General features: G+C 47.4%; 1 protein-coding gene and 1 pseudogene across 1 annotated transcript; both read left to right on the top strand.

Moving 5' to 3' along the window:
- Positions 1 to 8,352: 8,352 nt before the first annotated feature.
- Positions 8,353 to 36,431, top strand: RNASET2 (ribonuclease T2). Its single transcript, XM_038001199.2, has 9 exons — positions 8,353 to 8,843; positions 12,087 to 12,147; positions 16,983 to 17,038; positions 18,852 to 18,909; positions 23,141 to 23,211; positions 27,270 to 27,383; positions 32,461 to 32,506; positions 35,220 to 35,294; positions 36,144 to 36,431. Exons 1-9 carry the CDS (start codon positions 8,758 to 8,760, stop codon positions 36,345 to 36,347), a joined length of 771 nt encoding a protein of 256 aa, XP_037857127.1. The 5' UTR covers positions 8,353 to 8,757; the 3' UTR covers positions 36,348 to 36,431.
- On the top strand, positions 19,585 to 20,533 carry LOC119625240 (protein GVQW1-like; annotated as a pseudogene).
- Positions 36,432 to 69,007: the final 32,576 nt, after the last annotated feature.

Genomic DNA, 69,007 nt, shown 5'->3' on the forward strand with positions numbered 1-69,007 from the left:
TGGTGGCTCATTCCTGTAATCCCAGCACTTTGGGAGGCCAAGATGGGCAGATTATGAGGTCAAGAGATTGATATCATCCTGGCCAACATGGTGAAACCCCAACTCTACTAAAAATACAAAAATTAGCTAGGCATGGTGGTGCGCACCTGTAATCCCAGCTATTCAGAAGGCTAAGGCAGGAGAATCGCTTGAACCTGGGAGGTAGAGGCTGCAGTGAGCTGAGATCGTGCCACTGCACTGCAGCCTGTGAGACTCCATCTCAAAAAAAAAAAAAAAAGAAAAGAAATTATAGATAACACAAACAAAGAGTAAAGCATTTGATGCTCATGGATTGGAAGAATCACTATTGTTAAAATTGCCATAGTGCCCAAAGTAATCTATAGACTTAATGCTATTCTTATCAAACTTCCAACATCATTTTTTCACAGAATTAGAAAAAAACTATCCTAAAATTCATACGGAACCAAAAGGAGCCTGCATAGCTAAAGCAATCCTAAGCAAAAAGAACAAAGCTAGAGCTATCATACTATCCAACTTCAAACAATACTATAAGTCTACAGTAGGCCAGGCTTGGTGGCTCATGCCTGTAATCCCAGCACTTTGGGAGGCTGACTGGGGCGGATCACAAGGTCAAGAGATCGAGACCATCTGGCCAACATGGTAAAACTCCATCTCTACTAAAAATATAAAAAATTAGCCAGGTGTGGTGGCATGCGACTGTAGTCCCAGTTACTCAGGAGGCTGAGGGAGGAGGCGGAGGTTGCGGTGAACCAAGATTGCATCACTGCACTCCAGCCTGGGCAACACAGTAAGATTCTATCTCAAAAGAAAAAAAAAGAAAGACTACAGTAAACAAAACAGCATGGTACTGGTACAAAAATAGACACATAGACCAATGGAACAGAGTAAAGAACCCAGAAATAAAGCCGAATACCACATACTTACAGTTATCTGATCTTCTACAAAGTTGACAAAAATAAGCAATAGGAAAAGGACTCCCTATTCAAAAAATAGTGCTGGGATAGCTGGCTAACCATATGCAGAAGAACGAAACTAGACTCCTATCTTTCACCAAAAGTTAACTCAAGATGGTTTAAAGATTTAAAAGACCTCATACTATAAGAATCCTGTAAGAAAACCTAGGACTCACCATTCTGGAAATTGACCTTTGGAAAGAATTTATGACCAAGTCCTCAAAAGCAATTGCAGCAAAAATGAAAGTTGACAAATGAGATCTAATTAAAGAGCTTCTGCATAGCAAAAGAAACGATCAACAGAGTGAACAATCTACAGAATGGGAGAAAATATTTGCAAACTATGCCTCTGACAAAGGTCTAATATCCAGAATCTACCATAAAATTAAATAATTTAACAAGCAAAAAACAAATAATCTCATTAAAAAGTGGGCAAAAGACATGAATAGATACTTCTCAAAAGAAGAGATACAAACAGCCAACAAACATATGAAAAAATGCTCAATATCTGTGATTGTTAGGGTAACGCAAATCAAAACCACAACACCAACCAGAATGGCTCTGATTAAAAGTCAAAAACCCTAGCTATGGCAACATGGTGAGGCCTCCATCTCTACAAAAAAAAAAAATTTTTTTTTTTTTTGAGACGGAGTTTTGTTCTTGTTGCCCAGGCTGGAGTGCAATGGCGCGATCTCGGCTCACCAAAACCTCCACCTCCTGGGTTCAGGCGATTCTCCTGACTCAGCCTCCCAAGTAGCTGGGATTACAGGCACACACCACCATGCCCAGCTAATTTTGTATTTTTAGTAGAGATGGGGTTTCTCCATGTTGGTCAGGCTGGTCTCGAACTCCCAACCTCAGGTGATCTGTCTGCCTCGGCCTCCCAAAGTGCTGGGATTACAGGCCTGAGACACCTCGCCCTGCCTACAAAAATTTTTTAAAAATTAGCCAGGTGCTGTGGTGTGTACCTGTGGTTCCAACTACTTGGAAGACCCAGGTAGGATAATTACTTGAGTACAGGAGGTCAAGGCTACAGTGAGCAATGTTCACGACATTATGCTCCAGCCTGGGTGACAGAGTGAAACCCTGTCTCAAAAAAAAAAAAAAAAAAAAAAAAGTCAAAAAACAACAGATGTTGGCAAGACTGTGGAGAAAAAGGAACATTTCTACATTGTTGGTGGGAATGTAAATTAGTTCAGTTACCGTGGAAAGCAGTTTGAAGACTTCTCAATTAATTTTAAAAAGAACTACCATGCTCAGGTGCGGTGACTCAGGCCAGTAATCCCAGAACTTTGGAAGGTTGAGGCTGGTGGATCACCTGAGCTCAGGAGTTCGAGACCAGCCTGACCAACATGGTGAAACCCCATGTCTACTAAAAAATACAAAAATTGGCCGGGCAAGGTGGCAGGTGCCTGTAATCCCAGCTACTTGGGAGGCTGAGGCATGAGAATTGCTTGAACCTGGGAGTAGGAGGTTGCAGTGAGCCAAGATCATGCCATTGCACTCTAGACTGAGCGATAGAGCAAGACTTCATCTTAAAAAAACAAACAAACAACAACAACCAAAAAAACTACCATTCCACCCAGAAAAAATCCTGTTACTGGCTATCTATCCAAAAGAAAACAAATCATTCTACCAAAAAGATACATGTACTCTCATGTTCATCACAGCACTATTCACAATAGCAAAGACATGGGATCAACTTAGGTGTCCATCCACGGTAGACTGGATACAGAAAGTGTGGTATGTACATACCATAGAATACTACACAGCCATCATGAAAGAATAAAATCATGTCCTTTGCGGCAACATGGATGCAGCTGGATTATTCTAAGCAAATTAATGCAAGAACAGAAAACCAAATACCATACCAAAAAGTGGGAGCTAGGCTGGGCGTGGTGGCTCATGCCTGTAATCCCAGCACTTTGGGAGGCCAAGGCAGGTGGATCACCTGAGGTCAGGAGTTTGAGACCAGCCTGACCAATATGGTGAAACCCCATCTCTACTAAAAATACAAAAATTAGCTAGGTGTGGTGGCCCACGCCTTAGGCAGGAGGATAAGACAGGAGAATTGCTTGAATCCGGGAGGTGGAGGTTGCAGTGAGCTGAGTTTGGGCCACCGCACTCCAGCCTGGATGACAGAGCAAGACTCCATGTCAAAAAAATAAATAAGTAAGCGGGAGCTAAACCCTGGGCACCTTGTTGACAAGGTGGCAACAGCAGACACTGGAGACTATCATAGAAGGGAGGCAGGGAGCAGAGCAAGAGTTGAAAAACTAACTATAGGGTACTACGCTCACTACCCAGGTGACAGGATGAACACACCCCAAACCTCAGCATCATGCAGTATACCCGTGTAACAAACCTGCACAGGTACCCCCAAATTTAAAATAAAAGCTGAAATGTTTTTAAAAATACTTATTAAATATCTATTAAATTAACTGTTTTGTTTTGTTTTTGAGAGGGAGTCTTGCTCTGTCACCCAGGCTGGAGTACAGTGACAACGTCTCGGCTTACTGCCAACCTCCACCTTCTGGGTTTAAGCGATTCTCCTGCCTCAGCCTCTCGAGTAGCTGGGATTACAGGCACCTGGCACCACGCCTGGCCAATTTTTTTTTTTTTATTTTTAGTAGAGACTGGGTTTAATCCTGTTGGCAAGGCTGGTGTTGACCTTCTGACCTCAGGTGATCTGCCTGCCTCGGCCTCCCAAAGTGCTGGGATTGCAGGCGTGAGCCCCAGAGCCCAGCCAAAATTAAATGTTAATGTAATTTTAAACCATTATTTGTAATGCAGAAGGGGCTGATCTAAAGCAAAACCTCTCAGTTATGTAGTAAAATCTCAGAAGTCTAAAATGCCTTGCTTACCTTTTTAAGATAAATAATTATAAAACAGCTCAAGTTAAGGAAGGAGACCACTGCTACTCCTGCTGCCCTGCTCCCCCCACCTTGCCTAGTTCACAAGACAAAAGAGAGAAAGCAAAAAGTTAGAAAGAAACAAAAGTAAGATAAATAGCCAGACAACCTAGGCACCACCACCCAGCCCTAGGAGTTAAACAAAGTAATAATAATAACACCAACCCCTGACCTAAACTACTTGTGTTATCTGTAAATCCCAGACACTGTATGAAAAAAGCATTGTAAAACTTTTTGTTCTGTTAGCTGATGCATGTAATCCCCAGTCACGTGTTTCCCACGCTTGCTCGATTTATCACAACCCTTTCATGTAGACCCCTTAAAGTTGTAAGCCTTTAAAAAGGTCAAGAATTTCTTTTTCGGAGAGCTCGGCTCTTTAGATGCGAGTCTGCTGATGCTTCCGGCCGAATAAAAAACCTCTTCCTTCTTTAATCCGGTGTCTGAGGAGTTTTGTCTGCGGCTCGTCCTGCTACAAAACAAGCAGCCTAATATCCACATGTGTATGAATATGTGTGTGTGTGTGTGTGTGTAAGCTCATGGGTCTTTTTCTTTTCCTTTTTCAGAGTAAATATGCTTTGAAAATTTGACATCCATGATTAAATGTAATATGTTGCTTTACTTCACATTTCATAGCAGCATGCTATTTGATCTGATTTATTATTATTGTCCAGTTCCAAAAAGTTTTTTTCCCTGTGATTCCAATTAGTTAAGTCACACTTGAAGAATAAATTATATTGTGAGAAACACGTGATTGGTCTTTTCTGTTTCTCTCCTGTCCTCCTTTTGTCATGGCCACAGATCAGAATAAAAGAGTTCCACAAAATGTGTACCACAGTGGCCAGGCTGGCATGGCAAGGCCAGATGTGCTGGGACACCCTGACCAACATGGTCAGACTCCGTCTCTACTAAAAATACAAAAATTAGCCGGGCGTGGTGGCACACACTTGTATGCCCAGCTACTCTGGAGGCTGGCGCAGGAGAACTATTTGAGCCTGTGAGACAGAGGTTGCAGTGAGCTGTGATTGTGCCACTGACTGCGCTTCAGCCTGGCTGACAGAGTGAGACTCTGTCTCAAAAAAAAAAAAAAAAAAAAAGAAGAAGAGAAAGGGCAGGAAACACTCAGCAGTTGGGCTCACTTTCTCAGTAAATAAGTAATTCAGAATGCAAAGGAGTTTTTCAGGTGAGATTCTTTCAAGTGCGACAAAGCTCTTTCGAGCTTGAGAATCCTAAACTGTGTAGCTGTGCCATTGCTCTGCCACTGGAATGGCCAGCACCAGATATGGGCTGTTCCTCCAGCCTGGGTTCCAGAGTGAAAAAGACCGGGGACCACAGTGGCGTCTGACCCACAGCCAGCATGGAATGTGAGCAAATGAATGATAAACAACCAACTTCCGTTGAAGTGAGATACTGAGATTTGGAGGCGGTGTAATATTGTAGCATAACCCAGCAAAAGCTGGCATGGAAACAGGAAACCTGGAGCTAAAGCCAAGAAGAGTTTTGTGGTGAAAGTATCTTGGTCTCTTCAGAATTAACAAGGATTTAAGGATGTCTGTTCAAAGACACGGCTGTTGCCATCCTGTCCCCCTCCCCTCTCCTGAGGACATGTTTCTACACAAGCCAGTAGCATCTTTTAAATCTCATAGTTTTACCCATTTACAGTACGTTGCAGGAGCCTATGTAATTCCCACTCTGGCCCCTGCCCACCTGCTTGATGCTGGAGCCCTCTTTGTTTCTGTAAAGCTGGGCGGCTTCCAGAGCCAAATCCAGCCCTTACAGCCACTGCCTCTCCCCTGTGTAGGGTTCCGTTTAGGATCCTGGTAGGTGGACAAGTAGTCAAGACAGATGACAGATGCTCCAGGTTCACACCCAAGTTTTGGGGGGTTGAGAGCTTTTCCATTTGGATGTCCTTCTTCAAGAACAAGAAGGTAAAATTGTGGATACGGAATGAGATCTGGGGTCTTGGTGGGGCCCAGGCCAGCGAGGGGCTGAAGTTCCTCATTAGCTTATGATGCAGGGGTGGGGGAGTAGGAGCGGGCAGTACAGGAGGAGGTGACAGGAACTCTCAGGGGTAGGGAGAGCTGTGTCGAAAATAAACAAGGAAGTGCAACAGGAAATGACTGGGTGGCTCCTTCAGACTGGGTAGGACGCTGCTGAATTTATCTGAGCCCTGTGATCCGATTAAAAATCCCCTCTCTGAGAGTTCTGGAAAATGGCTTCCTGCCAGAGACCCCCTTCTTCCCCACATGACATAGATAAGAGTGATAAGAGTGATGGATGCGGCCCGGCGCTGTCTCCAAAAAAAAAAAAAAAAAACACAGAGTGACAGATGCTCCCTCACTCCACCCCCACACCCATTACTTAGGACAAAGGCAGACACAGATCCTCCAATTCCCATTCTTCACCTCGTCCAATGATGAGCTGATCAATAGGAATAACACACTTGCTAAGCAAACTTGGTGAGGCTCCTCTCTTCCCCCGAGGCTGAGCCTCATCTTAGCCTGAGTCAGTCCCTCCTGAGAGAACAGGTTGGTCACGGGGTCAACCTTCTCTGACCTAATGTCCTATGAAGGCAGGTTCTCATCCCACTTCTCCATTCCCAGTTCGTTCTTTCTCTCTGTTTTCTTTCTTTCTTCTCTTTCTTTCTGTTTTTTTTCTTTCATTCTTTTTTTTGTTTTTGTTTTTGTTTTTGACAAGAGCCTCACTCTGTCGCCCAGGCTGGAGTGCAGCCCAGGCTGGCACGATCTCGGCTCACTGCAACCTCTGCCTCCCGGGTTCAAGTGATTCCCCTGCCTCAGCCTCGGGAGTAGCTGGGATTACAGTCACATGCCACCCCGCCCAGCTAATTTTTGTATTTTTAGTAGAGACTAAAGGCCCCCAGGCCCCTGCAATAACGCTCCTCATAAGCCGCTCCTCCCTGAATCCAGATTTGCTTTATATTTGGCAGTGGTCACAACAGCCCCGCTTGACAAGGGGATGTTTAAACAGACCGGACTGTGATTTAAGGGAAAATGAGGATTCTGGGAAGTACTTTTGTTTTAAGAAAATTATTTTTTAGTTTAAAAGAAAAGAGAAAAAGAACTGTGGCTTGTGTCTATATCCTTGAGAGGAAGGAATGAAAAGAGCCAGAAAGAAGTCCTTAAGGAAAAGGAGAACGAGAATAACACCATGACCTGTTGGAGGTCCTGGAGGAGCTAAGGAGGTGTCGGCCGTCCCCATCTGTTCCACAGGTGGCAGTTTATTGAGGACCAACTGTCCCCTATCCACTGTGCTCAGTGGCGGGGACTCAAGGTGGGCAAAATAGACACGTGTCTCGCCTTGCAGCCTAGAGGGAAAGACAGATATTAACTGAATCATTATTTAAATATTTTGTTTCAAATAATGGTGATGTATGCAGGCAAGGTCCAGGCCTGTGGGAGAGCGGGCTACAGGCCCCCCTGCTATTGAGACAGTTACCAGTGGCAGAGGACTCCGAGGAAGCTGCAGTTTACTTGACATGTAAATAGGAATGGCCTTAACTAGCCGTGGGTGTGCGGGCGGGGAAGGGAGAGAGGAGAAACATCTGCAGAGCCGCTTCCGGGTGCACAGCCCGTGGGCGGGGCGGGGGTGCGGGGGAACCCGCGCCTTTGAAGGGCTGGGAAGACCAGGGTGTAGGGGGAGGAGTCCGGGTCTCTGGGACTGGGCCTGGCTGCGCCAAGGTGGGGCTGCCATGAAGTCCCCTTCATCCCTGGGGGGTGACCCGTCCCTCTAGGAGGGGATCCCTCACAAGATGACTTCCCAGGTCGCGCCCCGAGGCGGCTCTTTGCGGACCCCACAGAGATGCCTTCCGGGCTCCTGGGGCCCGCGGGGAGGGGCAGGTGACGCCCAGGGCTGGGTGAGGGCTAGGCCCTTCTAGGAATGTTGGTGCTCCCAGCACCTAGCACCGGGAGACCGGAGAGATTTCCAGGGGAGTGGCCCGAGTAGGTCCCCTCCTAATTCTGGAGCCGTCCCTCGGGCTGCTCAGTGGTGCGCCGAGGAGGCCGGAGGCTGCGGGAAGCCTGGGCGGCCAAGCACCGTCTGCAGTCAGGAGGTCCCGGGCAGTTTGCAGGGCGCAGTTTTTGAGAGCGGATGCGGCTTGCGGGCCGCAGATGATGGCTGTCCCTGGAGCGCCGGGTGGCCCTGGGGCCCGCACGCCCACTTGCTGGCGGGGGTGGCGCAGACACGGGCTGTCCCCCCGAGGGCAGTCCTCACCGGTGGTCCAGGCTAGCTCCGACCCGGGACTGGGGGAGTAGCGCAGAGCTGCGTGGGAAGGCACGGGGTGCCTGCGTGGCGAAGGAACACAGCTGCCTGACACGCCCGCAAGGCCCGCGGATCTCCTCTGACCTCTGCCTCTCCGGGCCAACCGCGGGGCGGGGCGGGGCGTGAACGCCGGGCGGGGAAGGGGCGTTCTGGGGGGCGTGTCCGCCGGCGGGGGCGTGCCGTACTGGGGGCGTGGCTCTCTGCTCCGGTGCAGGCCAACAGGGCGTCCTCGGCTGGGCTGGGCGGGACGCAACTGACCGTGGTCGTGGGCGGACGGTGGCCGCAGCGCTGAGGAGCTGGGGTCGCGGTGGGCCCGGGACGTGCGCGCTTGGTGCACGAACCTGAAGGGGAGCTCCAAGGGGCCTGGGTCGCCAGGGCTGCTGCTGCAATTCTCAGAGCTCGGCGAGGGGCCCGCGAGTCACTGGCTCAGGCCGTCCCAGGGCCCCGGGCGCACCCGGTGGCCGCTGCTCAGCGGAGGGAGCGCGGCGGCGTGGGGTCTCGGAGACAGCTTTGCTCCCGGAAGCCTTCCTCGGGCCGCAGGTGGAAAGTGGGGGCCGGAGCGGCAGCAGGCCGCGTCCTCTCCGCAGGTCGGCACCATGCGACCTGCAGCCCTACGCGGGGCCCTGCTGGGCTGCCTCTACCTGGCGTTGCTTTGCCTGGGCGGTGCGGACAAGCGCCTGCGGTGAGTTACCTTGCGAGGTAAAGTGGGGAGCGTGGGAGCCGGGCCCTAGAGCTTTCCACGGGGTGCAGGCTGCTACTCTCGGGGTCGGCGCTCGCTGAGTCCCGGGCAGCGACTGGGGAGGGCAGGGAGAGCCGAGCACTCTCCGGGGTGACCCCTGGGAAGGAGTGGGTTGTGGGGAGCCCTGAGCACGCTCCGGGGTAACTCCTGGGAAGAGGTAGGTTGCGGGGAGGAGCCCTGAGCACTCCCCGGGGTCACCCCTGGGAAGGAGTAGGGGGTAGGGTGAGGTTCTGGGTACACTCCGGCCTGGAGCAGGACTGGAAACTGGTCCCACAGACAGCTCCCAGCCTAGAACGCGACAGAGCAGGTGTCAGGCTTGGTGGAGCACAGTTCCTGCACTCGAAGTTCTCCCAGAGGTCGAAGTCGTGGAGGGGACGCTTAATTTTAGCTTCCACTGCAGCGGGTGGTGAAACGACTGTTCTTCCTCTTTTTGAGTGTCCTGTTCTGAATCCCTTACCCTGGCTCGCCCTCCCTCTTTGTGTCTGTGTGTGTGTGCGCGCGCGCGCGTGGGTGGGGGCGGGGGGGCAGCCGCCCAGATTAATTAGGGGTAAACAGGCGTTGCTGCAAAGAATTCCAACTTTAATTCTGCGGAAGACACCAATATTTGAATACCATAGTTTTTTCCTTCTATTTGGGTAACGATCGGGTTAATAAAATGATTTCTTACTTACATAGAAGTTGTTGAAAAGGTGGGTTTTACTTGTTATTTATTTATTATTATTATTATTATTTTTGAGACAGAGTCTTGATCTGTCACTCAGGCTGGAGTACAGTGGCGTGATCTCAGCTCACTGCAACCTCCGCCTCCCGGATTCAAGCGATTCTCCTGCCTCAGCCTCCAAATAGGTGGGATTACAGGCGCACACCACCGCCTGGCTGTTTTGTATTTTGTATTTAAGAACTTCTGACCTCAGGTGATCCGCCCGCCTTGGCCTCCCAAAGTGCTGGGATTACAGGCGTGAGTCCCCGCACCTGGCCAGGGTTTTACTTTTTAAACACCTTAGTTTTTTTTTTTTAATCATATACATTAAAAGGTAGCATTATATTTCAATGTTCCAGAAAATGTATTTTCTGAAAAAGAGCTACATTTATGTCCTTATTTATTGGCCATGAGGTTCAGAGCCTCTCATTGGGGAAGTCTGTGGCGTGCTGACCGGTGCTGGCTGAGTGGGAACTGCTAGTTCACAGCCAGGTGTGGGACGTTTCAGCTCTTTGCTTTGCAGTTTCCTCTTTTGTAAAGTAGAAATAGTAACAGTCTGCCTCACAGAGTTGGCTTCAGGAGAAATCAGTTATGGTACAGAATGTACTTGGAATGATGTCTGACTGTAAGTAAACATTAGTATAAAACAGACTGTCATATGTGGATCCCCCATCCCGCCCCATAATTCATGCAGCTGATATAATCGGACAACCTTGAGCAGGCAAGATTTGCCAGAATGTGGTGGATTCAGACCACCAGGGCTTCACAGATCAGCGGGTATTTTCCCAAGTTCTAACTGGGTTTGAGACCTTGGTGATTTTTCTTTCTTCTTAGACTTTCTTTAGCTTCTCCATTACTTTCTCCCTGAATAGGGGAGGGGGGCATGTGTGGAGGAGGGGGTCTCCTGCACTCACACCACTCTTTGCCTGGTTGTAGATGGAGAGTTTGTTAGGAATGTCTGAGTCTTGGTAGTTTTGTTGTAAGCATATTGATAGTCTCATCTTCCTGGGCATTGCTAAGCTTTCCAGCCTCAGTTTCCATCTATGTAAAATAAGGTTTTTGCACCCAAGGGTAAAAAAGTCTTTAATGCTTTTCCCAGCTTTAATTCTCATCCTGCAGCTCATCCTTTTTTTTTTTTTTTTTTTTTTTTTTTGAGACAAGGTCTGGCTCTGTCCCCCAGGTTGGAGTGCAGTGATGTAATCTGGGTTCACTGCAACTTCCACCTCCTGGGCTCAAGCTATCCTCTTGCCTTAGCGCCTTCCAAGTAGCTGGGACTACAGGTTCATGCCAACACACCTGGCTGATTTTTGTAGAGACAGGGTTTTACCGTATTGCCCAGGCTGGTCTTGAACTCCTGAGCTCAAGCAATCCACGCGCCTCCGCCTCCCAAAGTGCTGGGATTATAGGTGTGAGCCACCGTGCTTGAACCCTTTTTTCCTTTTGTACTGAGAGCTTGCATAATTATTTCCAACGTACAACTAAGTTTTCATACCATCTTAATTGTAAATTCTATACAAATTCAACAGGACTCAATTATTCACAAAAGCTAATGTGTAACAACTTGATCTTTTTACTTGGAATCTTCTCTTCTAAAATTTGATTTATCCTGAAGTGTCTGCTTAACTTATATTCCTGTGTTGCTGCTGGCTTTTTCCATGTGCGTTTTTTGCAGGCTGCACTTTTTACTTCAGTCTCATGGTTAAGTCTTGCAGAATTGGCTAGAGGCCTCCTGCCATGAATAAGCTGAAGCTCCACAGTGGCTTCTGTGAGGTCTTAGAGTCAGATAAGTTTCACAGTGTTCAGGTTTGTGATCTAGTGTGGCCCCGTGTTCTGGGTAACACCTGTGATGCAGTGCTGCGTGCATACCATGTCCTGGATGACATTCACGATGCAGTGCACATACGGTGTTCCAGTTAACAGTCCTGGTGGCATCTGAAGTAGCACCCTAAAATCAAAGGACACATCCTGCAGAGAAGCAAGTGAAGTCTAAAAACTGAGTCGGGGTAGTGACGATAAATAGCGTTAGGCTAGTTCAGGTTATGTTTTGTTGCCGAGTGAATTACAAAAAACTGCCAGGTTTCAAGCTTTTATGGGTTTCACGAATGCAGGGGAGGGATCGTGGGTCTGCATTTCTCTTGAGCATCCTTAGGAGAAAGGTGCTTCGTGGCTCAGTGGCTTCCCTTCAGTGAGGACCTCCCTGGCTGCCGTCCTAGCTTGCCCTGCCTCTGCTTCCCTTCCTCTCCCCTCCTCCCCTTCTCCTATTCATGTTCACTGCCACTCAGCACTGGACACCACCACGTGTGCCTTCTTAGTGTAGGGGTTTACCGCCTTCCTCACAGGAGTGTGCGCAGCAGCAGGGCAGGCAGTGTTCCTCGTCCCACAGGCACTCAATGCTGAATGAATGAACGAAGAGATGGATGGGTGGATGAATTTTTTCTGTAACTTTAAAAAAGTTCTTGAAAAATAAGTTTCTTGTGTTTTGACAGTGACAACCATGAGTGGAAAAAACTAATTATGGTTCAGCACTGGCCTGAGACAGTATGCGAGGTGAGTGTTTCTGCCTTGACGGGCCCTGGGGCCTGGGGAGCCCTGTGAAGAGGGGTTTGCATGCACGTGCCCGTCCAGGGCACCCACGCTGCTGATGCAGGAGGTGGGCACTGCTCTGGTGGGTGGGCGGTGTCTCCTGCAGGGACTGCCCCCAAGAGGGCTGTGTGTGAGCTTCCCAGGACTGCTGTAACAAAGTGCCACAAGCTGGGTAGCTAAGAGCCTCAGGAATTTATTCCCACAGTTCTGAAAGGGGAAGTCTCAACCTAGGGGTCAGAAGGGTTGGTTCCTCCTGGAGGGCTCTGAGAGAGTGTGTTCTGTTTCTCTGCTAGCTTCTAGTAAGGACCCGTGGTCCTCTGCATTCCTGGGTGACCCATCACCCCAATCTCTGCCTCTCCTTCACAGTGTGCTCTCCACTTTGTGTCTCTCTGTCTCTTCTGATGAGGACACCAGTAATTGGATTTAGAACCCACCCTAATCTGGTATCACCTCATCTTAACTTGATGACATCTGCAAAGACCCTGTGTCCACGTAGGGTCATGTTCACAGATGGGAGGAGGCGTTAGGACAGGGATATATCTTTTGGGAGGACACAGTTCAACCCACAGCAAGCCTCAGTTTGACTCCTCCCTCTGTGGGTGGCAAGCCACCAAGGTGCCAAGGCAAGAGACCGAGGGCACAAACTGTTCCAGTATAATAAAGAAAATATACAAAATAAGAATAGCTATACTAGAAATAGATTATAGATATGATATATGAATATTATTAATCATTAGTTTGTAGCATTACTCTTTATTCCAATATTATAATAATCCTTGCTCTACAATTATAACCTAGGAAAAACCAGGCCATATAGAGATAGGAGCTGAAGGGGCATGGTGAGAAGTGACCAGAAGACAAGTGTGAGTCCTCTGTCGTGCCCGTACATGACCACTAGATGGCTCCTTAGTCTAGCGGTAACGCCAGTGCCTGGGAAGGAAACCATTACTTAGCAGACCTTGGTCTAGCGGTAGAGTCAGTGCCTAGGGAAGGCACTCATTACTTAGCAGACTGGGAAAGGGAGTCTCCCTTTCCCCGGGGGAGTTAGAGAAGACTCTGCTCCACCACCTCTTGTGGAAGGCCTGATATCTGTCAGGCCCGCCCACAGCCATCCGGAGGCCTAACCATCTCCCCATGATGCTGTGCTTCAGCGGTCATGCTCCTGTTTCACTTTCATGTTCCACCCTGTACACCTGGCTCTGCCTTCTAAATTGCAGTAGCAGAATTAGTGAAAGTACTAAAAGTCTTTGAAATGCATAGACAAAATAATGGCATAAGGTGGGTCCTCTCTCTCTCTCTCTCCACGCCTCGGCTGCCAAACAGGGAAGGGTCCCCTGTCCAGTGGACACGTGACTCACGTGACCTTATCAATCATTGGAGATGACTCACACTCCTTACCCTGCCCCTTTTGCCTTGTATCCAATAAATAACAGCTCAGCCAGGCATTCGGGACCTGTTGGTCTCCGCGTCTTGGTGGTAGTGGTTCCCCGGGCCCAGCTGTCTTTTCTTCTATCTCTTTGTCTTGTGTCTTTATTTCTACAATCTCTCGTCTCCGCACACGGAGAAAAACCCACAGACCCTGTAGGGCTGGTCCCTACATCCCTCCATGTATTGGACATTATTGAACATCTTATTAACATGTCCTGTGAGTGAAGAGGACCCAAGACCATCCCTGCCTCCTTTTGCTGTGCTTGGCACCCATGGCACCCATGGCCCTCCAGGCTGGCCCCTCTTCATCTGGCTCTGTTTTGCTCCATCCCCCACATCCCTTCAGTGTCCCGTCAGTGTCCAGGACCTTCTCCTTGGAGCACCCAGAGCCAGGACGCTGCCTGGATCTGCCCCTCAGGGCCTGCCCTGCTCAGTGTAGCAAGCTGGCCCTGGTATGCCTCGCACACTTCTACAGTGTTTCATCGTATTGCTGAGCTAGCTCCACATTCTGTCAGGAGCACGCAGGCTTTATGTTTTGCCTCTAGCACTGAGTGTTGATGATTTTCTCTTCTACTTCCTCACTGAGTTTTCTGCTGACAAATGAAAATGAAATTTTGCTTATCTGCCTCAAATTATGCTCTTGCTCATTTCTATACATGAGATTGCTCCGTTTTCAGTTTTGCGGACTTAACGTTGCGCTCCTGGTGCTGTTTCCTTGCCTTGGGGTAGGGGCAGTGGACAGGAGGAGCTGGAAGCTGCTTGGCACCAACTTTCAGTTGTTGGGAGTGTGGCTGGCGTTCGGAGATATAGTGAGGGATTGCTGGAGTCCTTGGTTCCTACGGAAGGAAGGACCACCAAGGACCGTGGAGGAGGAGCTCGAACTTAAGCACTGTCTTCGACCCACACTGAAGGATCTGCCTCCAGGGCCTGAGACCCGGCTGCTCTGCATTCAGGGAGGCACTTACATGACAAAATGTGGGTGTGTCCCTGCACACTAATGTAAATATGCATGGAGGCACATCTTTGCCTTGAGGCTTTAGAAAAAGATTTTTTAAAAATCTGTAGCAAAATGTCCTTGTTAGGGAGTGTATTTCCTACCAGGCAGCCATGGTGAAGGGTTCTGTTTCAGCCCAGGTGTCCTCCTAGGCAGTGAGGGCCGTCCCTGGTGCCCTGTCTGATGAGATGCTTGTGTCAAAGGTGCTGGGTCTGCCTGGGGTTCCCAGTGTCCTGGGCTCTCCCACAGCTCCACGCAGGTAGGCCTGGGAACCGAGTGCTGTGCAGAGCCCTCAGAGCCCTGTGTGGTGCAGGCTTTGCTCTCCGCAGTGCCCCCAGGAAAGGAGCCCAGCTTCTGGCTTTGAACCGGGTTCCCTGAGGGATGGAGTTGGGCGGCAGAGGTGAAGTTACAGGTTTTGGCCTCTGACCCTCTTCCTCTAGCACTGAGCAGTAAGGGCTTTCTGTTCTACTTCCTCAACTGATTTTTCTGTTGACAAATGAAAATGCAATTTCACTTGTCTGGCTCAAATTATGCCCTTGATCATTTCTTTCTTTTTCTTTTTTTTTTTTTTTTTGTTGAGAAGGAGTCTCGGTCTATCGCCCAGGCTGGAGTGCAGTGGTGCGATCTCGGCTCACTGCAACCACCGCCTCCTGGGTTCAAGCCATTCTCCTGCCTCAGCCTCCTAAATAGCTGGAACTATAGGAGCCCACCACCATGCCCAACTAATTTTTGTATTTTTAGTAGAGACGGGGTTTCATCATGTCAGCGAGGCTGGTCTTGAACTCCTGACCTCAAGTGATCCACCTACCTTGGCCTTTTAAAGTGCTAGGAGTATAGGCCTGCGCCATTGCGCCCAGCCCAGTCTTGCTCATTTCTAATACTAGAGATTGCTCTGTTTCCAGGCATTTTGCCACTCAGGCGTTCAGTAGCTGACACCTCTCAGCTGAACCAGACTCCCCCTCCTTTCCAGATCAACCGTGAGCTGAAGCTGCCTCCCACAAAAGGCAAATTCGGGGAAAGCGCTGGGCGGGATGGACCCTGGTGCCCGGGCGGGTCCTCTGGGCTCAGACCTGTGTTTTCCTTTGCTGCCCCCACTGTGTTGGGCCAGGCATGCCCTGTGCTTCATCTGCTTCCGTACCCCACATATATTTCTGGATGACTGTTTTGGAAAAACTCCATTTTAGCTAAACAATTTGAAGGTACTTAAAAAATGCTAAGCTGAGATTTTTTTTCTCTATTGTTTTATCTTTATGATGGTGATTAAGGATATACTCCTATTCTTACCTTTTTATTTTTCTGGCTCCAAATTTTTTGATACTTATTATTTCACTAATTATTTAGACTTGGTACCTGAACAAGTATTAGTTTAGCAGGATACTCTCAGCCTTTTGTCCTTAAACATGTATTTTCGGGTGTGTGTTAAGTAAATTATCTCTGGGCAAATGAGAGTGTTCCCATCAGATTGGCCTAACAAAAACAGCTTTTTTTTTTTTTTTTTTTTTTTTTTTTTGAGATAGAGTCTCTCTCTGTCGCCAGGCTGGAGTGCAGTGGCATGATCTCGGCTCACTGCAAGCTCCGCCTTCCGGGTTCAAGCGATTCTCCTGCCTCAGCCTCCCAAGTAGCTGGGATTACAGGTGCGTGCCACCACGCCCAGCTAATTTTTGTATTTTTAGTAGAGACAGGGTTTCACAGGTTGGCCAGGATGGTCTCGATCTCCTGACCTCATGATCTGCCCACCTCCAGCTCCCAAAGTGCTGAGTTTACAGGCATGAGCCACCGTGCCCAGCCTTTTTTTTTTTTTTTTTGAGATACAGTTTTGTTCTTGTCACCTAGGCTGGAGTGCAATGGTGTGATCTCGGTTCACTGAGTTCAAGTAATTCTCCTGCCTCAGCCTCCAGAGTAACAGGGACGACAAGCGCCTGCCACCACACCCGGCCAATTTTGTATTTTCGGTAGAGACAAGGTTTCACCACGTTGGCCAGGCTGGTCTAGAACTCCTGACCTCAGTTGAACCACCCGCCTTGGCCTTCCAAACAAAGTGTTGGGATTACAGGCATGAACCACTGTGCTCAGCTCATAAAAGCACCTGTTTCTGTTAAGTCAAATATTTGAGGAATGGCTTAACAAAAATGGCTGTTTCTATTAAGTCAGTTGTTTGAGGATTGGCTTAGAACATCCAGCCCTAGTGTAGCTTCCTCATGGATGTGTTGTTGTAAGCAATTTATTATGAACTAACACTGGTTTTAGCTTGTGTTATTAGCACAGTACCTGTATCTCATTGGCATATGTGGCAACTAGTTGCTAAATGTATTTTAATAGGGTTCTAAGTGTATTTTAATAAAGAGCCAATCATTTTCTTGTTATATTTTCTCCCTAGAAAATTCAGAATGACTGTAGAGACCCTCCGGATTACTGGACAATACATGGACTATGGCAAGTGTCTTACACAATTAAATCTTAGGCAGAAGAGGCTCTCTGGGAACCCTAGCTTGAATGTATTTATTCTTGTTTATTTTTAGGAGTTTATCCAATAGACCAGATTCTTATTTAAAAATATCTTTAGTCTTTCTAGTAGAACACTGATTCTCTTGTTCTTTAATTCTGTCTTCATATAACAAGAAGACTTTTTTTTTTTTTGAGATGGAGTCTTACTCTGTTGCCCAGGCTGGAGTGCAGTGGCACGATTTCGGCTCACTGCAATCTCCGCCTCCCAGGCTCAAGTGATTCTCCTGCTCCAGCCTCCCAAGTAGCTGGAATTACAGGTGTGCCCCACCACACCCAGCTAATGTTTGTATTTTTTAGTAGAGACAGGATTTCACCATGTTTGTCAGGCTGGTCTCGATCTCCTGACCTCAGGTGATCCGCCTGCCTTGGCCTCCCAAAGTGCTGGGATTATAGGTGTGAGCCACTGCGCCCGGCCAGTAACACTTTTTAAAATAGTATTTACAGATTCTCGGTACGTGTTAGGGTCACTACATTTTAATTTTCTCATTTTGTTCTTCTCTTGGGATTTATTATAAATAACTGCATGAAAATACATAAATGTGTGTATCTCTCTTGTACACATTTCGGAGACACTCAAATTTATTTTTCTGGTTTTGTCTGCCTTTAGTTAATTCTTTTCTATTTAACATGGACATACTTGTAACGTTGAACTGGGCGCATGAATCACCCCATCTGAAGGACCAGTTTTGTCCTGCTGCCTCGATGCCGGGATTAAAAAGGGCCCTTTTAGCTTAATTGGTGCCTCCTGGTTCCTTAGGAAGACGGATTAGTGAAAAACAAGTTAAACTGGGATGTAGCTACTCGGCTTTGGGTTTCACTTTCTTCTCAGGCTTGTCAGATGACCTTGACTTCCTGTCTCTGGGGCTCCTGGCTTTCCTAGACTTTGCATGGTGTCCTCTCCCCTGCTGTTGCCAAATGCTCTGATTGTGCCTCTGCTCATCATGGCCGTTTCATTTCTGAGGCTGGAATGAAGCTTTGCAATGCCGTCCAGTCCAATGCATGGAATCAGGCGGGTTTCAGATGCTGGTCCAGCTGTTGACCCTGAAGACACTCTCCTCCCTGACCTCTTTGGGGCTCTGAGGGGTCGGGGTCTTAGGAAGTTGGTGACCTTGTGGAGTAAGTAGCAGTCAAGAGTCAGAGTTGATATGTCCAGAATTAGATGTGTGAGGATGCAGTTAAAGTTCTAGACAGTGTAAGTGCATTTGCTACTAAAAATGAAATGAAAATCCTGCTAGCTGATCTTCTGTCATACGCTAGGTACTTTCTGACATGTTACATTTGTCGTCTCCTGGAGTCCTCCTCACCATTGAAAGGAACAGACTCTCGCTGTTCTCATGCTGGATCTGTGGCATGGAGATTGGCCAGGGGTCAGCTTACTTAGGTCCCGGTGCTAGGGGACAGCAGAGGTTGCTGTCAACCCAGTCAGGGCTGACCCCAGAGCCCCCGCTCCTAGGTGCCACTAGGCCATCCATTGCACTTCCTTTGCTAAGCAGCGGCCTGTTTGCGTTACTCCTGGATGCTTTTGACACAATTTCTATTCTCTTCTAAAGAAATTCGAACTCTGACTACTCTTACCTGCGTCTTCTTTCTTAAGCGTCCTGCATGGGATAAGGAATTCCCAATTAGAATTTCTCTTTTTATGCTTTGCAGACTTTAATGAAAGTGTTTTCTAAGGTCATGTAGAAGCCACCCCAACCAAGACTCATATTTCTTATTTTCTTTTTTAAATTTGAATTTCCAGGCCTGATAAAAGTGAAGGATGTAATAGATCGTGGCCCTTCAATTTAGAAGAGATTAAGGTATTGATTTTTAATTCTATTTCTACTGCAGAGTGTTGACCTAGATTAACTCTTTTCTTCACATGTGTATCTTCAAAGTCATCTTTAAAATTATGGGGTCATGAATGTATTCACCAGGATTGAGCCCTTGGTGCTGTTTTAGTAAGTATTGCTATCTCAACCCCACAAATTACACCAACTGACCTTTCCCCTCTCCTTCCCTCCCCTCCCCTGCCTTGTGCCCAAGCCACTGCATGAGGGGCCTGAGCGAGGGGCTCCAACCAGAGCAAGCCCTGACACTCCCCCGTGCCAACCTTGTGCAGATCCTGGTGCTCGCCCGCCAGCCCTACCTCGTCCCAGGTCCCAGGACTCCTGGGTCAGATGGCTCACGTGGGAATCCAGTTGGTGTGCTATATTGCCAGGCATCTCCAGACAGCTGAGGCTCAGAGAGCACAGGCCTGGGGCTGTCCTAACTGGTGGACGGGTTTCTGAGCAGGTGGACATGCTGGGCCTTTCCAGTACAAGAGCTTGATTAAAGAAAGCTCACAGGGTGGGAATTTATTAGAGATACTAGCAGAGACGTTCCTTTGAGATACCCATACCTCATATGGCATATAGAGTCTTCACTCGTATGCACGCCCTCGTCTTTCCTTAGGGGTGCCAGCAGTTCCTGTGTGTAACCAGTATATGTCAGGGTAACTGGTCCTGGACCCAGGGAGGCGGTGGTAACTGGGGCCTTCTTTAAAATATGTGGTAGAATGGAAGGATTTGTGGACGTTGTGGGTCCTTCCCAGGAATGGTACATTCCTCAAGGTCATTAGTTGCAAATCCATCACAAGTTCTTTTTTTTTTTTTTTTTGAGATGGAGTCTCGCTCTGTCGCCCAGGTTGGAGTGCAGTGGCCGGATCTGAGCTCACTGCAAGCTCCACCTCCCGGGTTCACGCCATTCTCCTGCCTCAGCCTCCTGAGTAGCTGGGACTACAGGCGCCCGCCACCGCGCCTGGCTAGTTTTTTGTATTTTTTTAGTAGAGACAGGGTTTCACCGTGTTAGCCAGGATGGTCTCGATCTCCTGACCTCGTGATCCGCCTGTCTCGGCCTCCCAAAGTGCTGGGATTACAGGCTTGAGCCACCGCGCCCGGCCTCTTTTTTTTTTTTTTTTTTTGAGGCAGAGTTTCGCTCTTGTTGCCCAGGCTGGAGTGCAATGGCGCAATCTTGGCTTACCACAACCTCCGCCTCCCAGATTCAAGTGATTCTCCTGCCTCAGCCTCCCGAGTAGCTAAGATTACAGGCATGTGCCACCACACCCAGCTAATTTTGTATTTTTAGTAGAGACAGGATTTCCCCATGTTGGTCAGGCTGGTCTCGAACTCCCAACCTCAGGTGATCTACCCACCTTGGCCTCCCAAAGTGCTGGGATTACAGGTGTGAGCCACCGCACCCAGCCCACAAGTTCTAATCCGTATGGAATTGTTTTCTTTTTCCTTCCCATGAAGACCTTCAGTGGGATAAGCCAAGAGGCTGGGGACTGCCATGAGACTTAGAAGGGACACCCCAGAGCCTGGTGCTGTCTCTAGCTCCTCACGCAGACTCTCCTCCTCTCCTCCAGGACTCACTGCAGGGAATGGGCTCTGGGGAGGCATGATGAAGAGGCCACTTCAGGATATGTTGAGTCTGAAGTGCCCTTGAGACCTCCAGGTGGTGACATAGAGGATCTTCAGGGTCAGAGGAAAGGTGGCTTTAGGCATAATTAGCATGAGGATAGTGAATCGAAATGACAGGTGTAGGGATGTACATGGGTCTGTGGACATGGGTGGGTGAGGGGCCAGGGCTGACAGGTGTGGACATGGATGGGTGAGGGGGCAGGGCTGACAGGTGTGGGTGTGGGTGGGTGAGGGGGTAGGGCTGACAGGTGTGGGTGTGGGTGGGTGAGAGGGTAGGACTGATAGGTGTGGGTGTGGGTGGGTGAGGGGGCAGGGCTGACAGGTGTGGGTGTGGGTGGGTGAGGAGGTAGGACTGACAGGTGTGGACGTGGGTGGGTGAGGAGGTAGGACTGACAGGTGTGGACATGGGTGGGTGAGGAGGTAGGGCTGACAGGTGTGGGTGTGGGTGGGTGAGGGGGTAGGACTGACAGGTGTGGACATGGGTGGGTGAGGGGGCAGGGCTGACAGGTGTGGGTGTGGGTGGGTGAGTGGGCAGGGCTGACAGGTGTGGGTGTGGGTGGGTGAGGGGGTAGGACTGACAGGTGTGGACATGGGTGGGTGAGGAGGTAGGACTGACAGGTGTGGGTGTGGGTGGGTGAGAGAGCAGGGCTGACGGGTGTGGGTGTGGGTGGGTGAGGGGGCAGGGCTGATGGGTGTGGACCTGGGTAGGTGAGAGAGCAGGGCTGATAGGTGTGGGTGTGGGTGGGTGAAGGGGCAGGGCTGATAAGTGTGGACATGGGTAGGTGAGGGGGCAGGGCTGACAGATGTGGGTGGGCTAAGGGGACAGCACTGACAGGTGTGGGCCTGGTGGGCAGAGGGGCAGTGCTGGTGGAACCCCGTGATAACAGCCAGGTGAAAAGGGGCATGTGTGCCTGCAGCCAGGAAAGGCGGAAACCCAGGAGAGGAGAGATTTGTGCAGAGGCACCGTGGGACTGCATATCCCCGGGGCATCCAGGACAGGAAGGCTGAAACGCCTTTTGGGTGGGGGGTGGCGGGTCATGGGCTTGTGGTGGCCTGAGCCGCCGCTCCTCAGAGTAGTCCTGGCTTCCTCATTGTGTAGTGGTAGGTCCAACTTTGCATTGTCCCAAACGGAAGTAGCCCAGTTTGCACAGTCAATCATATCGTGGCCTAGATCATCCCGAGGGCTGATGGGGCTGAAGCCAGCATGGTGGGGCTGGAGCCGCACCCATGTGGGGTGGGGGCCGCATTACAAATGGGCTGAGGAAAGAACCCTCATATAGAGTGCTGGAAAACAGGAGAAAGGGAAGAAAAATGAAGTTATCCGAAGTTTGTTAAGCATCTTTTTACTGACTATTTTGGGTTTTTTTGGTGTAGAGGGTGTGTAGAAATTGAAAAGTAAACTCCAGTTCTGTTGAATTTAGTGTGACCGGTGCAGTGTGGAGCCCAGGCTGCCCAGCTCACACAAGCTCTTCTCTGGGAAAAGAAGAGCTTGTCCTTTGTTTGTTTGTTTTAATTGATGGTTTATTGTTTGTTTTTTAAGACGGAGTCTCACTCTGTCGCCAGGCTGGAGTGCCCTGGCTCGGTCTTGGCTCACGGCAACCTCTGCCTCCCTGGTTCAGGTGATTCTCCTGCCTCAGCCTCCCGAGTAGCTGGGATTACAGGCATGTGCCACCATACCCAGCTAATTTTTGTGTTTTTGGTAGAGACGGGATTTCACCAGGTTGGCCAGGAGGGTCTTGATCTCCTGACTTTTTGATCCACCTGCATCAGCCTCCCAAAGTGCTGGGATTACAGGCGTGAGCCACCGCGTCCGGCTGATGTTGTTTTTAGAACAGTTTTAGGTTTACAGAAAAATTGGATGGAGATTACAGACAGTTCACTCCCTTCCCCCTCAAATCTGCCAATCATTAACATCTTCTATAGTGTGTTACATTTGTTATAATTAATGAACTGATACTGATACTTCATTATGAAATAAAGTTTAGCATTAACATTAGGGTTTACTCCTGTGTTGTGCAGTTGTGTGGCTTTGGACAAATGCAGGAGAACAAGTTCCACCCAGTGCGGTGCAGAGCAGCCCCTGGCCTCAGACCCCCTGAGCCATACCTCCCCTTCTTTCCTCCCCTTGAACCCCCAGCAACTGCAAATCTCATTTCTGTCTCTTAAGACTCCCTTTTCCAAATTGTCACATCATCGGAATCATACAGTATGGAGCCTCTGCAGATTGGCCTCTTTCACTAGCAATATATGTTTACAGTTCCTCCAATGGCTTTTCAGGGCTTGATAGTTCATTGGTTTTTGTTGCTGCAAATATTCCATTGTTTGGATGTACACTGTATCCCTTCACCTATAAGAGCTTGCATTTTTGTGTGCAGTTTTATGATGACTCAAATTGCACTTGTAGATATATCTTAACAAACACTTTGTACAAAATAAGTATAGGGTTATTTTACTCACCCAAGTATTGTTAATTAGCAGAGCTCAATTCTTTGAATGTGTCAGTTTATCAAATTTACCTTCTGGGTTTGGAGTTTATTATTAAGATCCTGCATAGACTTCTTTTATTTATTTTTTTTATTTTAATGCATAGGATCTTTTGCCAGAAATGAAGGCATACTGGCCTGATGTAATTCACTCGTTTCCCAATCGCAGCCGCTTCTGGTAAGTCCCAGCCTCTGATTGCTGTCTTGATTGCTGTCTGAGCGGGTGTGGGGAGCGTGATGAATCGCTCTAAGTGGAAACTGTGTGGGAAGCAAGATAACAGAATCTGTCTTACGGGGCTGAGCAGTTTGAACAACCTTTTATGAGATATGATTCTGTTATGGCATTTTTGGTGCCTTTCTCCAATGTATAAAAAAATGAAAGCAAGTGGAATTTACCTTATAAGCCTGTTTTCTAACCTATGTGATATTTATTACTTTGCTTGAAAACTTTTCTCAGCCAGCCACAATGGCTCATGCCCGTAATCCTGGCACTTTGGGAGGCTGAGGTGGGTGGATTGCTTGAGTCCAGGAGTTCGAGACCAGTCTGGTAATATGACAAAATGCCGTCTCTACCCAAAATTTAAAAAGTCAGCCAGATGTGGTATTGTGTGTCTGTGGTCCCAGGAGCTCAAGGTTGCAATGAGCTGTGATCAGCTGGGGTGATAATCAGCCTGGGTGATGGGGGTGGTGAGACCCTGTCTCAAAAAAAGAAAAAAAAATGAAACAAATTTTCTCTTCTGAGGCTCAACAAAGTAAAATGCTTGCATATCTAAGAATTAGTCTGTATCAGACAGGAGAGAATATTTCTTAAGGAAATTGTGCTCCTGTCTTGAAATACATTAAGAAAAAAGAGAACAGCCACAGCGGTTCACACCTGTAATCCCAGCACTCTGGAAGGCCAAGGCAGGTGGATCACTTGAGGTCAGGAGTTCAAGACCAGCCTGGCCAACATGGCAAAACTCCATCTCTACTAAAAATACAAAATTTAGCTGGGCACAGTGGCATACACTTGTAATCCCAGCTACTTGGGAGTCTGAGGCAAGAGAATCAATTGAACTCAGTAGGTGGAGGTTGCAGTGAGCCGAGATCATGCCACTGTACTCCAGCCCAGGTGACAGGGCAAGATTCCATCTCAAAAAAAGAAGATGTCTTCTAAGATGATGATCTCATGCCTATGACTTAGGGAGGAGAGAAAGTGAGACTTAGCATGTGAGGCTGAGACCTCAGTCAGGGTGAAGTGCCTTTAAGTTCAGCCGAAGCTGAGCCTAGGACCTAAATGCCATGTTGAATTCAAGGTAGTTTTTAAAATAATGGCTTTTTTAATAACATGAAGTGAATTCCTTTTATTAACATTATGTTAACTGAAGGTAATTATTTTCTCTATCCCACTTCAATGTTGCAATTTATAATTCAGATTACAACCCATCAAATTTTAGGTAGGAAGGTTAACCTAGTAATATTTTTGTGTGTAATTTTTAGGAAAGTTATAAGTTAAGTTTAGAAGAAAGCTTTTTAAAACCAAATGAAATGGAAGTGATGTCCGTCTTCCTAGTTCATCAGTGTGGCAGTGAAGTGGCCTTAGGATTCACGGACCCTCAATCTGTGCACTGAATCGCCCTTGAGTACAGAGAACCACTCTTAATGAAAATTTGGATGGTGAATGGTTCAGGTCTCAGTCACCTGTTCTGCACAGCCTGTGTTCCAGAAAATTATTTCAAAATAATGGCCATGATAAGTTGAAATGGAAGAAGATAGGAAAAAAAATTGTATGTCACTTCACAGTGTACTTCAGATAATGAGCCTATGGTAACTGAGTTATATGAAAGAGAATTTTTCCAGTTGTTACAATGTTCCATGATAGAGTCTGTCAGACTAGCCAAATGGCTGAAAATAAATCAGCAAACATGCAAAGGCCTTCAGTGAGCTGGATCTTGAGCATTTAATCAAAACAGTGTGGGCAAAGTATGCATTTATTTTTGTGCTCTGATAAAGGCAAGATGACTTACTTTAAATTTTCAAGTTGAGAGTTGAATTACACACTTAAAAAAACTGTCTGGTTCTAAATGAAAAGGATAAATCTCACACACAAATTAATATTTATATTTTTGAGTGCTCCTAAATACAAAATATCGGGGAGGAGCTCCTGTCTGGGCTGTGTCACCCAGTCCTGTGCCTATCACTCAGGTCACCTAACTCCATGGGGATTGGCCTCTGGCTTCTCCACCTCTGCTCCTTGGGCAGAGGAAGGTGTCACAGCACTGCTGTGGAATGTGTCTTTGGGCATAACCGGCCCTGAGGATTGGCTGCCTCTTGTGGCCCAGCGGGCCAGGTGACGGTGGGTAGGTGAGCCCAGGACATCCGTTCCTGGCTGCATCTACGCTTGGTATATGGGTGAGTCAGGGTGTCTCTCAGCATGGAGGGCAACACGCTGAGTCACTTCGCATTGGTGACTGACCGTTTTGATGCTTAAAAACGGTCCAGTTCCAAATGAAGTGTGAGTGAATGTCATTGAGCTCCGTGAATATCAGTCTATTTCCAACATCTGTTGAGTTAAGCTTGCTCCAAGAATAATGATGGCTGACATTTGCAGTTTATTGTGAGCAAGGAACTGTTTTCATTCGTGTGGAAGGGCTCGGCGCACCTCATCTCACCTGCAGAATTACCTCTGTTTTATAGCAACTAAGTCACCTGGAATTCAGGTTACATTTCAATTAGTTTAAAATAATCTCTTTTTTTCTACCCCATAGGATATAGGAAGTTATCAGGTAATTCGCTCTGGAAAGTCTTCTAGATGAAGATAGTTACTCATCCACTTTTATCCTTCCTGTTTTCAACTTTTCATCGTTTTCTGCGACTTAAGTCGATAGGAATTATTTAAAACTAGTATTTTGGATGAATTTTGCCAATGAATTAATGCACATTTAGATTATATTTTTAAGACTGGATATAAGTGCTTTATAAGTGTTTGCATGAATGTTATTTATTAAAACATCATGAATTCATCACTAATAAAGCTGAGGAAATCTGATTCCCATTTTGTCTTTTCATGCTAATGATGATAAACATCTGAATGACACGCCGGTCATTCTGAAGGTGGCTGTCAGTCTCGTCAGCAGTTGATTGGACGGCAGCCCAGTGCAGTGGGAAGGGCGCTGACCTTGGACTTGAGAGTGGCCTTCAAGGGCAGGCTCTGGGTGACCTTTCAGCAAGTCCCCTGGCCCTTCTGGGCGTCCGTTCCCTGTCTCTAAACTAGCAGTGATATTTTCGCCTTGCAGAGTTTTGAGAACCAAATGAAGAACGTGAAAGATTTTTGTAAGCCTGTAATCTGCAGTAAAATATCGGGAATCATTGTCGGTGACCACATGTTTCTGGAATACAAATTGCGTTCATGTGCAGCCCTTTGGTTATAGGCTGTTCAGTTGTTCTTATTGTCCTCTATGTAGAATGGATGCTTGAGCTATCATTTGTAGCAGCTGAAATGGAAAATGGGCCTGAGGTGTTTCCTGGTAATTAGCTGTCCTGCCTTTCCGTGGCTGGTTGCTTAGAAATGACAGTTTGTGCCACTCTGCGAAATTCCCTGGCTGCGAAGCACCCACTCGCTGCAGGAAGGAGACCACACGCTGCTTTGTGAATCAGTGGGGGGTTAGGGCAGCATCGTGTTCTTTTTTCTCAGCTTTGATTTGTTGTTAATTGAGCAAGCTGTAATTGTAGACGTGAACTGAAACTGATTATTTCATCGTGGGGGATTGAAATAATTGCCTATGTTGCATATAAGGAATTTTATCCTTCCTACTTTGTAAAAGAAATGACATGCCTACTGCACGGGAATAGTCTGTGCTAAGAGAAAACATGCTTGAGCATTTTTATTAGGAATCAGTTTCATTACCTTTTTTTTTTTTTTTTTTTTTTTTTGAGACAGAATTTCTCTCTTGCCCAGGCTATAGTGCAATGGCATGATCTCGGCTCACTGCAACCTCTGCCTCCCCGGTTCAAGCGAATCTCCTCTTCAGCCTCCTGAGTAGCTGGGATTTCAGGCACCTGCCACCACACTCGGCTAATTTTTTTGTATTTTTAGTAGAGATGGGTTTCACCATGTTGGTCAGGCTGGTCTCAAACTCCTGATCTCAGGTGATCCACCGCCTTCAGCCTCCCAAAGTGTTGGGATTACAAGTCTGGGCCATTGCGCCCAGCCTGTTTCATTACTTTTAAGTGGAGATTGTTTTCTAATCCTCACAGGAAGCATGAGTGGGAAAAGCATGGGACCTGTGCCGCCCAGGTGGACGCGCTCAACTCCCAGAAGAAGTACTTTGGCAGAAGCCTGGAACTCTACAGGGAACTGGACCTCAACAGGTGGGTGCGCCCTTCCCCCTGCTGCACTTCCCAGTGGGGATCCCTGCTGTCTCCCAAGCCTGACGGCTAGATCCAGGGGAGTGAGTGTAGACCACGCTGCCCTCCATCAGCTTCTGCATGTGCACTGTTTGGCCAGTGGGATCGTTCCTGAGGAATGTTCTGTGCCTACCGAGCCTTTCCGGATCATTCTACATCACGATCACATAGAGTGGGTGCAGAGTATTGGGATGCCTATCTGGGCACCATCTCATCATCAGAGTCGGCCGTAGGGAAAATGAGGACTCCAACCAGCGCGTGCCTTTCTCAGCCATGATTCCTGATAAAGGATAGTGCATTAACAGGTCGTTTCCTTTTCCCTAGAAAGATGGAGCCTCAGGAAGTCTGTGGGTCTTTGTCACAGAGCTCCTGGAACAAACAGGCAGGAAAGAGATGTTCGCCAGGGTTCTTTAAGCCCCAGAAATGACCCAAACCTGCCTGAATCATCCCTGCCTACCCTCACCTCAGTTCTCGAGAAGGGAAATATGTTGTCGCCACTTGAACCAGTGAACTTGTAAAAAAAAAAAAAAAAAAAGTGCCTCCTGAGGGCCACGTCCAGTCCACTCACTGTCCAAATCTGGTTGTTAGAGAGCCTGGATGTTTCAGTGTGTCAGTGTCTTAGCTGTTCTCACTGACCTTCATCATAAGAGGTCATAATAAACCAGTGAAGTGCTAAAAACCATGACAGGCGATTGCACAGCCTCTGTGTTGCTGCTTTTGCAATTTACGCAGCTTGTTTTAGAGCAATTCTCCTTCAAATCAGAATAATACCAGGAGCCTTTGCTAATCAGCTGTATTTAAGGTTTCTGAATTAAATCTGCTTAAAAGATGAATAAACCTCCATTGCTTATCTAGACATGTGCTTTACCTCAATGCACAAAATTGTCTCACACAGATGGTCTCCTGTGTCATCTGATGAAACGCGGTCTAACAGCTGCGACTTGGATGGGATAGAGCTCAGGCGCTGATAGAAGAGGGGCTTGGCACGGTTAGCGGGGACCAAGATTACATCAAATAATGCCCTGTGAATAAGCTTTTTCAAAAATCACCTCCCAGAGCTCACGGCTTTAGGTGGGCCTTTTCATCCTGGTTCTGACACTAACTAGTTGTACAATTTGTGTATCTGACCTCTAGATCTTCTTTCCATGCTGTAAAATAAATGGATAGGTTGCCATCAACCCTGAAGTCTCTTCTAGCTCTTAAAATCTGCACTACCAAGTACATACGCTAAGAAACGTACACAGACCTCTACACTTTGATTTGTATATAGTTTGTGTATATAATTTGCTCTATATAATTTAATTTTGGGTTTTTAATAGAGGAAGCATTGCTTTCTTGCAGTAAGAGTAATATTTTAGGAAACATTTTCTCACCCAAAAAATGTAGCTAATTAGCTGTTCAAAAGTCATTGTGGGCCGAGTGTGGTGGCTCATGCATATAATCCCAGCACTTTGGGAGGCTGAGGTGAGTAGATCACCTGAGGTCAGGAGTTCAAAACCAGCTTGGCCAACAAGGTGAAATCCCATCTCTACTGAAAATACAAAAATTAGCCGGGTGTGGTGATGCATGCCTATAATCCCGGCTACTCGGGAGGCTGAAGCAGGAGAATGGCTTGAACCCAGGAGGCATAGGTTGCAGTGAGCTGAGATCGTGCTATTGCACTACAGCCTGTGCAAACAAGAGGAAAACTGTCTCAAAAAAAAAAAAAAAAAAAAAAAGTCATTATGACGATTAACCAAGAGAGTGTGTTAGGTAGCTCCTGGAGCACAGGAGACTTACAATTAAAAAGAAAGTCTGGGCCGGGCGCGGTGGCTCAAGCCTGTAATCCCAGCACTTTGGGAGGCCGAGACGGGCGGATCACGAGGTCAGGAGATCGAGACCATCCTGGCTAACACGGTGAAACCCCGTCTCTACTAAAAAATACAAAAAACTAGCCGGGCGCGGTGGCGGGCACCTGTAGTCCCAACTACTCGGGAGGCTGAGGCAGGAGAATGGCGTGAACCCGGGAGGCGGAGCTTGCAGTGAGCTGAGATCCGGCCACTGCACTCCAGCCTGGGCACAGAGCAAGACTCCGTCTCAAAAAAAAAAAAAAAAAAAGAAAGTCTGTCATTGCTGAAAGACTGGAAGGGTAGGAACCACTTTGGAGATAACAAGAAAGATGCCCACTGTTTCAAAATATGGGTCTTACGGTCCTGACCCTGCTGCAGAGTGCTGGTGCTTTCCAGGCTGACTCCATAAACCAGTTCATTTAATCAAACAGAGAAAGGAGGATAAATGGATACTGCCGAAAATTTTAAAATCAGTTTTCTAAATAATTCATCTCTGTATCCAACAAATAGCTTATTAAGTGGCTCCTACTTATACTTGTTGAAACTCAGTAGCTTTCCTGCTATGGCTTGGATGTGGTTGGTTTATCCCCACCAAATCTCATGTTGAAATTTGATCACCAGTGTGGAGGTGGGAGGTGTCTGAGTTGTGGGGAAGGATCCCTCATAAATAGATTAATGCCCTCTTGCAGGGGTGAGCGAGTTCCCATTCAGTGCCCCAGAGAGCTGGTTGTTAACAGGAGCCTGGCACCGCCCCCACCCCCTGGCTTCCTCTCTGGCCATGTGATCTCTGTACACACCAGCTCCCCTTTGCCTTCTGCCATGAGCGGGAGCTTCCTGAGGCCCTTGCCAGAAGCAGAATCTGGTTCCATGCTTCTTGGACAGCCTACAGTCCCGTGAGCCAAATAAACCTCTTTTTTAAATAAATTACCAAGCCTCAGGTGTTCCTGTATAGCAACACTGGACAGACTAAGACACACACATACACACACACACACACACACACGACGTGAGCAAAACTCTTAAGTCCTGGAGTCCCTGTTGGGATTCAGCAGGGCCTAGTGCTGCCCCGCCTTTGCTGTAGATGGGGATGATGGGTCTTGTATTCATTCATTCATTCAGTAAATGTTCACCGAGGGCCTGCAAGGGCAAAGCACTACTGAGAGTATGTTTGCTAGAACCTATAAAGAATAATTATTAGAAAATTATATTCTTAATTTCTGCAAGGGAAATCTATAATTCTTAGTGCCTTAATTTTAATCTAAAAATAAAATTAAGAAGTCAAAATTTAAGACCCCTCATTTTTCCTCGTAAACTGGTATCACAAATTATCTTTTTCTCATAGGTTGGCTTTTCAAATTATCATAAACTGTAACAGACTGGGCACAGTGGCTCATGCCTGTAATCCCAACACTTTGGGAGGCCAAGGCGGGGTGGATCATGAGGTCAGGAGTTCACGACCAGCCTGGCCAACATGGTGAAACCCCATCTCTACTAGAAATACAAAAATTAGCTGGGCATGGTGGTGCACCTAATCCTAGCTACTCAGGAGGCTGAGGCAGGAGAATCTCTTGAAACCAAGAGGCAGAGGTTGCAGTGAGCCGAGATCACACCACTGCAGTCCAGCCTGGGCCACAGAGCAAGACTCTGTGTCAAAAAAAATAAAATACAATACAAAACTGTAACATTTTTTTCTTCACTTCATAGTATGAAGGCAGCAAACCTGAAAAACCACAAATCATCTTGAAGCAAAGTTCTCAGGGTTCCCACAGACTCAGATGAGCTGATGGCCCGTCCTAGAGTACCCACAGATAAAGACCTGGGATGAGTGCCAAGCTCATCTCAACTCAGCAGAAAGTATGGTGCCGGGCTAGGTGCTGCATTTCCCCACATCTTTCTCTCTTTGCCTTACTCCCTTGATCACCCAGGTCAGGAGCATGGTACCCAATAGACATGTAACACAAGCCACAGATGTCATTTAAAATGTTCTAGTAGCGTCATTAAAAGGAGCAAAAACAGGTTAAATTAATTTCAAAAATATTTTATTAAACTCAATATATCAAAAATAGGATCATTGAAACTTAGGATAAATATTAAAAAATTCATGAGCTAGTTTACATTTTTTTTTTTTTTTTTTGCTGCAAAGTCTGAAACCTGTTATTCATACAACACCAACAGCTAGGGTATGCGAGGTCCTGTGGGTTCGGGCCATGTCTGGGGCTGAAAGGACCCTGGCCCGGCATCTCAGTCCTTGTTCCAGGAACTCTGTGGCCAAGACAGTCTGACAATCAGTTAGTGCCCACAGAGGCTGTCAAAGTCCTTGTGTCCACTCTGTGATCATGATCTAGAATTTTCTACAAAGGCTTGAATATGGGGAACTAGGATATTCTTCTGGAATGATACAGAATTTTTACAGTGTACCTTTATAATTTAATACGTGAATTCTGTATATGGTAGTTTGGTAGGATTCTGTGTAGCAGTGCTTTAGGAGGCGACTGAAAGCTATAGGGACTTAACATATGGTTGTGTATTGCTTAGTGATGGGGCATAAAATTGTCATTATGTGAATATCTTGGAGTGCACTTACTTAGCTGATACAGCCCACGACACACCTATGCTTTGTGGTATAGCCTGTTGCTGTGAGGCTACAAACCTGTACAGCGTGTGACTGTACCGAGTACTGTAGGCACCTGTATGTAACAGTGGTAAGGATTTGTGTATCTAAACATATCTCAACATAGAAAAGGCACAGTAGAAATATGGTCATATGGGACCGCCCTCGTACCTGCAGCCCTTCACTGACTGAATGTTGAAATGTGGTGCATGACTGTTCAAAGATTTGACCAAATGCAGTTTACCAGGATAAGCCTGGAATCCAATTTCATTTGCTATCTTTTAAAGCAGGTGTGGCAAATGGGTGGTGCTCTGTGTGCCAACTCCACTTGGTGGTGGCCCCTGTGCTCCCATGCTCCGGAGTCAGGAACTGGAAAGGGTGTCTGGAGCAGTTAGTGTGTGTGCTGAGGGGTGGGAAGGCAGGAACTGGGAACCATGTATTTTCTGTCCATGTTGACATATTTGTTGCATAAAGTCATAGAAAAAAAGCACTTTCCTTTAAGAGTGTCTTAATTTTTGCCATGAAATGTGATATCTGAAAAGAACAAGAAAGGAAAATGGACCTTCATTATACAGCTAACTTTTTTAAATTTAAATTTTAGTGTGCTCCTAAAATTGGGGATAAAACCATCCATCAATTACTACCAAGTAAGTCTTGCTTTTGCTTCTTTTCTCATGTGTATCTCCTGGGGACCTCCAGCAGGGCCATTTCAGCCTCTGAGTCAGTGGACTGTAAAGTGACCCAATGCAACCCCCCTTCCTACTTAACTCTTATCATTTAAACAGATTTTATTTGCATTTTATTTTCCTGTGCATGTTGCGTATGAACTGAAGGCTTCTTAGACCAGTGATTTGGAAGCACAGATTCATGGCTCCTTTTCTGAGAAACGTGTGCTCCAGGGTCCAACAGAGCAGGTGGAATCTGCAGTTTGAAGAGCCACATTCACTTTTATAATACAGTCTTATGTTTGTGGTTTGTTTTCGTGATAAAATTGTGATTTGTTTTATGATTAAAAAAAAAAAGACTATAGACATTTAAGCATGATGAGATGTCATTAGCTGGTAAGCATATACAAAAAGTTGTTTTTGGCCAGGTGTGGTGTAAATCCCAGGACCTTGGGAGGCTGAGGCTGGAGGATTGCTTACGGCTAGAAGTTCAAGACCAGCCTGGGCAACAAAATGAGACCTCTACAAAGAAGTAAAAGCCACTGAGCATGATAGTATGTGTCTGTGGTCTCAACTATTCAGGAGGCTGAGGTCAGAGGATTGCTTGAGCCCAGGAATTTGAGGCTGCAGTGAGCCATGGTCGCCCCACTGCACTCCAGTCTGGGTGACAGCCAGATCACATCTCTTAAAGGCAAAGAAAAAGTAGTTGTTTTCCACTCTTGGTTGCCTGTTTTTGTAAACAAAATTGTAATCCTTTATTACCTGGGGATGCTTGTACTCCCATAATGTAGCTGCCATAGAGACCGACGTGTCACCCACAAAGCCTGGGATATTTACGATGTGGACCTTTATGGAAAGTGTTTGCAGACTCTTGCCTTAGAGAAATGTATCAGATTCTTTGAGATAGTTTTCGTATTTGTCACATGTTGTAGATTTAGAAAAAGGTTGAAAGTCGCTGATTTTAGCAGTTCTGGGGTGATGGCTGTATGTTGAACAATTATTTTGGTGCCTTGAGAGTTGGAGAAATAAATTGGCAACAGTGTCTGCTCTCAGTGGTGTCTGCTTACCTGTGCAGCCATTTTTCCAGGGTGTGGGGAGCAGTGGGAAGGAGTCTGCCAGCCCTTTCCAGACTCCCCAACAACCACAACCCCGGGAAGCTGTAAGATGATTGCTTGCAGGGCCCTCACAGTCCCCACCTGGACTCGTGTGCGAATAGATGAGGCGAATGTGCCTGCCATGTTTGCCCAGAACTTGGCGTTCAGGGAACTGATTCCAGTGGTGGTAAAAGCCACAGCGACCACACACTTGCTGAGCTGTTTCCAGGTGCTAATGGCGTGTGATTGGGCATCAGAAACTGCACGGTGGATACTCAGAGTTCTGTCCTTTGAAAGGAGTTTGATTTATCATCAGGAGAGACTTTCTGCTTTCACGTCCAGCATCCAGCCGCTTGTCCACTCATCTGTTTTATGGGAAAATCAGGGCTGTGGGAGAACCCAGGAGAGTTGCTGACCCATACATTTCCTGGGAAATACATTGCTGAGATGGAGGCCTGCAGCCTGCCCAGGCCCTGCGGGGAGTGGCTCGGTGGAGCAGAGCTGGGGGCTGGAAGATATGAGACCAGTTGCCACTTGAGAGGGATCAGGGGGAGAGCAGGAAGTTTGGGAAGAGGCCGGGTGGGAGCCACAGACGTGAGGACCTCATCCTCCAGCAGCACTGAGCTCTGAGTAGGCTGGGGTGTTTGCTTGTTGCTGTGGTTGCCTGGTGCTGGGGAGAGACTAGGGACAGAGACCCTCCAAGTAGGCCACATAGTGGGGGAGTCTTGGCCCATGGCCATGCAGCTGGAGAAGAAGCGATAGTGTGAAGGAGGCCAAGGCGTTGGGGCAGGAATGGCAGCCAGTAACCAGGCGGTCAGTGGAGCAGGTTCTCAGGAGGTCACAGGAGAGCTTCCTGGAAGGAGTGGACAGTGTCTGGGCAGACAGGCAGGCAAGGGGCAAAAGGCATCTGCTGGAGCTGGTGACCCCAGCTCGGTGCCCCCCAAAGCCAGAGCATGAGGCTTAGAGGATGCAGGTGTCCTCCTAGGAGGTTTGACTCACAAGGCACGAGGCAGAAGCGGGGGGGAGGATTCCCTCAGTAGAGCGGGGAGGAGGCCCCTTGTCTGAGAGGAGGTTGGAGCACATGGGGGTCTAGGTTTGCAGTTTTGGGACCGGTACCTGAGGGGTCCCAGGGCCTGCCTTCTGTGAAGGAGAATGTGTCCGCCGTGGGAAGGGGGTTGGGAGAGAGGGAGACTTCAGAGTGGGCAGGGCTGAGAAAGCTTTGTGGGCCATGAAAGGCGGAGTAGGAGTCGGTGGATGAGGGTGGCTGTGGCAGGTGGCATTTCAGGTGAGACAGCTTGGGAGGGAGTGTGGGGCCCGGAAAGACACTGGGAGGAGGAGAGCTCCGCTCTCCAGAGAAACAGGAGTAGAGAGAAAAACGGAGCCGCAGTGAGCGGCTTGTGGTCTGGGGATGAAGCCCAGGATGACAATATCTTCTGCTTTGCTGGTGGGGATGAGGGCTTCATTCTCACACCTGTGCTGGGTTCTGTCCCTGCCAGCCAGGGGAGAGCAGGACCCTGCCACTGTTGCGCTTGGGATAGCCCAGAACTGTCAGATCTTTTCTGTTGAAGTTTAATTTCTAATACACTTGTATTTAATATCAGGTTGCAGATTTTAAAGATGCCCTCGCCAGAGTATATGGAGTGATACCCAAAATCCAGTGCCTTCCGCCAAGCCAGGTTAGACAGTTATGTTGTGTCTTCCTTTTTTTCTCAAGAAGACAGGTTCTAGTTTCCTGATGGCTTTGTCTTCACCATACTGTTCCCATGGGCAGACTTGTATTTGTGCATTTGTGTCTGTATATGTGGGCATGTGCTGTGTGTGTGCGTGAGTGTGTACATGCCTGTGTACATGTGCTGTGTGCACCTTTGTGAGTGTGTCCATGCATGTGGGCATGTGCTGTGTGTGTGCATGGTTCTGTGCATCTGTGTGCATGTGCCGTGTGTGTATGTGCACGTATGGGCATGTTCTGCATGTGTGCACAGGCCTGCGCATCTGTGTATGTGGGTGTGCATGTATGTCTGTGGGAGCATGTGCTGTGTGTGAGCAGGCAGGGTTCCTTGACAGCATGCGAGGACAGGGTTGTCTTCTTGCTTATCTTTAACAAGAATATACCTGTTCTTTTAGCAATAGGGTACTGCTGCCCTTTTGGCCTATAAAAGCCATTTTTTTCTCCTAATATCTTAATAGGTATGTTGAGTGCTGTTCTATCTGTATCTTTGTTAATTTTCTCTAAGATAAAAGCAGAGGCTTTTCACCAGGGCTGCCAGGCTGGCCTCTGATGGTGACCAGGAGATCCAAGCCCCAAGCCCAGCTCCACTGCCCACAGGCAAGTCGCCTAGAGCCACCCGTTCCAATTTAGTGCATGTCAGCCTTCTGCTAAATGAACGATCTGTTCTTGGAAACTCGAACCTGTGGTGTGGAGCCTCTGCTTTTGTTATCTTCAAGTTCTGAAAGTTCATGATCATAAGACCTTGATGATAATCCAAGATCTGAATTCTAAAGTGTCTTTCATCGTTTATTTTTAGGATGAAGAAGTACAGACAGTTGGTCAGATAGAACTGTGCCTCACTAAGCAAGACCAGCAGCTGCAAAACTGCACTGAGCCGGGGGAGCAGCCGTCCCCCAAGCAGGAAGTCTGGCTGGCAGATGGGGACACTGAGAGCCGGGGTCTGAGGGTCTGTGAAGATGGCCCAGTCTTCTATCCCCCACCTAAAAAGATAAAGCACTGATGCCCAAGTTTTGGAAATACTCTGTTTTAAAAAGCAAGAGAAATTCACAAACTGCAGCTTTCTAAAAAACAACTCCAAAGTGAAGTTTTGTGTGTGCTTTTTCACAGCAAGCCTTTCTGTTTGCTTTGCTGTTTCCCTTCCATGCCTGTGAATTGGATGTTGTGGTCCATGTAGAGTGAGTGTGTGCAGCGTACATGGGGAGAGAGGAACTCTCCCACGCCTCAGTGGCTGTTTTGTCCTTTGGATAAAGCTCACAGATTGTTTTTTTTTTCCTTCTCGATTAAGCTCTTCAGTGCCCTGGTAAATCAGACAGGCATACTTGGAATTTGGACAGATGGCGCCGATTCAGGGGACTCTCTTACTTGAGTTTACCCCTCAGAGCCTGTTGCCTTCTTGGTGCAGGGACCCCGTCCAGACGAAGAGCTCTGCGCATGGCAGGAGCCCATGCTGATGCCTGGTGGGCCCGGGTGGTGTCTCTAGCTCAGAGTAGGTCTGTTCCATGTGGCCAAAGCCCCAGGACATTGTTCCTTAGCCAGCTGCTCCCTTGTTGGAAGACTTGTGTGGTCACGGGTGTGTCCTGGAACGGTGACTTTGCCCCTCCTGCCCTAGGAGATTTGGGTGTATTCACAGAGCAGCCAGCCGCTGTCTCCGTCAGAGCAGTCTCTTCCGGGTTACTGGAAGGGCAGTTTCTGTCAGGCCTCACTTCCTTCTTATCAGAGGGTCGCTGCACTGATACGTATTTAGAAATGTACATGGAGCCCCCAGAGAAGTGTGCCTCCGTTGTGTGTTCCAGAACCAGAGGTGCCCTTTCCTTCTAGATATGTGATGACATGGCTTTCACGTCAGGCAGACTGCTGCACCCACGGTCTCGGTCTGCCGTGCAGGGATTTCGCTTGTGGAGTGAGGCGTCTGGGGACTGTGCAGTGGGGAACTTTCCATGTGTTGTTAAGACAACCTGTTAACATTGTCTTCTCCCACGTCTCCTGGCCTCTTCTCTCTTTAAATCCTTTTCTCTCTTTGTCTTAATCACATTAACATCGTATTTATGTTTTATTCAACACACATTTACAATAGAACTTACACTGTGCCAGGCGTTGTGTTCAACACGTGAAATATTTAATCCCCAGAATAACCATATTGTCAACATAATTTACCAAAAAAGCCAGCTTGATCAATGCTTGTGAATATTTGGCTTTACTCGCCCATTTAAAGAAGAGATTTTCAAATTGGCTGAAACCAAAACCTCACTTTATGGTGTCTACAAGACAATCTGAAATGCAGAATGTTCAGAGAGAGACAAAGGTTTACCAGGCAGATGGGATAGTGAGAAAGCAGATGTTGGCAGTCCTGATCCTAGACTAAGTGGCCTCTGTGTCCCCCGCAGGCATTAAAGGAGACGCAGGACGGCCCTCTGCCCCTCCGGAAATGAGCTCTGCGGTAAGAGCTCATTTCCCTGAGACAGGCAGCACCCAGCCAGGCCTGACAGCTTCTTCAGACGGACAGAGGGAGATGATCAGGGATTTCATGGAAGCAGTCCCTTTATTTTGCCGCCTCTGTAATAGAGGGAGGAGCTCAGCCCTCTTCTGCATGCTGGGGGGAAGGCTAGTGGAGCCCAAGGGTCCAGGGTCCCCAAGTTGTCATTGTCCCTCGGCCCTTCTCTGAGCTCATTTCTGTCTCCAGTGTTTTTCTGTGGCGTGGCAGGGCAGGATTTGTTTCTGTCGGGAACTGGTGATTTGTGTTTGGATGCCTGTGAAAGGGACAAGGTCTGATTTGTTTTGCACCTGGAAGGGCATTATTCCTGCATTCGCTCTGGGTCCTTGGGCAGTGGGTGTACTTCAGGGTGTGGACCCTTAAGCCTCAGAGTCCTTTAAATTATGTCAATTCTTTTTTTGAGTCATTTTGCAAACATGGCCCAAGGCTCGGGTTTTATCTTCATTATTCCCAGATGAGCTGGTGGATTTGAACAGACTTCCTATTCAAATTGCATTTATTTTATAGCCTTGGGGGGTCAAGGAAAGCAGCTCCTCAGAGGCTGTCTGCAATCGACTGCCTTTGCAGTTTTTAAACAAGTCATTCTTTTTTTAAGTAGTGTGTATTTATTATATTAGTCTGAGCATTTGAGAGCGGACTGGGATGCCAACAGGGTTGCATCCTGGTGGGAGGCATGGGCTGTGGAGTAAAACATCGTATGCCGAGTGCTGGTTTCCTGCCATTGTCACATCAGCTAAATGGAAGAAAGCACTGATGAGGGGCTGGAGGGTTCAAAACACCAGCACAAGCAAATGCTTGGATCTCTTAGTATTCCTTTTTTGGCCTAGAGCTTAGTAGCAGGTAGAACATAAGCGTTTGATAACCTGCTTCAGATCACTTGAGTATAAGGCACTCATGAGCCGCAGGAGACGGGAGAAGGGGAAGACTCTGTGTTTAAGGTTCAGTAACGGAGATCAGATCCAAGCACATGTTTTTACATCATTAAACAAGTAGGTCATGTGCATTTTCCAGATTCAACTCGGGAAGATGCAACTCTGACCACATGGTTCTTGCTGTTAACACTAGGCAGAGGTGACTGAGAAAGTCATGTGAGCAGGGTCTGAGGCTCGTATGTGTGGAAGGAGGAGCAGGCAGGGCTCTAGGATCAGAGCTGGCGGTACGAGTGTCTCCCAGGGGGGCAGAGGAGCAGGCACATCTCAGGATGGAGAGCAGCCAGTAGGGGCAGCTGGCCTGGGTCTCAGCTAGAGGAAGCTTCTGCCTGCAGCATCTCTGCAGCACTGTGGAAAAGAGGACCCGTGAACTAGGCCACAGGGATGAGTGGAACTTACAGTGGAAAAAGACACCACAGATAAAAGTGAGAGAAGAAAACCAGGTTCCCATGAAACTCCTCCAGACCAGCCCCTTCTCAGCAGGGCTGTTGCTGTACCTGAGAGCATTTCTCTTGCCCTGTGAGGGGACAATGTTTTGTCACCTAGAAAGCAATGCTTCTCTCCAAGCTAGTAGTGGAAGGTCATTATGTGCTTGAATTACTAACACTAGCAATTGTATCATATTCAGAACTAGGTATCTTTTCTTTCTTTCTTTTTTTTTTTTTTTGAGATGGAGTCTCGCTCTGTCACCCAGGCTAGAGTGCAGTGGCACGATCTCAGCTCACTGCAACCTCTGCATCCTGGGTTCAAGCAATTCTCCTGCCTCAGCCTCCCGAGTAGCTGGGACTACAGGCGCACGCCACCATGCTCAGCTATTTTTTGTATTTTTAGTAGAGTCGGGGTTTCACTGTGTTGACCAGGCTGGTCTGGAAATCCTGACCTCAAGTCATCTGCCTGCCTCAGCCTCCCAGAGTGCTAGGATTACAGGTGTGAGCTACCACGCCTGGCCTAGGTATCTTATCTTTCCACTGAAACTTTCGCCTCCATCTCGGTGAATAACATCACCATCCACTTATTCCAGGTAGAAACCTCAAAGTGAACAGGCAACTTTAAAAAAAAAATTTTTTGCCGAAATTGTGAAAGTATTCCGAATTATATTCAGTTTCTCCTTCTCATTATTGACTTAGTTCACAGCCTCAGTTTCCCATCTGGGCCACGCATTGACTGCCACCCCACCTGACTGTCATTCTGTACACTAGCACTGTGTTTGTGTCACTCTCTGTAATCAACCATGGCTCTCTGCTCCCAGATCACACCTCCAGCCCCAGTATGGCGGCTCAGGGACCTTCCCTCGACCCCACCTGCGTTGTCACCAGTGCCTCCACCCACTCCCCCACAGCCCATGAGGGCTCTGCTTAGCACTTCCTCGTGCCTGGATTCTCCCGCACAGTTTAGGTGACCTGGAGTGCTTTACTCATCTAGTTTAGCATGTTCCATTGGATGTCAACACGCAGCTCCACATTTGGCCGTTAAGAGATCTCTGCAGTCCTAGGCGGCTCTGGGCTTCCACATCCAGGGACCAGGGCCTCCCCTCTTCCAGCTCTTGTTGCGTTACAATGAAGGTGCCGGCTGGATGGCACGGGGAGGGCGGTACAGTGTAGGTGCAGACAATGTGGCATAGGTGAGACTGGACAGCAGAGGCAGTGGCTGCATGATGGAGGTGAGGGCTGGACGGGGGAGGCGAGGGCTGGACGGGGGAGGCGAGGGCTGGAAGGGGGAGGTGAGGGCTGCACAGGGGAGGTAAGGGCTGCACAGTGTAGATGAGGCCTGGTTGGCAGAGGTGAGGGCTGTGCCGTGTAGGTGAGGACTGGATGGCAGGAATGATGCCTGGATGGAGGAGGTGAGAGCTGAGTGGCGTGAGTGAGGGCTAGTTGGCATGGGTGAGGGTTAAGTGGCATAGATGAGGCCTAAGCAGCAGAGGCATTGATTGCACATTGCAGGTGTGGACTGGACAGCAAGGATGATGCCTGGACAGCAGAGGTGAGGGCTGGGAAGTGGAGGTGGGGGCTGGGCAGCGGAGGTGGGGGCTGGGCGGCGGAGGTGGGGATTGGACAGTGGAGGTGGGGTCTGGGCAGTGGAGGTGGGGATTGGGCAGTGGAGGTGGGGTCTGGGCATTGGAGGTGGGGATTGGGCAGTGGAGGTGAGGGCTGGACAGTGGAGGTGGGGATTGGACAGTGGAGGTGGGGATTGGACAGTGGAGGTGAGGGCTGGGCAGTGGAGGTGGGGATTGGACAGTGGAGGTCGGGATTGGACAGTGGAGGTGAGGGCTGGGCAGTGGAGGTGGGGATTGGACAGTGGAGGTGGGGATTGGACAGTGGAGGTGGGGATTGGACAGTGGAGGTGGGGATTGGGCAGTGGAGGTGGGGATTGGGCAGTAGAGGTGAGGGCTGGACAGTGGAGGTGGGGATTGGGCAGTGGAGGTGGGGGCTGGGCAGTGGAGGTGGGGGCTGGGCAGTGGAGGTGAGGATTGGACAGTGGAGGTGAGAATTGGAAAGTGGAGGTGGGGATTGGACAGTGGAGGTGGGGGTTGGACAGTGGAGGTGGGGATTGGACAGTGGAGGTGGGGATTGGACAGTGGAGGTAAGAATTGGACAGTGGAGGTGGGGAGTGGACAGTGGAGGTGGGGGCTGGGCAGTGTATGTGGGGATTGGTCAGTGTATGTGAGGGCTGGGCAGTGGAGGTGAGAATTGGACAGTAGAGGTGAGGGCTGGGCCGCAGGAGTGAGGGCTGGGCAGTGGAGGTGAGTGCTGGGCAGTGGAGGTGAGTTCTGGGCAGTGGAGGTGGGAGCTGGGCAGTGGAGATGGGGGCTGGGCAGTGGAGGTGGGGATTGGGCAGTGGAGGTGGAGATTGGACAGTGGAGGTGGGAGCTGGGCAGTGGAGGTGGGGGCTGGGCAGTGGAGGTGGGGACTGGGCAGTGGAGGTGGGGATTGGACAGTGGAGGTGGGGATTGGGCAGTGGAGGTGGGGGCTGGGCAGTGGAGGTGGGGGCTGGGCAGTGGAGGTGGGGATTGGACAGTGGAGGTGGGGATTGGGCAGTGGAGGTGGGGATTGGGCAGTGGAGGTGGGGGCTGGGCAGTGGAGGTGGGGGCTGGGCAGTGGAGGTGGGGGCTGGGCAGTGGAGGTGGGGATTGGGCAGTGGAGGTGGGGATTGGGCAGTGGAGGTGGGGTCTGGGCAGTGGAGGTGGGGATTGGGCAGTGGAGGTGGGGATTGGGCAGTGGAGGTGGGGATTGGACAGTGGGGACAGTGGAGGTGGGGATTGGGCAGTGGAGGTGGGGGCTGGGCAGTGGAGGTGAGGATTGGACAGTGGAGGTGGGGATTGGACAGTGGAGGTGGGGATTGGGCAGTGGAGGTGGGGATTGGACAGTGGAGGTGGGGATTGGGCAGTGGAGGTGGGGATTGGACAGTGGAGGTGGGGATTGGACAGTGGAGGTGAGGGCTGGGCAGTGGAGGTGGGGATTGGACAGTGGAGGTGGGGATTGGACAGTGGAGGTGGGGATTGGGCAGTGGAGGTGGGGGCTGGACAGTGGAGGTGGGGATTGGACAGTGGAGGTGGGGATTGGACAGTGGAGGTGGGGGCTGGACAGTGGAGGTGGGGGCTGGACAGTGGAGGTGGGGATTGGGCAGTGGAGGTGAGTGCTGGGCAGTGGAGGTGGGGGCTGGGCAGTGGAGGTGGGGATTGGTCAGTGGAGGTGGGGATTGGTCAGTGGAGGTGAGTGCTGGGCAGTGGAGGTGAGTGCTGGGCAGTGGAGGTGAGTGCTGGGCAGTGGAGGTTGGGGCTGGGCAGTGGAGGTGGGGATTGGGCAGTGGAGGTGGGGATTGGGCAATGGAGGTGAGTGCTGGGCAGTGGAGGTGGGGGCTGGGCAGTGGAGGTGGGGATTGGGCAGTGGAGGTGAGGGCTGGGCAGTGGAGGTGAGTGCTGGGCAGTGGAGGTGGGGATTGGGCAGTGGAGGTGAGTGCTGGGCAGTGGAGGTGGGGGCTGGGCAGTGGAGGTGGGGATTGGGCAGTGGAGGTGAGTGCTGGGCAGTGGAGGTGGGGGCTGGGCAGTGGAGGTGGGGATTGGTCAGTGTATGTGAGGGCTGCAGTAGAGGTGAAGGCTGGGCAGTGGAGGTGAGGGCTGGGCAGTGGAGGTGGGGGCTGGGCAGTGGAGGTGAGGGCTGGGCAGTGGAGGTGGGGGCTGGGCAGTGGAGGTGAGGGCTGGGCAGTGGAGGTGGGGGCTGGGCAGTGGAGGTGAGGTCTGGGCAGTGGAGGTGGGGGCTGGGCAGTGGAGGTGAGTGCTGGTCAGTGGAGGTGAGGGCTGGGCCGCAGGAGTGAGGGCTGGGCAGTGGAGGTGAGGGCTGGGCAGTGGAGGTGAGTGCTGGGCAGTGGAGGTGGGGGCTGGGCAGTGGAGGTGGGGGCTGGGCAGTGGAGGTGAGGGCTGGGCAGTGGAGGTGGGGGCTGGGCCGCAGGAGTGAGGGCTGGATGGCGTAGATAAGGCCTAGCAGCAGAGGTGAGGGCTGTGCCGTTTCGGTTTTGGGCTAGATGGCAGGGAGAATGCCTGGATGACTGGGTGGAGTCCTGGGTGGGAGAAGTGAGGTCTGGACACTGTGGGTGAGGGCTGGATGGCATAGATGAGGCCTGCGCAGTGGAGGTGAGGCCTGTACATCTCCTGCCATTAAACCAAGAGCTGTTTATGGATTCCACACTTTTTTCGACACTTCCTATGAGCCGCCTCTCTCCTTGGCACTGAAACATGGTCATGACAGGGATCTCTTTCCTCTTGGAGCCCACTCTAGCACAGGGCAGCAGACAGCACGGGAAAAGAGGAGCGCAGCTGGTGCATTTGATGGTGGTAGGTTGGAGGGAGGGAGGAGGTCAGGGTTATGAAGGTGGCCAGCGAATGCTTCCTCGGAACCTGAAGAAAGGGAGGCAGCAGCTGCAGGGAAGGGCCTGTGGGCCCTAATGGCCGTGTCACACTGCAAAGGCCCAGACTTTGTCCACCTCGCTTCTGTGCTCCATGAGTGCACCCGTGTCTGAGGTACATCAGCTGTAAGCCAGCGCTCTCTAGCGACGGAGTGAATAAATGAGTAAAATAGAAAGCAGAGGCCGGGCGCGGTGGCTCACGCCTGTAATCCCAGCACTTTGGGAGGCCGAGGCAGGTGGATCACAAAGTCAGGAGTTCAAGACCAGCCTGGACAATATGGTGAAACTCTGTCTTTACCAAAAATACAAAAATTAGCCGGGCATGGTGGCAGGTGCCTGTAATCCCAGCTACTCGGGAGGCTGAGGCAGGAGAATGGTGTGAAACTGGGAGGCGGAGCTTGCAGTGAACCGAGATCGCACCACTGCACTCTAGGCTGGGCAATAAACACACTCCGTCTCAAAAAAAAAAAAAAAAAAAAAAAAGAAGAAAAGAAAAAAAGAGAATGCAGCACCCGTCCCAGCGGAAGATGCCTGCTGTTGGCTTCTCGCCACGCCCAGATGAGGAAAACACGCAGATGGCCTGTTTTCACTTTTTGTTTCTGTGAACTTTGGATCAGGAATAAAAATAATTTAATCCAGGTCCTAAGGCAACTGAGAATTGTAATGTAAAATATTTTCGGAATTCAACTAGACTGGCTAGATCTATCACTGCAGAAGGCTGGAAAAGACTCAGAAGTTAAAATACTACTTTTCCTCACAAGCTCTAGCTCCTGAAATGAAATTACCAGGATAGAATCACAGATACAAAGTCAGTATTTGCATGTCTATAGAAGATAAGTCCATTGCATTGCTTATGGGATAAGCTACGTTTCCCATAGAAAAGGGAGTAGTGAGGGTTTTCTTATCCGAAGCAAAATCTCTGACAGATGATGAGAAATGCTGCAGTTTTATGTCATTGTTTTCTGATAAGAATTCTATTTTTTTTTTTTTCTGAGTGACTGTAATGAGCCTTCTATTTATTTTAGACAAAAAGGACAGAATTAGCATTTTAGGCTCAGATGATAGAAAGTTTGAGATGGGCCGGGCACAGTGGCTCACGCCTGTAATCCTAGCACCTTAGGAGGCCGAGGTGGGCGGATCACTTGAGGTCAGGAGTTCAAGACCACCCTGGCCAACATGATGAAACCCTGTCTCTACTAAAAATACATTAGCCGAGTGTGGTGGTGGGTGCCTGTAATCCCAGCTACTCAGGAGGCTGAGGTGAGAGGATGGCTTGAACCCAGGAGGTGAAAGCTGCAGCGAGCTGAGACTGTACTCAAGCCTGGGCAACAGAGTAAGACTCTCAAAAAAAAAAAAAAGGCCGGTCCCAGCAGCTCACACCTGTAATCCCAGCCCTTTGAGAGGCTGGAGTTGCAGGGAGCCGAGATTGTGCCACTGCACTCCACCCTCCAGCCTGGGCGACAGAGTGAGACTCTGTCTCCAAAAAAAAGAAAGTTTGAGTTGGATAAAGTTGAGATCCATTAAATGCTGTAATGACTTTATGCTGATGTGCTTTTCACATTTCAGACCTGTGCATTCTTATGCATTTATATTCCCTTTATTTGAGGGAGCAAAAATTACACGATAACATTTTCTTACCTGCTTTTAACACTGAAAAAAAAGTCTGCAGAGTGGCAGTGGCCCATTTTTACCAGCGAAGACATTGAACCTGGTGTGTGCCGCTTTGGTGGCTGGTACCTGTCACCATCTGCTCTGCTGTCTTGATGACCGTATGTCTTGGGCTGCACCCTGAGATGTGGGCTCCTCATGCTGCCCCAGTACTCAACATAGCTACTTGGGTATAGTAGGTGTTTTGAAAATATTTAACCTGAATTGAGGAAAGAGAGTCAGCAGTGGCCCAAAGATAACAACGTACATCAAAAGCCATGCACTGGTTAAATTTAGAAGATTCAGCCAGTCACCAAGATGTTCCCAATATTCAGGGGCTTGAAACCTCATTAATCAAAACTGAAATGTCACCCGATTGGTTTTTCTCTGAATGTTTTAGAGCAGAATAGACCCAACTATGGGAAGAGATATTTGAGTGGCCTCTATTCGGGTTGATTCAAGTTTCCCCCAGGTTAATCATTCCACTTAAGTCAATGAGTGAAATTTTGTATGTCTGAGAATCTAGCCTATGGCGATTCCTGGAAATCAAGTGGTTTTTGTGACGGGGGGGTCAGTGGGATGCAACTTGCTCATGATGAAAGATGAGGTGTAAGATATTATCAGGCAAACGCCAATGAAACAGGATTTACTATAACTCGGAGCACTGCACTTTTCGAGTGTGTCAGTGAGTAATCCATAATCACATTTATAGATACTTCTTTCACATTTATAATAATGTCCCCAACATAAATATGTAAACACGATCAACATATATGCTTAGCAGTTAGGATCCTTATAGTTAGAAATTAAAAAAGAAAGCTGTCTTTAAAAACAGAATTAATTGACTCAAGTAATTGAAAATTTCAGTTTGTCCACCTAAATGACAAACAGGCTCTCTAAAAGAAAATGATATTTATTTGGGCATAGGGCATTGCAATAACCATGTGGCCTATCTTCTTATTTTGTATAACTTTCCCAGAAAAATTTATCCAGGTACAGCATGTGGTATTAACAATAGTACAGACATTTTACAATTTAACCAGTAGATACTAAGGATTTCTTGGGTCAGGTTCTGTCAAGTTATAATAGAAGTTACTAATTGTGAAATTTCAATTATACCATTATCCTGCCAAGTGAAAAACGTGGATATTAAGAGAGATAAGTATCATATGATATGGAGTCTCATTCTGATGTCTTGGGAAAAGCTGTCCACAGCATGAAAAACATCAACTTAACCAAGTTTGCTGTTGGAGTGTCACTGGGTTATAGCATTGAGCAGTTTGGTGAACTTTCTGCATGGCTCATACATCAGACTTTAAGAACAAAGCAGTTTCCATTTTTAGTAATTCTGTGGAGGACAGTGAGATTGGAGGAATCTGAAAGAATTCAGATCTAGTTTAGCCTATAGATAACAAGAACTTTCAAACAATGAATGGGGCTACAGTCTAATAGCAGGTTTATGACAGTCTTTTAGAAACACACATTTTTCTCTCTGCATTGATCGCATAGGAACCTCAGGTTTAAAAGCCTCTTGAGGCCAGGAAGCCAACCCAATGCAGACTTCGGGTTTTCCTTACAGTCTTAAGGTTCCTGGGCCTGCCAGGAAGTGACATTTTTTCCTCAATCACTTAAAACTGGGAACTCTTGAAGACAGACATTCTACACACATTCTCGAATATGAAATTTGGTCAAAGCCTTGGTAATATAATCAAAGTTTACAATTTTATCCTGCTATAAAGATAATAGGTTTTTATGGAACTTAGGCACACTGTCATAAAAAGTAAGAATATGAATAGTTACCAAATTTTGGAGGAATCAAGTAGGGAGAAAAAGCAAATGCTTTCACCTTTATTCACAAAAGTATACTTTACCAAACTGCTGTAGACTACAGATAGCTTAAGATAGAACAGTTTCTTAAATCTGGTAAACAAAACATTTAAGTAAAGAACTCAAAATGTTTTAAACAGAAGTTATAAAAACATTGTTATCAGTTACTTAATTTTATGTAATTAATTTTTTGTTTTGCTTGATCTTGATTAGCAGTTCCATGAACGCTTCAGTTTTTGGTTAGAGTTCTGAAAATTGTTATTTAGTCCATTGATCTTAAGGTTTTCAGAAATCTGTGTTCAAGAGTGCTTGTTAGGGTCCTTTCCATCAAAAGCAATTTTAGACTATAACTAATTGCAAATGCTTTTAGAGAAAAATTCAAACAGTAACTGTGGATGATAAAGGCTTATACTAGCTATCGGTGAAAATCATATGACAGTTCACAATTGACAAGAAAATTTATTTCTTTCTACTGTGGCATCTTAAGAGAACACCCAGAATCATGAATGGCAGCATCACATCAAGACCATCGGACTTTCATAAATTCTACATAACTTTTAGAATACATCAACAATATTCATATAAATATAACTTAAAAGAAGGTTTAGCAACCAAAATTATGACTGATAACATACTAGATCTCTAGGAACTTATATAGTTTTTGAAACATTTGTATCAGTACCATTACCATAAATGTAACTGAAAGAATATCCAATATCACTTATCATTTGATGATGTTTCCCATACAATTTACTAAATAAGTCTAATCATCTAATATCTCTATAACATGAGAGATACATTCTTTCAGGCTCCCCGGGGACCTAACTGGAAACCCAAAGTTAATTCTAGGTCAAAAGACTCACTTTAGAATTTTGATCCCAGGGAAGCCTGTCATATACGTCAAAAGGTTTAAAATGCTTGCTCAAAACAATCATAGGTCACTGTGCAATAATAGTCATTTAACAAGAGTGACAATCAAAAGACTTTGAGAGCAATACAGAAAGTTACATGGATGTGAAAACCTTAACTTTTTCAAAGCTCAGTTTCCCTTAGTAATCAAAAACCTGAGAAAGACAACACAGAAAATTATCTTGATAAAACATAAATTCTTTTAGGCCAGTTACCAAAAAGGCAGCGAAAAACCTCTTACAGTGTGAGTGCTTCTCCTTGCTGGAAGCTTGTTTAGATAACCTGGAAGCCAGACCTTTTGAAAATGATACTTGAATTTAACTGAACACAGGAAGAATGTGTGTCCAAGCTATAAGTGTACCCCATGTTATAGGGAAGAAACAAGAAAACTCGGGCAGGGGAATACATGGTTCTTAGAGAAAATAAAAGTATGGGTAGATTCTTGGTTGCATGGAACCATTCAGACACAAGAAAAGCCAAGAGCACAGAATCAAGGTATATTGGAAGGAAACATTACTTTCCGAGGCTTTCAAGATAAATATTTCAGTGTCACGTTATGATAGCAGATATAGAACTGGAGAAAAAAGTTACAGGAGTGACAAAGGTTGAAGCAGAGGGTTATCATCACGGTCTTCTCAAAGAGAAACAGCTGAAGGCCATGGTTTGTGACCTGCAAGTGATGTGCTGTGAGATACAGCAAAAGCTGAGCTTCTGAGATAGGAATCGGAGAAGGTTTGAGAAGAAAACTCTTCCATAAGAAAGGAAACTTCATTCTGAATGAAAAGGATGGCATTTCTAACCTGTAACTAGGGAAATTAAAAGAATCTCAGTGAGAAATGTGGCAGAAAGAGAAACCATCTGCAATTTAGAAGATAACTTGAAGAAACCGATTTCAAAGGTAAAAATCAAAACCTCCTTACAGTTTTACTAAGAGCAAATAAAAATTTTTTTTTTTTTTTGGAGACAGAGTCTCGTTCTGTCACTTAGGCTGAAGTGCAGCAGTGCGATCTCGGCTCACTGCAAGCTCCACCTCTTGGGTTCAAGCAATTCCCTGCCTCAGCCTCTCGGGTAGCTGGGATTACAAGTTCCTGCCACCACGCCCAGCTAACATTTTTGTGTTTTTAGTAGAGATGGGGTTTCACCATCTTGGCCAGGCTGGTCTTGAACCCCTGACGTTGTGATTCACCCACCTTGGCCTTCCAAAGTGTTGGGATTACAGGCGTGAGCCACTGCACCCAGCCAAGCAAATCAATATTTCAAGAAAACCCTGTTCTAACATATGGGATCAAATTTTTAGTTTTCTATTAGTGTATTTTTATATCAAAGCTCAAACTTCAGAAAGAATTATAATTTCCTTCTAATTATAGCCAACTTGATACTATGAAATTTGTTCATAAATTCATCCTTCATTAACCTTTATTTACCTGCTTAGAACTTTTACAGAATGTTTAGACTTTCTGCTTTGTCCTATACTTTCTTTTTTTAAAAAACCAACCAGTCATTTTATTTTAGTACAAAAAATTATCACACAAGATTCTCATACAAAATTATTATCTTGTCTTTTCAACCTTTCTAACCAAAAGTACATCTTTATACTCATAACTTTCTTTACATCTCTCCTGCTTACTGATTTCCTTGTATCTTGTTTCTGTTTTCTAACTCCATATTTTAAACAACCTTTAACCTTGAAATTAGACAAAATTATTATTTAAGTAACACGTTTAATGCCTTTTTAAAATGGCTTTTATTATTAAAACATCTTAGGTACACTTTATGTACAGTTTATAATTATTAATTAGAATTTTAACTCTTAATAACCTTAATTTTTAGCAAGTAATTTTAAACTGTCAAATGCTGGTATTTTATAGATGAGAACCATTTCATAATTTTAAAAAATGTTTCTCCACAACATAAATTTTATGTACATTAATAGAACCAAATATATTTAGTCATAAAATTTAAGAAGCAAAGAACAAACATTTATGTTCAGAAATATCTCAGTTTTAACTTCATTTGGAAATAACCCAGATATTTAATGAATATTAATTTAATATAGCTTTAATATTTCAAATTACATGAAAAGTTAATTTATAAATGTGTATCCCATTTACACTTAACTAATTTATCTATTTTGAACAATATACCTAGATTACTTGTGAAAACCAAGATATTAGATAAGGCTAGTTATTTCATTTTTCTTATTGTTGTTAACTATTTTTATAGCCTAAAGAATATCACATGTTCACCTAAATAAGAATCTCAAAATTAAGTAGGTGAATATTTTGCAAATAACTCAGAGGACACAGCTATTTATATTAAACCAACAATATTAAATTAGTCTTATCAAACAGTTGGACAAAGATCATCTTGTTGTCGGCTGGGTTTATGGTTTTACGACCTGTATATTAAACCTCAATACCTTAAAATATCTTGTAGAGAGAGAGAGACTTAAAACTGTCTGACCGATAAACTCAGGCAAAAATGTATTTTGACAATTCTTAAGATATTTTTATTTTTCCAACAATTTTAGAGCCAGTTTAGTAAAGATTTACTTAAGTCATATGAACTAAAAGTGAATTAGTGTATATTTTATGAGTGCTTTTTTATCTAAGACAATCTGCATAAAATTTCTTAAGAGATTTCTGGCTGAACATGCCAGTTTTTGCCATGGAGACACAACATGCAATATAATACATGTACATATACACAAACACACAAATTCACACACAGAAACAAGGCTCTTATAGCTTTCATTTTAGAATTTTAGTCATAATACTGTAAAGCATACAAACTCATTAGTTTATAAAAGACAGTTGGATCCAAATTGTATTTCTGACAAAATTGGGACCTGTTCACATGACTACACTTTGTTTGCCCAGATAAGTAAATATAATAAAAGTTGTGGACCAGAATTTTGAGTAAAACAGTTTGGTTTTTAAAAAGAATGAAACATCTCTTTTAATCCTTTTTTCAGTTTCAAATGACATTAGGGTTAAATTTTCAATGTTTACATTTTAGCTAAATTATATAAGAAGATCTCCAAGTGGCCTTGGATTTTAGTAACAATTTACCTTTTTGCTGGTCTGTTTTGCTTGACTAGTCATTGTGGGTGGGGAAGCATTACAGTAGATTATGTTTTGGCTTCACCCCTATGTGGCAGACAAAGCAATTTTTATGCCAGATAGAAATGTCTTATTCCTCTGAGCTCAGGAGTTCGACTTCTTTTATTTGAAAGCCTAATCTTTATATCTTTATAAACATTTATCTAGTTCTTTTAGTTTTATATTAGCCAGTCCTTCAATTAATTATTAATTATCCTAAGCAATTGTTAGGCAAACCCAAATTTACATTAAAAGAGTTGACCCGTAGGTCTAGTTTCTTGGTTACTATTGAGCTCTTGTTATTTGTAAAGCTATTAATTTGAATGACTTTTAAGACCTTTTATAAAAATATTGGCTGGAATACAATAAGCAGTGAATTTTATCTGAACACCAGTAGAAAAGTCAGCAGATTCAAAGTAGGCAGAAAAAAATTGAAAGAGAAAGAGAACTTAGAAGGCACTACATGTTAACTCTATAGTTTCAGGGGTGTTTTTAGAAAGTTTCAATAAAGACCATTTCAGCCTCTGAATTTTCCTTGATGTAATTGGGCAATCAGTTAAAAATTATGCACAAGAATGAGCCATAATAGCTCAGAAAACTTAGCATGCCTTTATGTTTGAGAATCCCATTCCAGTTCTTATTAATCTCTGAAGAAAACAAGATCCTATAAATCTTGTCAGAAGTTTGGACTGATGTTTTAGACAACAGCAACCACCCTGATGGCTTTTAGCCATTTAGAGTGTTTATTTTTTGCTCTCAGAGTATACTCAAGAGTGTTCATTTTAACCCAGGGATGATGATCAAGCAAATTATTCAACTAGATGCATAGAACAAAAGTAAGTTCACCAGAAAATACATGCCTCATAGACAGAATATAAATTCTGTGGAAACCAGGGTACTCAAATCAGAAAGATTCTTGTTTTTATACCAGAAATGACTTGCCAGAAAAGACAGAAAGTCTTTTATCATCTCCAGGAAGGATGTAAGAGCCTTTATTAAGACAGCCTTGTAACCAAACAAAATCCTGAATAATATAAAAAATTCTCTACCAAAAAGAGGGAGGCTTGTCCTGAGAGAAAGTGCACCAGGGCAGAGAAAGTGAGCCCTGGAAGCAGAGCATTCAACAAGCTCAAGTGAGTAGTCCACACCAGGTCCAATAATGACTGGTGCTTTCTGATGGTCTTTTTCAAGGTCCCACTTCTGACACCATTTATGTCATCCTAAATAACACATAGACATGGGTGCTCTAAAGAAAAATGATGGCCAGGCGCGGTGGTTCACGCCTGTAATCTCTGCACTTTGGCAGGCCGAGGCAGGTGGATCACGAGGTCAGGAGATCGAGACCATCCTGGCTAACACAGTGAAACCCTGTCTCTACTAAAAATACAAAAAATTAGCCGGGCGTGGTGGTGGGCACCTGTAGTCCCAGCTACTCGGAAGGCTGAGGCACGAGAATGGCGTGAACCTGGGAGGCGGAGCTTGCAGTGAGTTGAGATCACACCACTGAACTCCAGCCTGGGGGACAGAGCGAGACTCAGTCTCAAAAAAAAAAAAAAAAGAAAAAAAAGAAAACTGATATTTATTTGAAGATGGACATTGCAATGGGAATACATGTGCCATAGTAAACTATAGGCATATTTGGGGAACTAAAAGAAGACAAAGGTTTTTAAAGGAAAAATGCAGGAGAATGACATAATTGTTTTGTGATAATTATCCTTGGCTACAAGGATCAATAATAAAGATGATGCTATTCTGAGACTGGAAAGGCAGTTGCTGGGCAGATGTCCTCACAGAAGCATTTTTTGTGTAAGTTTGTGATGGCTCTGTGCAAGGTTGTGTTTTTAGTAGCCTTTTGTGACAGTTTTGTTACCAGGCATGCAAGCATGAGAACCCCTTCTTCATATCCTTCCCCAGATCAATTTGTCAGGGTTCTGTTTTTGTTTTTGTTATTTTACACAAGTGACTTCATTTTGATTCTGAAAACTTTCACAAGGTACAGTTTGATCAGGGGTCCAGGTTAATTGTTTCCCAGGTCGCTGGGCTCTGTTCTGCTTTATATTATGGCTTTTCTCTTAGCTTGTCTTCCATGTGAAACAAAATGGTAGGAGCCACGCTGGGACTCCAGTCCATCTGGGGGAAAGTTCCCATTTATTTTCTTTGTAATGCAAAACAACTTTCCCCAAAACCAAGTCTCTGAAATAATTATTCTCTTTCATTTTTTTCTATATAGGATTTATGAGGACAAGTGGTCCCTTTCTTATAGGCACTATTAAGAGCTGGAGATTCTAATAGAATAAGTCATTTTCCATCTTATGCACAATTGTAATATACAATAAGTGCAAAAGTGCACATGCTGGGCATTTTACATATATGTTCCTATTTAATTGTCACAACAGCTCTGCAAAGTATAGTCCTTGCCATTTTAATGAAGCATCAAAAATAGGCATGTTAAACAATTTGTCTAGTGACACAGTGATGGTAAGTGGCATTTTTAAAAAGGCATTTGAACTGTTAAAATCACTAGTTGAGCACACTTCCAATCACAATACAGATTTTGATTTATCTTTGTGGAAGGAGTCAATGATGCTGAATGAACAGGCTGTGCATTTAAATCATGCAGCCTTTTTGCCAGCCTCTGTCAGTGTGTTGCACAAATAGTTGGTGCTGTGTGATTGCTTGCTGAATTGAATTGAAGACGTCATTTCATTCCAGGCCATTGTAAACAGCTGCTAGTTGCTGGCATCCTCCAATTTTCTTTGTGAGTTTGAGACTGAAGCTTGAGATGTGAACTTGAATGCCTTTTTATGATCCTCTCCTTTGGGTCCTAGCTCATGCAAAGAAAAAGAGAGTTTGGGGAGAGCCCCAGTGGAGCAGGGCTTCTACAGCAGAGCTGCACTCACAGAGGCAGGGCTGACCTGGGCGAACTGAAGATGGAGGTCAGCAGGGGTCACCCTTGCTGCAGCTTGGTGAACACAAGTAGGGCCCCATGGGCCATGTGTCAGTGAGGTAAGGGACTTCAAGGTCACCATACCACCTTTTCAAACAACGACCTGTAGACCCTCAGAAAAGCAGAGACAGGCACAAGCCTTGAGGGACGGAGTGGCTCTCTAAACCTAGACTTTAGACAAAGCACCCCGAATGTGCAAGGTGTAACATACAGAAATGTACATTTGCACATGCAGGACTGTGATGTCTCTGGGCTCTGTCCTGTGCCCATCTTGAATGGGGAGTGTAGCTGCCAGCACACATTGAACCGTGATGCTGAGAATGCAAGAAGATACGGATTCTTCTACTTCCCGTCCTTGTGCTGTTCTCTGGGGACTCTTCACTGGTGAAGAATGCAATCACCGAGTAATTTTTTTATTGGGCAAATTGGGCTTACAACGACATCTTTTTCTCCATAGTTCTTCCAAGAGAGCAGGCAGGTGGCAACCAGGACTTGTAATGGGTGTTTGCTAAGCACATCCCGCATGGAACCAGCATATCACCCTGCATTACTGAGTCCTGATAAATGAAACTGGAACAAAGTAGACTTCTTCTGTGCTGAACACCTGAAGCGTTTGTGTTCTGAGGATAAGAGCCCTGAAGACGATGTGAGACTTTCTTTTAAGCAAAATAGCTTCCTGATTGTGTCCTATTTGTCTCAAGTTCAATTTTTAAAATCTGAGTTATACCAGATATGGACAGGATCTTTGATAAAGGGAAACTAAACCCAACAACAAATTGAATTGGGTTTGGAAAAGCATGTATGGAATTCAGCCATTCTTCCGAATCTCATCTCTCTTCACCACAGATCGTTGGGGGCTGCACGTTGCTCATTGCTGTTGTTGAGAATTAGTTTTTTCATCAACAGTCCATATTTCTAAATTGGAAAATATGGATGGGCCAGTTACAGTGGCTCATGCCTGTAATCCTAGCACTTTGGGAGGCTGAGGCGGGCAGATCACTTTAGGCCAGAGGTTCAAAACCAGCCTGGCCAACGTGGTGAAACTCCGTCTCTACTCAAAATACAAAAAAATTAGCAAGGCATGGTGGCATGTGCCTGTAATCCCAGCTACTTGGGAGGCTGAGGCAGGAGAATCACTTGAACCTGGGAGGCAGAGGTTGCAGTGAGCCGAGATCGCACCAGTGCACTCCAGTCTGGGTGACAGAGACTGGAGTTGAGAGAGAGAGAGAGAGAGAGAGAGAGAGAAGGAAGGAAGGAAGGAAGGAAGGAAGGAAGGAAGGAAGGAAGGAAGGAAGGAAGGAAGGAAGGAAGGAAGGAAGGAAGGAAGGAAGGAAAGAAAGAAAGAAAATATGGATGATGACTTTCTAAGATGATCACCAGGAGGTGGATGGCAACTTGTTTTTACTCAGGCACTATGACTTGTTCAATATAAAATTAGGAGCTCTTCCCTCTTCTTCTCTGAATGCTGTTGCTGGTGATGCTGTCACTTCTCTCCACCCCTGGCATTCAGTGTGGTGATCAAAATCAGATGTGCAGAGGAGTAGAAACAATGGGTTATCAACACACGGACGGCAGAACCAGGGTGTGTTATGAAGTTCACCTTGCTCTTTCATGATCACTTTTGTCTTTTCCTGTCGGATGGGATACCTGTTCCTTTATCAGTGAGTTTCTCTAGTTAGCAATCTTTCTAAGAAAGGGTTGGTCAATCTCTTAAGAATGTGGTATGTCTTCTACTTATTTTAATGTCAACAGACTGGTTGCTAATTTTTACACTGAGGTCAGGTGAGTTGCTTCTTTTGTGTTATCTTTTCTGCTGCTGTGAGTCAGTAGACAATTTCTGATACATGGTAATGCAGGAAGTGGTGACATGGATGTTGGGAACATATAATTGCATTTACATTTGGCCATATCTGTGAAGTTTAGGCAGTTTAACACATTTGCATTAAAATAATGAAATTATAACATAAAAATATAGCCCAGAAAAATTGAAAAATTGTTCTACTTTCTTTCAGATTTTCTGTTCAACATAGTGGCTAATTTCATGCATCAACTTGGCTGGGTTCAGTGTGCCCAGATATTTGGTTGACATTATTCTGCCTGTTTCTGTGAGGATGCTCTTGGATGAGATGAGCACTCAAGTAAGTGGAGTTGAGTGGAGCAGATAGCCCTCCCTAATGTGGATGGGCTCATCCTGTCAACAGAAGCCTGAATACAACAAGACTCACGTCCCCCGAACAAGAGAGAATTCTCCAGCACACAGCCTTTGGGCTTAACTACAGATTTTGGACTTGCCAGCCTTAGTAATCACATGAGCCAATTCCTTAAAATAGATTGATCTCCCTCCACACACACATCCTATTGGTTCTGTTTCTCTGGAGAACCCTGACTAATCCATCCACTGTGAGTCAACATCGTCTGTTCGGTGCACGCAGGCGCCCACACACCTGACCTCCCTGGGCTCTCTCTGAGCTGTTCCTGGTGTTCTCCTTTTGGGGGGAAGATGAAGAAATAACATATGGTTTCATGCAGGGCTTCCTGGACGGCTTCCATTCCCAGGAAAGAACAAGTATGCACAGACACAGATTTCACTACCAACGTGAACAGAATCGGTGGAAACAGTCAAAATTCAGAACCAAAGGGTGTTGTGACAAGTAGGCCTCGCTCCCAGCCCCATCCCTTAGTCAAGTGAAGCCTTTCCCTAGATGTTTGGACACCTGATTCCGTATTTCTTTTTCTTTTAAAAAGATTTAAGTTTACAGGAAATTTGCAAGAATGGTGCAAAGAATTGTTTTCCCCCTGAAACATTTGAGAACAAGTTGTTGATATGACGCACATCACCCCTAGATACTTAGGGCACGTTTTCTATAGAGGATGTTCTCTTACACCTCACAACATAACCACCTGGATCAAGAAATGGGCCCTGATCCATCACTGTCACCCCATCCATAGGCCTCATTTCACTGTCACCAATTGTCTCAACAATTTCCTTTCAAGCAAAAGCATCCACCCAGGACCCACAGGTGTTTGGTTGTTGGGTCCCATGGTCTCCTGCAGTCTGGAATGCTCCCTGGGATTTCTTGACTTTTGTGAAGATTGCAGGCAGTTATTCTGTAAACTGTTCCTCAGCTTAGCTTTGCCTGGTGTTTCCTCGGGGCACACTTCTGGGGTGAGCAGTGGGGCTTCTCCTTGTGGCATCCTGTTAGATGGCGTGTGATCCTTACAAGACTCACTGGGGCTGGGTCCGTCAGCTTCTCCCCTGTTAGGTTTGCATTTCTTCTTTGTAATTAATAGGACTCAGAAGTTATGTAAATATTCCATTGCTGATTTATGAATTTAAGTTGATATGAAGTTAAGGAAGTTAAGGATTCCTGTTTCATTCTGTGAGTTAAAACCCATTGCTTTCATTATGGCTTAAAAAGGTCTCATTTGGCCAGTGAGAGACCCTCAACCTGGTGTCTGGGTCATCTTCTCACCTCCAGGCCATTGTTTGAGCCTTTCTTTATTCTTGGGCAGTACAGTGCTTTCTAGCTCATATGCTTCCCAAAGCTGGAGCCAGCCATACCTCCCAGGAGAGAAGTACTGCTCTCCACACACATGGATGTCTGCATTCATATCTGCATTGATCCACATATACTGCAAGCCATGGGTTCATACCAATGCTTTTAATTCTAGCCTAATACTGCAGAGATCATTCTAGTTTTTTTTCTGTCCATATTTGTAACTTTCTCTAATATTGATAAACCTGGCTCCCATTGTCTTTACTTATTTTATCAATCTATGTGTGTGTTACCAAGCTGTGCTGCTATTCACCCTGCAGATGGGGGTGACACCTTCCCCTCAGCGCTGACATGCCCTGCTGGGCCTCTGCCATCCTCCATTGTCAGTTCCTCACTCCACTGGGGCCTAACACCCTAGAACGAAGAAGGGAGGAAGGGAAGAAAGAGGGAAGGAAATTACCACACTTCAAAGCATTATATGTTTTCATTTTTACAATCTGTAAACTCCATTCATGTGCACATTTATGTATTAAAATTCTCACCGAAGAAGTTAAATGCAAGCACAAGACCAAAGAGAGGAGGATGTGTGTTGTGCTCTAACAGCTAATGCACAGACCATTGCATCCCTGTCATCTGCTGTGTGAGTCCCTGCGGAGGACGGGGAAGAGCCTGATTCTCAGCGCAGAGTTAAGACAGGAGGCTGCCCTGGGTATTATCTGCCTAAGGCTGGCCTCCAAAGCTGCAGCATTCATCCTGAGAGGCTTTGTTCCTGGCGTGCTGGGGGACTGATGGGTCCCCTCCTCTGTTGACCTACAGTGGTATTTCTAGTTCCGTTTATCCCATATTTTTGTGATGCTGTGATAACATCTTTTCACAACAATTTGTTTTCTTCTCTCTCCTGCTTCCCATGCTGGCTGTGGCAGGGAGAACAGGGGCACTTCTGTGGAACGTGTCTGCCCTGGCAGGAGGGAAGGCGTCTGCTGGGAGCCTCCAGAAGCCGCACTGCAAGCAGCTGAGCTGAGCTGAGCAGAGCGGAACAGAGCTTGTCAACCAGAGGAGGGAGGAAACAGTTCAAGGGAAAGGCTAAGTGAGCAGGCAATGTTCCCTCTGCAACCGCCAGGCATGAGAGAATGTCCTTGAGCGCAGGAGAGAGAAATCACATTGCTGCACTAACATTTGTGCTTCAAAGAGCTCACGTGATGCTGTGCAAAGCTATAGCTATTTGCCCAGGTCCTGATAAAGTTCTGTGCCCATGGATGAGGACGGAATCTTGTATTCAGCATCCTACTTCCCCGGTGTCATCTCACGGAGCAATCTCCGCTGAGAGTTTCTATGGTGGATGTGATATTGCAGAGTGTTTGCTTTTCTCCCCTAAGGCTTACCATAGAAGGCCCCTTGAATAGGAGACAGAGGAAGCAGAATTGTGGCATGATGGGTGTTTAGTACATGGCACTTCTGCTGTGTGCATGCCATCTTATGTTGGTTTCACCCCAAATAAGATCCCAGTGAGGAGACACTGATTCCTTTGTGAGTCATTGGAGAATCTGCCACATGCCTGAGGTCCCACGGGTCCATGGCCAGGCAGACACTCAGACCTACGCCTCCGGACCCAGCCAGCGCTCCCTGACTGTCACATCTTCCATAAACTGCTTGTTGAACCAAGGACAGACACAAAAGGCAGGCACCAACACTGCCCAGTCCCCATCCTCTTGCCTTCATTATCTTACGAGGGTTTCTCTTGTGCTCTGCGTGGGAGATATGCTGGACCAAAATGAAACAGAGGAAATCCCAGACGAGCACAATGCAGCTAAGTTTTGTACTTCATAGAAAAACTACATGAATCAATAATATTCAAGGGCTATTTTAAAATTAATAATATTCAGTTCATTGCTGATGAGCAGTTGAGGATGCTGCTTACCTAGTGTCTGACAGCTGAGAAAGCCATTGAGAGTGGGGAGAAAGGAACTGGTATCTTGCCCTGGAGTGTGGGTTAGGGGACAGAGTGGGGGTCCTCAGTGTAGAGGAACATTCAGAAAATTCCCGAATAAAAGTGGCTTTTATTCTACATGTTTTAGCTTAAGAAAGATATCCACCTTGATTCGAAGGTGGACTATGAGGAATGATTGGCAAAATGCAAGATGGATTAAATTAAGATGTACTCAGAAAGCCAGTGTATTAGGATTCACTAGCCAGTAATAAAGACATTCAGGCAGATTTTCATCCAATCCAGGTGGTAAGAGAGCAAGAGAAGCACGAACAGGGCCCCATTTCATGAATTCACCACTATGTGGAAGTCAGCCCTGTGTCTGCTGAAGCCTGCTGCTCAGGGAGCTAAGCTGGCAGGAGGAACTGGTGGGGAGAGCGGGGCCGGGCAGGGAGGTGAGCTGGCATTGAGGAGTTGGTGGGGAGAGTGGGTTGGGCCTTCAGGGTGGGTGGACAGTGGCAGCAATGACATCAGCGGGTAATGACCAGGGCATGCAGCAGCGGCGGGTGGAGATGGTGGGGTGGCAGTGCAACTTGTGAACAGGAGTGGGCAGCGTAGGAAAGGGGTTCAAGGCCTCAAGGAATATGCTAAGGTGCAGGAAGTGGAGAAGGAAGAAGCATTGGCAAAACCTGCAGCAGTCGCTTAGGGGTAGGGAACTGGTGGTCAGAGGAGAGAGAGTGGGGAAAGAAGCCAGAGGACTCAGGCCTGAAAGCATGTGAGGCACGAAAAGGCAAACACAGCCCGGTGCCAGCGGGAACAAAGGCCCGCTGCAGAAATTTGGCATTTGTCCCTTGCGCTGCTGAATGGGAGGACAGAGTGTGACTGCAGGCTGCGGGGCTGCAGGGCCACGGGTGTTCTGCTGGGGATGATGGGAAGGCAGTGGGAAAGGCCCGAAGAGATCCTGGGAGTCCTAGCTGGTTCCTGGATGGAAATTCCCTATATGTCCTAAAGGGAAAAGTGCAGGAGCTCCGGAGGGGTGAGTGCTCCACACATGGAGTTGTGATCCAGAGGGGTGTGTGTTCCCACACACGGAGCTGTCCTCTGGAAGGCAGTGTGCTCCCACACATGGAGTTGTGTTCTGGACGAGTGTGTGCTCCATACACAGAGTTGTGCTATGCTTCCACGGTGAGGGCATGTGTGTGGGTGTGTGGTGGTATAACTCATGGCGTGGGAGATCTCCCAGGAGTGTGGTCCTCCTGCTGTTCCTGGCAACTCTTGCATTTCCCATTGAGTCTCACCTTTATTTCATTCATTGGCTCACTTGTTTATTCAGCAACTATTTGCAGAGTTCCTGCTCTGGGGGAGGAGCAGTGAGCCAGGGGTTGGGAATACCCAATGGGAGGAATGTGGTCCCTGCTGCTTCCTGCCTTTCAGAGAGGACACACGCCTCCCATGGCTCTCGAAGGGGATGCACACAGTGCCGTTGAGCACAGGGGCTGTGTGGAGCACAGGGAGACCCAGCACCACCCAGCTCCCCCATCCTCTTCAGGTAGGCCTGGCACCACCCAGTCCCCCCATCCTTCTTCAGGTAAACCCAGCACCACCCAGCCCCTCCAGACCTGGCACAACCCAGCCCCCCATCCCTCTTCAGATACCCAGAACCACCCAGCCCCCCATCCCTCTTCAGGGAGACCCGGTACCACCCAGCTTCCGCATCCGTCTTTAGGGAGACCTAGTACCACCCAACCCCATCCCTCTTCAGGGAGACCCGGTACCACCCAGCTTCCGCATCCCTCTTCAGGGAGACCCGGTACCACCGAACCCCATCCCTCTTCAGAGAGACCCAGTACCACCCAGCTTCCGTATCCCTCTTCAGGGAGACCTATTATCACCCAGCTTCCCTATCCCTCTTCAGGGAGACTTAGTACTACCCAGCCCCCCATCCCTCTTCAGGGAGACCTAGTATCACCCAGCCCCCCATTCCTCTTCAGATAGACCCGGAACCACCCAGCCCCTCCATCCCTCTTCAGGGAGATCCAGTACCACCCAACCCCATTCCTCTTCAGGGAGACCCGGTACCACCCAGCTTCCCCATCCCTCTTCAGGGAGACCTGGTACCACTCAGCTTCCTCATTCCTCTTCTCTCTGCTTCTCCATTCTATTTCATTTCTTGACCAGAGAATCTCCCCCTCCCACTGTCTCTGTGTGGTTTCCAGAATGGAAAAAACGTAAATATCTCTATACAACCTCCTACCCCTGCTGCCCCAAATAATCTCAGGAGGTCAAGACCCCTGGATCTCCTTGCACCTCTGCTGTGGATTCCACGCAAGGCTTCACAGGAGACATGGAGCCCGTTTGTGCCTCCATGGAAACCCAGCTCGCTTGGGCTGTGCCGGAGGCAGTGCCCCTCTCTGCTGGCTGCAGTCAAGGCTGTGAGCAAAAGGAGGGAGGCTAAAGGCCGGTAAAGTAGAATTGTATTTATAGTGATACAAAGCCACATACCACTCTTTCTACTCAATGGTAGAAATGACAGCATAAGGGTTTAATGCCTACATCCAGTTAGGATCAGGCTGGAATTTGGGTGTTTGGCTTCCCATGTTTTAATCACATTTCTTTAATTGGGTCATAGTCCTGCCCTTGCTGTCATTTTTGCCAGCTGCATGGTTCCCTCTGAGCTGCAGAATCAGGTAGACCAGAAGACCCAGGTGATGCTGGTGTTTACCTTCTTAGTTGGAAATTAGTTGGCAGTGGCCGCATGACTCTGATATTCATTTCAAATATAACCTGCAAGGAGCAAGGAAGAGACTGCAAGCAACACACCTTTTTCACCCTCAAATTACATCCCAGCTGAGACCGCTGCCTGGGATTTTCTCAGCATCCTTCCTGCCCCTCAGTAGGACATGCTGAGCTGTTCTGAGCCAATTTCACCTGTGTTAGGAGCTGTGGCGGGAAGTCAGGCAGAGCAGCGGCTTGACTAGCTCATTTGCCTCAGGTGACGCCTGCTGCCTTTCTCCTCTTCCCATGCGGCCGGTGGCCAGCCAGCCCCTGCTGTCAGCACTTCTGAGCTAAGATCTCTCTGACTCCACGGGAACTGGCAGTGGGAATCCAAAAGTCACCATAGTGACGAGTCACTTAGGAGTGTGCTGTTTCCTGATCCTGCAGCAGCCATGGGGGTAGGCTGGGCAGGTGGGCTTCTACCCACTTTAAAGGTCACCCAAAGCTGTCCACTGGCCAGTGTTCCTCCAGTGTGGGCCCACAGCACTGGTGTCCTCTGGGAGCTGTTTAGAAATGCACATGCGGGCCCTGTGCAGTCCTGCTGCTCAGAGTCTGCATGTTCACAGGGCCCAGGAGGCTGCTGCACATAGTGAAGTGTGAGGAGCCGGGTTGGGGTGGCCCACCCCATGCACAGAGCCGGGAAGTGCCATGGCCTGCACTACTCCACAAGACCTTCTGATAGAAAGTCCAGGCTTTCCCTGCTCTACACCGACTCCCACCACAGTCTTATGGAGATCTAATATGAGGAACTAACTCCATTCACAGCTAAGGGGCTGAACCAAAGCAGTGGGGGCAGCAGTGGGGGGTGGGTGAGATCCTGTCTGGAAAATGGGACAGCATTAGGGAGGAGTGAGTCTATGCAAGGAAGGCTTAGAAATGCGCCTACACATGTCAGTGTCTCAAAGGCTCCACAGTGGTCACTCCCTGAGAAGCCCCGGCCAGGTGAGAGGTGCCAGGGCACAGGTCAGGAAACAGCTGAACCCCTGCCTGCTAGCCAAGCTCCGGTTCTCATCCACTGTGCCTTGGTCACACTCTTCTATCTGGATTCTACTGGTGTTCACATTCCTTTTGGATGTGGTGGAGTTCCAGTTCGGATCTGGCTGCCCATCGTTGTGGTGGGAAGAGAGCTGCTGAACAGCAGGCGAGACCCCTTTGCCGAGGGGCACTGCTGCACTGTTGTGGCAAGGCCTGAACAGGAGGAGGAGACGGGGGTCAGAGTGCTAATGTCTCTTGGAGGGCAAGCGGGGGTGGGCCAAGAAAGGGGCCAGGGCAGAGCTTGAGGAATCTGCTGAAGGAATGGCCTCTTCAGGCTGACTCAGGTTGGCCCAGAACTCCCTTCACCACCCCAGGTCCTTTGAGATACAGAGGAGGCAAATGAGAGAGCAGCTTTGCAGCCTGCAAGAGGTCTCCTGGACCAGGCTTGTCTAATTTCAGATCTAGGCTCCCGTTCACAGCCCTGCATGTCTCCATGCTGGTTAGGATGATGCTAGCCCTGTGATAAACACATCCCATCATTTCACTAGCTTCATGCACTGGAAGTTTATTTCTTACTCATGTCCCTTTTTCAGCAGTACCCCACACAATGAATCAGGACCCGAGGCTCGTCAGTGCTCCGTGGGGTGACTCAGGGTGCAAGGCTCCTTGGGTCCAGTGGCTCTGTCATCTCCCTTTCACCTTATTGCTGGGCTTCATCTTTTTTTGTGCCATGAACCCCTTCCAGTGGCCTGATGAATGGTCTCAGAATAAGATTTTTTTAACACATAAAAGAAAGAACATAGGATAGCAAGGATTAGGATATGAAAATGTGTTTTGTACTGCCAGCAAAACACCAGTCCTGCTGAAGCTACTGTGCTTTTTTGCCTACACTCATAACTCACGGAAATACTAAATATGAGGTAGAAGTTAGTAAAAATAAAGATGTAATTGTTTTCCCATTGGAGGTCACAGGCCCCTGAATCTAACCCTGGGTTTAGAGGTCTAGCCAAGAGTCAGGAGAAGAGTGTGGAGAAGGCACAGCCGCTTCCTAGTGCCTGTGCTGGGAAGGACACTAGTTCCTCCATGCCCCACTGGCCAGCACCACTGACAGAGCCACATCTATGGGTGGGCCCTGAGAAAAGAAAAACTTCAGCTGAATTAAATTTAAAGGCATGTACTTGAGCAATGAACAATTTGCGAATCAGGCAGCCTTCTAAACCAGAGTAAACTCAGAGATTCCAGCACAGCCGCTTGATGGAAGAACTACCCTGTGTTCACCTAGCGTTCTCCCCTCTATGCGATCCCGCGGCACTTTCCCCAGTGTGTATTTACCCGCCGTTCTCCACCCTGTGTGATCGCCCAGCGTTCTCCAGCGTGTGCGTTCACCTGGCGTTCTCCTTTGTGGGTTCACATGGTTTTCTCCTCACTGTGCTTTCTCTAGGCGTTCTCTCCCCTGTGCGCTTCCACGGGGGTCTCTTCAGGCTGTGAGTTCCCTTGGCATTCTTCCTCCTGTGTGCGTTCACCAGGGGTTCTTTCTTTGTGCGTTCACATGTCATTCTCCACTCGCGGCCTTCTCCCCTCTGTGCCTTCACCAGGCCTTCTCCCCTGTGTGTTCACATGGTGTTCTCTCCCCCGTGCGTTCACACCGCATTCTCTTTACTGTGTGCGTTCTCCCAGCGTCTCCCGCACCCCCACCGTGTGCGTTCACATGGCGTTCTCCTTTCTTTCTGCATTGGCGTGGCATTCTCCCCACTGTGCGTTCCTGCAGCGTTCGTCCTTCTGGCGCTCACTTGGCGTTCTCTCCCTTGTGCGTTCACCCGGCGTTCTCCCTACTCTGTGTTTGCGCGGCGTTATTTCCCGTGTGTGTTAGGGCGGCTTTCTCCCTCTGGTGCGTACACCAGGCGTTCTCCTCGCTGAGGGTTGCGCAGCGTTCTCCCTCCTGTGTTTTCACCCGGCGTTCTCCACCCTGTGCGTTCGCGCGGCCTTCTCCCCCATGTGTTCACCGGCCGTTCTACTTTGTGCGTTCACCAGGCGTTCTCCCCACCTGGGTGCCTTCACCCGGCGTTCTCCCCACCTGGGTGCCTTCACCCGGCGTTCTCCCCACCTGTGTGCGTTCACAGCAGTGTGCGGGTTTCCCAGGCATTCACCCAGCATTCTCCCCTCTGCGTTCGCCAGGCCTTCTCTCTGCCTTCACCCAGGGTTCTCCCCTGTGTGTGCGTTCACACACCGTTCTCCCCACTTTGTGCCTTCACCCCACTGTGTGCGTTCACCACCCCCTGTGTGGGTTCCCCCGGTCTTCTCTCCTCTGTGTGCGTTCACCCCACTGTGTGTGGTTACCTGGCATTCTCTCCTCTGTGTATTCACCCAGTATTCTCTTTGTATGCGTTCCTCAGGCGTTCTCCCCTCTGTGCGCGTTTACCTGGTGTTCTCCGCCCCCCCTCACTGTGTGTGTTCTTCCTGTGCTCTCTGCTTTGTGAGTTCACCCGGCGTTTTCCCCATTGTGAGCGTTCACCCAGCGTTCTCCCCCCTGTGTGGGTTCACCCAGCCTTCTCTCCTCTGTTCCTTCACGTTCCTGTGTGTGTGCCTTTACGCTCCTGTGTGCGTTCCCCCCTCTCTGTGCGTTCCCCCCTCTCTGTGCGTTCCCCTCTCTCTGTGCGTTCCCCCCTCTCTGTGCGTTCCCCCCTCTCTGTGCGTTCCCCCGGCGTTCCCCCCTCTCCGCGCGTTCCCTCGGCGTTCTCCCCTCTCTGCGAGTTCCCCTGGCGTTCTCCCCTCTCTGCGCGTTCCCCTGGCGTTCTCCCCTCTCTGCGCGTTGCCTCGGCGTTCCCCTCTCTCTGTGCGTTCCCCCCTCTCTGTGCGTTCCCCCAGCGTTCTCCCCTCTCTACGTGTTCACCGGGCGTTCTCCCCGCTGTGTGCGTTCACCCGGCGTTCTCAACTCTGGGCGTTCTCCCTCTGAGCGTTCACCCGGCGTTCTGCCCACTGTGCGTGGTCACCTGGCCTTCTGCCCTCTGTGTGCGTTCCTCAGGCGTTCTCCCCTCTGCGTTTACCCAGCGTTCTTACCCCTGTGTGGGTTCACCCGGCGTTCTCCCCTCTGTGTGAGTTCACCAGACATTCTCCCCTCTGTGTGCGCATTCCTCCAGTGTTCTCCTCTCTGCGTGTTCTTTCACCTGGCGTTCTCCCCTCTGCGTGTTCGTTCGCCTGGCGTTCTCCTCCTTGTGTGTTCGTATTTCTCTGTGCTCATTAAGACACCAATCATTGGTCTAGGGCCCACCCATGTACAGTATTCCTTTATCTTGCTACATCTGAAAGATCCTATTTCCAAATAAGGTAACATGTACAGGTTCTGCGTGGTCCTGAGTTTGGGTGTGAGAGCACTTTTAATGCCAGTGTTTCTTTCCTGTCTGTTTGGGGGTGTCTGAGTGCTCACACATTTTATCTCCTACCAGTGAGCCTCACATGCCCAAGGCTTTAAAAAGACGGAGGCATATTGCCCTAATGATGCTTCAACTCTGCTTCGATTGCCCATTTTTTTTCCCTCCAAGCAGAGGCCATCCTTCTAGAAGTAAATGAGCGATAGTGATGCAAATACAATAATATTGTTGATGTTGTGTTTTCTTACACAGCACATAGGCCTTCAGCAGACACTATTTCTTTTGCAGTTGCAAGATTTAGTAGAGTGAAAACAGCTCCCATATAAAAGGAGGGAACCCAAAAAGGGTAGCTGTTGCCTGCTTGAATGCCTGGGTTTATATCCCAATCATTGTCCCTCCTGCTGTGCTCTCAGGCAATAGATGATGGGATATTTCTTTACCTCCTGTTTTTGCCTAATTAGCATTTTAGTGAGCTCTCTTTACTGTCTCAGGTGTGAGCTAATTTGCAAGCCCCATGTTTAAAGGTGGAAGCGGTCATCTTCCCAGCTAGGCTTCGGGATTCTTAGTTGGCCCAGGAAATCCAGCTAGTCCTGTCTCTCAGTCCCCCTCTCAACAAGAAAACCGAAGTGCTGCTGGGGAGATTGGCTGACTGCCACTCTAACTGCTTCCTGCCAAATTGGGGCATAGTAGGGGTTGTGCAGTTGAGATTTCCTTGGGAGGGGTGCTTCTGATGTCGTTAACATCAGAGCATGGGCTAGCAGGCTGGTCCAGGGGTCCACAGTAGATCTTAGTCATGGACTGCATCTAGGGTTCCGTTTGAAGAACTATTTGTAGTTCTACAGCTTTGATTCTTAAAAAAGAGATTAAAGATACAGGGATTGAAATGTATGGCCTGAAGTGCAGGGGATTATTTCTTTGGCGCAGTTTACAGGCCCTGCTCGGTAGTTTTGAAAAGGCCTGGTCCGGTAAATAATGATTTGGCCATCTGATGGGTGTTATCAATGCGTAAGTGAAAGGTTTGGTGAAGGGTTTTAAGTAATTTCATTGGTTAGCTGCAGGCAAAAGTATTTTTCCTTCTTCGGTGGCTAGCCATCCTGAGGTAAGGAAACTATGTCCTCGTGAGGCTCCCCATTCTGTTTCTTCTGAGTACTCGGGCTTGGTTTCCCGGAGGGGATTACCCCATACTAGGAGTCCTTCTATAAGTGTTTCTAATGGAGGGTCCTGCCTTGTGGCTCTTTTGGCTTTTAATATCTGCTTGGTGATTCCCTTCTATTTCCTTTTCCTTTCTTTTCTGACTGTGGCAGTGTGAGACTGCTGCCTCTAGGTTTCTGTGCAGCCAATAATCTCCTAATGGCTTCCTGATGTTTTATATGCATTCCCTCGGAAGTTAGGAATTCCTTTTCTCTCCCTATTGCTGCAGGGGCATGGAGGGAGGACTAGGTAAGCATACTTTGAAGCTATATATATTTATCCTTTTTCCTTCTCCCAATTCTAGTGCCCGAGTGAAGGCTATTAGTTCTGCCAGCTGAGCACTAGTTCCTGGAGTGAGGGGATTACTTTCAAGTATTCCATTATCACTGACCACTGCATACTCCACTTTTCAAAGTCCTTTTTCTACAAAGGAACTTCCATCAGTATACAAGTTGAGGTCAGGATCAGTCAAGGGAACCTCTAAAGGGTCCCCTAGAGCAGCATAAGTTTGAGGAATTACCTGTTGACGGTTATGTTCTATCTTTTTTCATTGTCTGGAAGAGATGTGGCTGGGTTAAGAGTTGCACAAGTGTGCAGTTGCAGCAGTGGCCCTTCAAGTAATAGAGCCTGATACTTAAGTAAATGGTTGTCTGACAGCCACAAGTCTCCTTTAGCAATGAGTATGCTATTCACGTCATGAGATGTCCACACAGTAAGGTCTCTTCCCTGTAGTAGTTAACTGCTTCATATACTAAGACTGCTACTGCCGTCACTACCCGTAAACAATGAGGCCAACCCTTTGCCACTACATCAATTTCCTTACTCGGGTATGCCATGGGTTGCAAGCTTGTTCCTCAGACCTGTGTAAGGACTCCTAGAGCTATTCCTGTTTTTTCTGTGACATATAAAGGAAAATCTTGCCCTGTTGGCAAGCTTAACACTGGGGCTTGGGTTAGGGCCTTTTTTAGGGCCTGGAAAGCCGCTTCCGTTCAGGTGTCCCTCTTACTAAATGGGTATTGGCTTTCTGAGTTTCCTTAGTGTATGTGATGGTCTGGCTATTTCGCCATACCTGGGAATCCACATTTGGCAGGAACCTGTTATGCCAAGAAACCCTCTTTAGGGTTTTGGGATGAGGATAAGCCAGTATAGGCTGGATATGTTCCTTACTGAGGGCCCTGGT

Source organism: Chlorocebus sabaeus, chromosome 13 (genome assembly GCF_047675955.1).
Source record: "Chlorocebus sabaeus isolate Y175 chromosome 13, mChlSab1.0.hap1, whole genome shotgun sequence".
NCBI classification, from domain to species: domain Eukaryota; kingdom Metazoa; phylum Chordata; class Mammalia; order Primates; family Cercopithecidae; genus Chlorocebus; species Chlorocebus sabaeus.

What these genes read in the sequence shown, in the direction of transcription:
- RNASET2 (XM_038001199.2), top strand. Translation starts at nt 8,758, where the DNA reads ATGCGACCTGCAGCCCTACGCGGGGCCCTGCTGGGCTGCCTCTACCTG. An exon ending in GGCCTGAGACAGTATGCGAG is followed by an intron (nt 12,148 to 16,982) that starts GTGAGTGTTTCT and finishes TTTTCTCCCTAG; the next exon opens with AAAATTCAGAATGACTGTAG. An exon ending in AGTGCCTTCCGCCAAGCCAG is followed by an intron (nt 35,295 to 36,143) that starts GTTAGACAGTTA and finishes GTTTATTTTTAG; the next exon opens with GATGAAGAAGTACAGACAGT.